The sequence below is a fragment of the Hemiscyllium ocellatum genome, chromosome 20 (assembly GCF_020745735.1).
Source record: "Hemiscyllium ocellatum isolate sHemOce1 chromosome 20, sHemOce1.pat.X.cur, whole genome shotgun sequence".
NCBI classification, from domain to species: Eukaryota; Metazoa; Chordata; class Chondrichthyes; order Orectolobiformes; family Hemiscylliidae; genus Hemiscyllium; species Hemiscyllium ocellatum.
This window is the reverse complement of record NC_083420.1, coordinates 58,474,741-58,546,829: the sequence shown is the minus strand read 5'-3', so window position 1 is coordinate 58,546,829 and position 72,089 is coordinate 58,474,741.

Sequence of the window (72,089 nt, the reverse complement as noted above, 5' to 3'; positions counted from 1 at the left end):
TCTGCTGCAGTCCATGTGGTAGATCCACAATGCTGCAGGGGAGGGCATTCCAGGATTTGAACCAGTGACACTAAAGGGGTTTCAGTTTTCTGTCAGTTTTACCTCTGACTTCGAAGGAGTCAAATTGGTCTCAGCTCCTGACTCTAGGCACTGGACGTATTAATCAGGATGAATGAAAAGATGTTTGAGGGCAAAAGAATCTCTGTATTGACTGATAAGCAACAAAATGCAACACAACAATAGATGACGCATTCCAGATGAAGAGCTTATGCTCGAAACATTGGTTTTCCTGCTCCTTAGTTGCTGCCTGACTTGCTGCGCTTTTTCAGTGCCACACTTTTCGACCCTGATCTCCAGCATCTGCAGTCCTCACTTTCTCCTAATATGTGATTCACACAGACTTACAATGCACCGATACCTGCTGCTTCTCACCACTAACTAAGTTGGGACTCTTGGGTCTGAGGATTACACTCACCAATCCAAGTGCGATTTCAAGGTTCATGGGATGTGTTTGTTTCGGCTCATCGTTCCTCAAACATGCCGGGAGCAATTTGCTGCACAACCGGTCAGCCTGGGTTGAATCCATTGATACCTGTTGGATCTTGCCAGGTGAGCACTTGGTTTTCTTTACTTCTGCTTGGTTGCGGACTCGATCTTCACCACAGTTTTGCCTGAGGAATTGCAGTGTCTGTCAGATTAGATTACTTACAGTGTGGAAACAGGCCCTTCGGCCCAACAAGTCCACACCGACCCGCCGAAGCGCAACCCACCCATGCCCCTACATTTACCCCTTACCTAACACTACGGGCAATTTAGCATGGCCAATTCACCTGACCCACACATCTTTGGACTGTGGGAGGAAACCGGAGCACCCGGAGGAAACCCACGCAGACACGGGGAGAACGTGCAAACTCCACACAGTCAGTCGCCTGAGTCGGGAATTGAACCCGGGTCTCAGGCGCTGTGAGGCAGCAGTGCTAACCACTGTGCCACCGTGCCGTCAGGTTTGGTGTTATCTCATATCTTTGTTGGCTTTAGTTTCTCCTTAGCAGACAGGCAGGAGGCTGGAAGAACACAGCAAGCCAGGCAGCAACAGGAGGTGGAGAGGTCGATGTTTCGGGTGTAACCCTTCTTCAGGACTCTGAGTTTCTCCTTGATGCAGTTGTTTACCATGTTTCTTGAGGTTCACCCTTCTCCACACTCTCTGCAAGCACGCCGCCCACATATTATGTGGATGGAAGATCGAGGTCTATAGTGAGACCAGTTGCTGAGTCTCCCAATTCTTTGCGCCAGTCTCCATGGCCATTGCCTTGGTGATGTTTAATAGAACATAAAACATTACGTAGAACGCAGAACATTACAGCGCAACACAGGCCCTTTGGCCCTCGATGTTGCACCGACCAGTCATACCAATTTGAAGTCCATCTAACCTACCCTATTCCATGTATGTCCATCTGTTTGTCCAATGACGACTTAAATGTACTTAAAGTCGGCGAATCTACTACCGTTGCAGGCAAAGCATTCCATACCCTTACTACTCACTGAGTAACGAAACTACCTCTGACATCTGTCCTATATCTATCACCCCTCAATTTAAAGCAATGCCCCCTCATGCTCGCCATCACCATACTTGGAAAAAGGATCTCCCTGTCCATCCTATCTAACCCTCTGATTATCTTATATGTCTCAATGGAGTCAATGTTCCCACTGGACTGTCATTTCTTTGTAATCGCATTCAGAATACCTGTGCAGATTTTTTTTGGTTGTCCAGGAATGCACAAGGTAAAAATGATTTAAAAACGGACTGCAGCACTAGTTGGTGAGTAAGGGGCCTGATATAAGGTGCTTTGTACGATGAAAGTGCCATTTGAAGGCCACCTGTGATTACACAGACATGACATTCCTCAATCTGTAATGACCAATGAATGGTCAAGGTTATTTGTGGCAAACATTTGCACCCATGCACAACTAGACACTACATGTGTTTCATGTGTACGATGTTTGAAAAGGCCTTCATCCTATACTGTGCAAGTGCATGACTAATGCTTATGCCTTGAAAGGGCACCCATTGCTCATTTGAAGAGCTCACCCCCTCAGCCACAAAAGAAAATGACCAACTGTCCAATCTGGGTGTGGCCACAACCCTCTTCCATTTCCATTGCGTCTTCACAAATCACAAGAACATGGGCGTCACCACAAGTGTTACTTGGCTCAACAGGTCTTAGGCTTAGTATAATCATCAAGACCCCCACCTAAAATCTCCTTTCTTCTTTCTTAATGGCAGTCCCTGACCAACCTATCTGTAATGATCCCCCTCATGTTCCCATTTCCCACCTTTCTCATCATTACCCCTTGATCCCTTATCTACCATCATCCTGCACAGTTCCCCTTGGCAAGGTCATAATGATGGTGATTGCTAATCACCTCCTCTCCCATAGCAAACTGTGTCCTCGTATGCTCCATCATCTCCCCCAGTTTTGTGTCGAACTTCACCCCCCCCCCCCCCCCACTCCGCATCATCCTTGTCCCCTCTACATCCCAGATTTCTGCTCCAATCTACAGCATTGAGTTCCCCTAATTCCATACCACAGCTGCTGGAAAAACTCAGCAGGTCTAGCAGCATCTGTGAAGAGAAATCGAAGTTAACATTTTCGGTCCTGTTCTGAGGAAGGGTCACCGGACCCGAAACATTAACTCTGATTTATCTTCATAGATGCTGCCAGGCCTGCTGAGCTTTTCCAGCAACTTCTGTTTTTGTTTCTGATTCACAGCATCTGCAGTTCTTTTGATTTTTATTTATACCATAGCTCTTACATCCCTTGAATTTCATTCAGATGACCCACAGGGCCCACAGGGTTGACCAACCTCTCTGATTGACTTGGAGGTTTGGTCTGATCTAAACCATATATGACATCCAATTATCAGCAGTTGAACCACTCCACCTTCAATCCATTGTGTCCTGCTCGTTAGGCTTTGGGCCTTGTGCTGCCTTGTCTCTATGCAAGTGCAGGACCAATGGGTCCAAAATGGTACTGCAGTCCTCAAAAGATTATTGCTAACCATTACAGGCACCAGGAAACATCTGCTGTCCACAGTGGAAGAATGGGAGCCATAGTCCTTCACAATTAAATCTGACTGGGGTTGACAGCAACTTGTTTTCATTTGAGTCACATTAACATTGTAAGGGAGAATTGTAAGGGATAGGATTTATGAACATCTGGATAGGAATAATGTGATCAAGGATAGTCAGCATGGTTTTGTGAAGGGCAGGTCATGCCTCACAAACCTTATTGAATTCTTTGAGAAGGTGACTAAGGAAGTGGACGAGGGTAAAGCAGTAGATGTGGTGTATATGGATTTTAGTAAGGCATTTGATAAGGTTCCCCATGGTTGGCTACTGCAAAAAGTACGGAGGTATGGCATTGAGGGTGCGTTGGAGGTTTGGATTAGGAATTGGTTGGCTGGAAGAAGACAGAGAGTAGTAGTTGATGGTAAAGGTTCATCTTGGAGTGCAGTTACTAGTGGTGTTCCGCAAGGATCTGTTTTGGGACCATTGCTGTTTGTCATTTTTATAAATGACCTGGAGGAGGGGCTAGAAGGTTGGGTGAGCAAGTTTGCGGATGATACGAAAGTTGGTGGTGCTGTTGACAGTGAGGAAGGATGTGGCAGGTTACAACTGGATATAGATAAGCTGCAGAGCTGGGCAGAAAGGTGGCAAATGGAGTTCAATGTAGGTAAGTGTGAAGTGATTCGCTTTGGTAAGAATAACAAGAAGATGGAGTACTGGGCTAATGGTCGGATGCTTGGTAGTGTGGATGAGCAGAGGGACCTTGGTGTCCATGTACACAGATCTCTGAAAGTTGCCACCCAGGTAAATATTGCTGTGAAGAAGGCATATGGCGTACTGGCTTTTATTGATAGAGGAATTGAGTTCCGGAGTCCTGAGGTCATGTTGCAGTTGTATAAGACTCTGGTACGGCCGCATCTGGAGTATTGTGTGCAGTTTTGGTTGCCATACTATAGGAAGGATGTGGAGGCACTAGAATGGGTGCAGAGGAGGTTTACCAGCATGTTGCCTGTTATGGTAGGAAGATCATATGAGGAAAGGCTGAGGCACTTGGGGCTGTTTTCATTGGAGAAAAGAAGGTTTTGGGGTGACTTGATAGAGGTGTACAAGATGATTAGAGGTTTAGATAGGGTTGGCCATGAGAACCTTTCTCCATGTATGGAGTCATCTATTATGAGGGGGCATAGCTTTAAATTAAGGGGTGGTAGGTGCAGGACAGATGTTAGGGGTAGATTCTTTACTCAGTGAGTCGTGAGTTCATGGAATGCCCTGCCAGTAGCAGTGGTGGACTCTCCCTCTTTATGGACATTTAAACGGGCATTGGATAGGCATACGGAGGATAGTGGGCTAGTGTAGTTTAGGTGGGCTTGGATCGGCGCAACATCGAGGGCCAAAGGGCCTGTACTGCACTGTATTTTTCTATGTTAACACCTCAGTCCAAATGCTTTGAGAGCGTAAACCTTACAGTAGACAATAACTCTGGACTGCAGATCAGTTAAGCATTGTGATTCGACATGCATATTCAGCTCTTCCCCTAAAGTGTCCAACATGGGTTAAGTCAGTGAAAACTGAAGCTCAGACCAATGTAACACCCCAGATATTGACAGCTTGAAGGTACAGGTCAACTCATGGGAATATCAGCTTAAGCAGCCTTCGGCTTTTTATCAATGGTCTCGGCATGTTCTCTGTTGCTAGAACATTGGATTATAATGAATCAGAATTAAACACACTGCCTCTTCTCATGTTCATTTGTGGGAAAGTAAAATAAAGTCTTTATGCTTCACCTGCTTCTTAACATCCAGAGTTCCAAAGTTACTTATCTGGATTCCAAGGTCTCTTTGTTCAGCAGCACTCCCCAGGACCTTACCATGAAGTGTATAAGTCCGACCCTGATGTGCCATTCCAAAATGCCTTTCCTCACATTTATCTGAATTAAACTCTATCTGCCACTCCTCAGCCCATTGAGCTATCTGATCAGGATCCCGTTTCACTATATCTGGAGAATGTCTGTAGCAAACTATATTGCAACTATCATGGGTCATTTAAGGTGAGCATTGACGTAACAATTCTGACCTTATTGTGAGCAATTTGTAGATTTGAAATTAGAGAGCAGAGTGGAAATTGTCTGAACTAAGAAATAGTTGGATCACTTCAAATCTATTCATGCACATGCCTGAAATTCTGATGGTGTTACATTATTGCATTAACAAGAAGCAATTAAATATTGAGAAAATGGTGCTTTAAATGGTGTCAAAACTAGAAACTCAAACCTTGGAAGCTTCAGGGGAGCTGAATGAGGTTATTTCCCCTGGAATGTCTGAGGCTGAGCGGTGACCTTATAGAGGTTTATAAAATCATGAGGTGCATGGATAGGATGAATACAGGGTAGTCAGGCCGTTTTCTCAGGTGTGGGGAGTCCAAAACTAGAGGGCATGGATTTAAGGTGAGAGGGGAAAGATTTGAAAGGGACTGAAGGGCTACTTTTCATGCAGAGGGTGATGCATGTATGGAATGAGCTGCCAGAGAAAGTGGTGGAGGCTGGTATGATTAAAACATTTAAAAGGGATCTGGGTGGGGGGTATATAAATAGGAAGGGTTTAGAGAGATATGGGCCAAATGGGACTAGATTAGTTTAGGATATCTGGTATGTACAAGTTGTTCTGAAGGGTCGGTTTCTGTGCTGTACAACTCTAATTCGCAATAACTCTATGAGGGACTGAATGTTGTGGGCTATGGAGAACTGAATGAACAAGTGATGATTTATTGTCACTTGTATTCTACAATGAACAGCACGGTAAAATACAATGAAAAGGTTCAACTGTTGCCACAATCCATTGTCTTTTTGAGTTGTTTATGAATAAAATGAATAAAAAGATAGAACTGAAAGACTCCATCTTTGTTCTGCTGCCTTCACCATGAGTCCTGCTCACCACTGGCACATGCTCTGCCACTCCTCTGCATCCTGCATCCTGCATCAGACCCACAAACACACGCTTCAGGTACCATCTCTTCATCACTGGGCCCACTTTGCTGGTGGTCTGCTGATGCTGGGTCTCATGCTGGACCCAACCTCGCCCCGCAGCCAGGAGTCCCCGCCCTGGGCCTACTACAACCAGAAGCCCCCGCTCCGGGCCTACTGCAACCAGGAGTCCCCGCCCTGGGCCTACGACAACTAGGAGTCCCCATTCTGGGCCTACTGCAAACAGGAGTCCCCGCCCTGGGCCTACCACAACCAGAAGCCCCCGCTCCAGGCCTACTGCAACCAAGAACCCCTGTTCTGGGACACCACAATCAGGAGTCCTTGTTTCTACCTACCACAATCAGGAGTCCCTGTTCCGGGCCTATTTCAACCAGGACTCCCCACTCTGAGCATACCGCAATCAGGGCTCTTTGGCTTTGCTGAAGCTGCCGACATGCTGATTCCTGGAGTCCCTGCTCTGGGTTAACCTCAACCTCGAGTCCCAGCAGGCAGGCCACCGCCTCGCCAAGAGTCCTGCCCCAGCAAATCTCCTCCACAATGCCACCTACTCTGCTGCCGCCAGGAACAAAAGAAAAAGAAGTCAAAAAGGGTAAGGAAAGAAGGGAGGAAGCAGTCAGACTGGAGCAGACAGGCCCAGGAGCCCAAATGTTACTTTGCCAGTGCTGTGTCAATGGAGCGAAATGTCCAATAAGAACCAATCTGACATCGGGATTCCCTCACTGCAGCTGGTTCCCTTTTCTCAAGCAGGGTAAAGAGCTCAGCATTCAGTGGGCTGCCCATTTACCCAGTGCCTACAAGCATGCCTGCACCATGTTTTACTTCACCTCACTGTCATAAAGCACGTGGATAATAGACAATGTACAGGAAAATCAGCTGTGAGTAGACTCACAATGGATGGGGGTAAATGAGCTGACTCTGAGGAAAGGCTCTGTATCAGCTGGGCCTTCACACAGAACACGCTGTCCTCCAAACCATGGTCAGTCATCCACATGGACACACAGGGCTGTCTGGTTGTGCTGCAGCATTGACCGTACTGGCTGTATCTCCCTGAGGTGTGTGTGTGTGTGTGTGTGTGTGTGTGTGTGTGTGTGTGTGTGTGTGTGTGTGTTGCCGACAATTCCCGTACCGTCTGAAGTTACCCATTGGGATGCTTTGCACTCTGCAAAGGAGGAGTTGGAGAGTCTAGCCCTACGCCTGACCCTAACCAAAACGTACAATCCGAAACTAAGGGGTCGCATATTTAAGACAGAGATGAGGAGAAATTTCTTCTCTCAGAGGAGACTGAATACATGCATTTTTTTATCACAGTAATCTCAGAAAGCTGGATCATTAAGTACATTCAATGCTGAGAAATTCAGTATATTATTAGGTTGGAGAGGATTCAGAAACAATTTACCAGGATGTTACTGGTAATGGTGCGTTTGAGATATATAAATAGGTTGGATTGGCTGGAACATTATTCACTGGAGCAAAGGTGGTTGAGGGGTGACCTTACTGAACTTTATAAAATCACTTGATAAGGTGAATGACATGGGTATTTTTTTCCCTAGAGTGGGGGAATTCAAAGTTAAGAGACATATTTGTAAGATGAGAGGAGAAAGATTTAAAAAGCACATGAGGGGCAACGTTTTCAGACAGAGAACAGTTCATGTGTGGAATGAACTGCCAGAGAATGTGATGGATGCAGGTACAGTTACAACATTTAAAAGACATTTGAATACGTTCATGAATAGGAAAGGTTTAGACGGATACAGGTCAAGCGCAGGCAGGTGGGGCTAGTTTAGTTTGTGACCATGGTTGGTGTGGACTGGTTAGATCAAAGGTTTCTGTGTTGTAGGACCTGATGACTCAATGATTCTATGACTCTATGACAGATTTTTAATCAGTAAGGGAATCAAGGGTAATGGGGAAAAGGTAGAAAAGTGGTGCAGTACAGTGGCTCAGTGGTTAACACTGCTACCTTGCAGTGCCTGGGACCTGGGTTCAATTACAGCCTCAGGTGATTCTGTGGAGTTTGCACATTCTTCCTGTGTCTGTGTGGGGTTTTTCCAGGTGCTCCAGTTTCCTCCCACAGTCCAAAGATGGGTGGGTTAGCCACAGGCAATGCAGGGTTACAGGGACAGGGTGGGTTTGGGTGGGATGCTCTTTGGAGAGTCAGTATGGACTTGTTGGGCTGAGTGGCCAGTTTCCACACTGCAGAGATTCTGTAAATGATGTTGAAGATTATCAAACCAGCCGTGATTTCATTGAATGATGAAGCAGATTGAATGGCCGACTTGTGTTCCTGCATTTTTATGGTTTTTGGTTAATCATATTTATTCTGTACTCTGACAAAACACAGAAGTAACAGAATATAAAAAAGAATTCATTTGGTAATAAGTGTCGCACCACCCTGGGAAATGTGATGAAAAGGGAGGTTACTTCATGCACTTTCCAAAAGTATCCTTCATTTTGAACTAGTGCACTTCCTGCTTCCTAACAGCAAAACATCCTCTGCTAAACTATATCAAAGGATCTTGGGAATAGGTCATTAAGTAGGCAGTGATTTAATCAGCTTCCTTTTCACTGAAACCAAGGTGATTAATAATCTGACTTCTTCGCCAGAGAAACTGACAACTAGTTATTCCTGATGGGTTACATACAAGACAACCTCTCTCTCTCTCTCTCTCTCTCCCTTTGGGTTTTGTTTCCACCTAACCACTTACTCTCTCCACCACCTTCCATCCACTCACCATTTCTACCCCCCACCCATCCCCTCTACCCCGCTCCTGGTCATCAGCATAAACACCATCTTTTCATAGCTACTATCATACTGGAAAAGGTCACTGGACTTGGAAATATTAACTCAGTTTCTCTCTTCACAGATGCTACCAGACCTGCTGAGTTTCTCCAACAATTTCTGCTCTTGCTTGTTTCAGATTTCCAGTGTCTGCAGTTCTTTGTCTCAATTTGCTGGGTTTTTTTTTCTGTTTCCTTACATCTCCCAAGAAGGATAAAGATAGCGCAAATCATAAGGTGGACTGGTCTTTGCTTGCACTTGACGTTCTCTGAAATCCATCGCAATATGAAAAGGCTTGATTGTGATATTGTGTGGCAGTAATGAGACCAAGAACTCCTTAATTACTAAATATTACTAATAGCAATTACTTTTTAGGGATTCACTTACTCCATTATGCAATCCACAGTTGTTTGCAATATTGACTGATAACAGCCCACGTACCTGTTAAGTACACAGAAAATATAGTCGAGCATGCCTGAAAATAAGAATTGCTTGGGAGTAATGGGTATTAGAGATAATCAGGATTTGGAGCTGCCTTTTAGCCACTGACAGAAGTAATTATTGCACAACAATTCTTTGAATTGTGACGAAGCCCTCCATTCATCTGGGGACAAAGGCTGGTATGTTTGTTGTCCCATTTGTCATGAAGGATCCACCTGCACTCAGCAATCCTTTGTTCTGTCTGTCTTGATCATCCTTCAGACAAGGCTGGTGCCTGACTAATGGTGTTAGGACAATGCTTTTGTCAGAACAAAAGGGCAAGGTGTTAACACTGCACCTCCACCTCAAACTGCAACATACATCACAAGCTTTGAAAAGAGCACTTTGAAGACATGAAGCCTGTGGGCACTAAAGCATTTCATCATTGACAAGTGTGACTCGGTTGAAGGAAGCAACAAAGAAATTGCCACAAAGACAGAAATTACAATTTGTTTGAGTTTTCTGTTCACTTGTACCTCAATAAGTAATGAGAGGATTTACTTATTGTCAGGAGGAAACGACCTTTCATGTTTCTTATCAGTGGTTTTCAACTGGAGTCCTGTGTGGTAAAGTGGTTTAATTTGTTCAAGTAAATGGTTGAACAAAATAGTATCAGAGATTAGGGAAACCTTTGTTTAATTTAAATCCAATCAGGAGCAGGTGGACAGAACAATGTGGACTTACAAATTGCTGTTCACTATGGTTTCGAGAAACTCAAGTTAGTTGAGCTGAAATATTCAGTGACAATTTTATGTATAGGAAGGATCTGCTTCAAACTGACATGACAGCACACCACTACATCATAGCATGTAAAAAATATTGAGAGCTCATTTCAGAAAATATAATACAACAGACACTGTAAGATACTTAAACTGTGTGCCTGATGGCAGGTAGTATTTCATAGAATTTATTTTACTCCCAACATGTTCAAGAGACTGTTCAAATACACAGACTTCATGTAAATGTACGTGTTTTAACTGCATATATTAGCAGCTAGAATGTCAGCCTGAAGTTATATTCCACGATTCTATGCCGGTGATATCATCAGACTCCACAAGACTTCACTCCCCATTAAGACTCCATTAATTTCAATTTACATCTAATTATGTTTGATCTCCAACCTCTGGTGATTTCACAAGCACAGAGCGCAATGAAAACCAGTTGAAGTGAAATAAAATTAACAAGCCCAATAGACTGCAGTGACCTCCTCAAAATTATCTGAGGAATTCCATATTTAAATGGGACAAGCTAAAAGCATGTACGATGAAACAGCTTTGGCTGGGTGCGAGAAATGATGAGAAAAACCAGGGAGCGCTTAAGCAAGAGGATAGGTCTGTAAAAATGTGACAGGCATAATTGAATTCAATTCACTGCCCGACCACCCCATTTATTTGCTTACAAGGTTGATGAGGAAATGTGCACTTATTTTTCAAGTGTCTACTCTGTAAGATTCTAGATAGTTTAGCCAGCACCCAGTGCAAAGTGAAGAGCAGTCTGGGCGAACCCATCTCCATGGAAACCTTGCGAACAATGCCCAACAAAGGCTGTAGTCAATGAGATGCTGTGTAGCTGTGGATGGACATGGATGTTCGTACAGCTGTGACCTGATGCACAGTGGCAGTAGAATGACCCTGGGCAGGGGTCACTCAGCGGAATCAGAGGGTGTTTCTCCAAACACAGCTGTGTAGGATCCTGCTGGGGGCAGGGGACTGAGACAGGGTGGTGTTACCAGGACAGCTATTCAAATTCAATCGCCATTTCATCTCACAGGGAACACAAGCTCGCTTATTCACTGTAAGAGGGAAACCATAGGTGCGTTACATTTCACAAGCAATTGGCCATTTCATCCTCAATACACAGTGGTTGGATTAGCTGAGAAAAAAATGGTTTTTGACTTTACTGTCAGATGCACAGATATCCCGATAATGTCAAGTTTTAATCTAAAAGGTGACTATATCTCAAGAACACAAGAAAAAGGAGCAGGAGTTGACCATTCGGTCCTTTGAATCTGCTCTTTTATAATCATGACTGTTCTTTAGCTTCATCTCCAGTTTCCCACCAACTCCCCACATCCATCGATACTCTGGGTGAGCAAATGAAGAATTCCAAAGGTTTGTTTAGGTTCCCTACTGTATGGAAACAGGCCCTTCAGCCTAACAAGTCCACACTGACACTCTGAAGAGTAACCCACCCAGATCCATTCCCCTACGTTTACCCCTGACTAGTGCATCTAACACTATGCTGAACATGTGTTGCTGGAAAAGCACAGCAGGTCAGACAGCATCCAAAGAGCAGGAGAATTGACGTTTTGGGCATGAGCCCTTCTTTGGATGCTGCCTGACCTGCTATGCTTTTCCAGCAACACATTTTCAGCTCTGATCTCCAGCATCTGCAGTCCTCACTTCCATCTAACACTATGGGCAATTTAGCATGGCCAATTCACCTGACCAGCCCATCTTTGGATTGTGGGAGGAAACCAGAGCACCCGGAGGAAACCCACGCAGACATAGGGAGAGTGTGCAAACTCCACACAGACAGTTGCCTGAGGTTGGAATTGAACCCAAGTCCCTGGTGCTGTGAGGCAACAGTGCTAACCACTGAGCCACCGTGCCGCAAGGTTCACAATCTTCTGAGTGAAGACATTTCTTTTCAGCCCAGTCAGTCTTAAAGTAACTGGCACTTTATCCCCAACCGGCTATCATTGTCTAGTGAAACACACCCTTTCAGAATCTAATGCATTTCAACAAAGGTCACCTCAAGTTCCAGCCAACATTGGCCCAGGCCACTTCACCTCGTTATTATAGGACAACTCATGACAGGGATCAATCCACTGAGCCTTCGCTATGCTGCCTCCAGTGTCAGTATATCCTTCCGAATATGGAGACCAATATTCCATGTGCAGACTCACCAAAGCCCTGTAGAATAGTAGTTCTTTATTCTGTCCCCTTAAAATAAAGACCAATGTGCCATTTCTCATGTTAAATGCTTATGGTACCAGTATGTCTACTTAATTTTCTGTGTTCTTTCTATAGGTGCATCCACATCCCTTTGTATATCAACATTTAGAACCTTCACAGTTAAAAAGAAATCCATACTTGCACTCTTTCAACCAAATGAGTAAAATCGGACTATTATTACTTTATTTTCTGTCCGCCATCTTATTGCCCACTCACTTAACCTCGTTGGTCAAGAATTTTATCAGGGTCTGAGCAATTTGGGCTATGGTGAAATGAATGGCAGACCATGTGAGAAGTCCAGGGAGACCTATCTTGATGTCAGGAGCAACTCTCGGCATCTCTCATGGGGTGGCAAGGTGGCTCAGTGGTTAACACTGCTGCCTCACAGGGCCAGGGACCTGGGTTCGATTTCACCCTTGGGTGACTGTCTACGTGGAGATTGCACATTCTCCCCGTGTCTGCATGGGTTTGCTCTGAGTACTCCAGTTTCCTCCCACAGTCCAAAGATGTGTGGGTTAGGTAGATTGACCATGCTAAGTTACCTTGCAGTGCACAGGTCCAGTGGGTTAGCCACGGGAAATGCGGGGTTGCGGAGATAAGGTGGGATGCTCTTCAGAGGGTTGGTGCAAACCTGATGAGTCAAATGGCCTCTTTCTAGAGGGTATGGATTCTGTTCTGTTGCCATGCCATTTACCAAGCAGTGAGGTGAGATTCTCATGAAGGAATACCGTCTTGCCATTTGATGGGGATTGTACCTTGATAGACATCTCATTAATGCTACAGTTTTCTGTATTAACATCCAAGTTTCTGCCTTCCCAAACTGGCAGAACAACATACACACTAGTATGGGTTGAGGACTCAGCTACTGAGATAGTATGGGCTGAGGTTAGAAATCAGAAAAGAGAGGTCTCCCTGTTTGGAGTTTTCTATAAGCCTCTGAATAGTTTCAGAGATGTAGAGAAAAGGATAGCAAAGATGATTCTGGATAGGAGCAAGAGTGACAGGGTAGTTGCTATGGGGTCTTTAACTTTCCAAATAATGCCTGGAAGTATTATAGTTCAAGTACTTTAGATGAGTCAGTTTTTTGTCCAATGTGTGCAGGAGGAGTTCCTGATGCAGTATGTAGACAGGCCAGCAAGGAGTGAGGCCACATTGGATTTGGTACTGGGTAATGCACCTGGCCAGGTGTTAGATTTGGAGGTAGGTGAGCACTTTGGTGATAGTGACCACAATTCGATTATGTTTACTTTAGCGATGGAAAGGGATAGGCGTATACTGCAATTATAGCTGGGGGAACAGGTGTGATTAGGCAAGATTTAGGAGGCATAGGATGGGAAAGAAAACTGCAGGGGTTGGGCACAATTGAAATGTGGAGCTTATTCAAGGAACAGCGACAGCATATCCTTGATAAGTATGTACCTGACAGGCAAGGTAGTCAAGTGAGGGACCTGTGGTTTACTAAAGAAGCTGAATCTCTTGTCAAGAGGAAGAAGAATGCTAATGTTAGAATGAGACATGAAGACTCAGTTAGGGCGTTTGAGAGTTACAAGTTAGCCAGAAACACCTAAAGAGAGAACTAAGAAGAGCCAGGAGGGGACATGAGAATTCATTGGCAGATAGGATCAAGGAAAACCCTAAGGCTTTCTATCGGTATATCAGGAATAAAAGAATAATTAGAATAAGTATAGGGCCAATCAAGGACAGTAGTGGGAAGTTGGGCATGGAGTCCGAGGAGGTAGGACAAGCACTAAATGAATATGTTTTTTCAGTATTCATGCTGGAAAAAGGCAATGCTATCGCAGAGAATACAACATACAGGCCATGAGATGATAGGGATTGAGGTGCTCAAGGAGGAGGTGTTAACAATTCTGGAAAGTGTGAAAGTAGATAAATTCTCTGGGCCAGATGGGATTTATGCTAGGATTCCCTGGGAAGCCAGGGTGGAGATTGCAGAGCCTTTGGCTTTGATCTTTATGTCATCATTGTCTACAGGAATAGTACCAGCAGATTGGAGAACATAAAATGTTGTCCCCTTGTTCAAGAAGGGGAGTAGAGACAACCCTGGTAATTAAAAACCAGTGAGCCTTAATTTGGTTGTGGGAAAAATGTTGGAAAAGATTATAAAAAATAGGATTTATAATCATCTCAAGAGGAATAAGTTGATCAGGAATAGTCAACATGGTTTTGTGATGCATTGGTCATGCCTCACAAACTTTATTGAGTTCTTTGAGAAGGTGGCCAAACAGGTGGATGAGGGTAAGGTGGTTGATGTGGTGGATCTGGATTTCAGTAAGGCATTTGATAAGGTTGTCCACATAGGCAAATACAGAAAATACAGAAGCATGGGATTGAGGGTGATTTAGCGATTTGGATCAGAAATTGGTTAGCTGAAAGAATACAGAGGGTGATGGTTGATGGGAAATAGTCATTCTGGAGTTCCTTTACTAGTGGTGTACCACAAGGATCTATTTTAGGTCTACTGGTGTTGTCATTTTATAAATGACCTGGATGAGGGCATAGAAGGATGGGTTGGTAAATTTGCTGATGACTTTAAGGTCGGTGGAGTTGTGGATAGTGCCGAAGGATGTTGCAGTTTGCAGAGAGGCATAGATAAGCTGCAGAGCTAGGCTAAGAGGTGGCAATTAGAGTTTAATGTAGTCAAGTGTGAGGTGATTCGCTTTGGATGGAGCAATAGGAATAAAGAGTACTGGGCTAATGGTAGTTTAGATGAGCAGGGAGATCTCAGTGTCTGTGTGCATAGCTCTCTGAAAGGTGCCACTCAGTTTGATCGGGTTGTTAAGAAGGCACATGGTGTGTTAGCTTCTATTGATAGGGGAATTGAGTATCAGAGCCATGAGGTAATATTGCAGCTGTACAAAACTTTGGTGTGGCTGCACTTGAACTCTTGAGTACAGTTCTGGTCACCACATTATAGGAAGGATGTGGAAGCTTTGGAAAGGGTTCAGAGGTGATTTACTTGGATGTTGCCTGGTATGGAAGGAGTGTCTTATGAGGAAACACTGAGGGGCTTGAGGCTGTTTTCATTAGAGAGAAGGTTGAGAGGTGACTTAATTGAAACATATAAGATAATCAGAGGGTTAGATAGGGTGAGCAGTGAGAACCGTTTTCCTTGGGTGGTGGTGGATAGCACAAGGGGACATAGCTTTAAATTGAGGGGTGATAGATACAGATGTCAGAGGTAGTTTCTTTACCTAGAGAGGGTGCAGAATGTTCTCAAAAGGGAGAGTGACCATTGGAACCAATGACATAGGAAGGGAAAAGAATGACATTCTGAAGAGAGAATATTGAAAGTTGGGCAGGTTGATAGGATAGCGAAGAAGGTGTTTGGTATGCTTTCCTTTATTGGTCACAGCACAGAGTACAGGAGTTGCGGGGTCATTTTACAGCTATACAAGACACTGGTTAGGCCACTTTGGCAATATTGCGTGCAATTCTGGTCTCCTTTCTAACAGAAGGATGTTGTGAAACTTGAAGCGATTTACAAGGATGTTGGCAGGGTTGGAGGGTTTGAGCTCTCGGGAGAGGCTGAATACGCTGGGGCTGTTTTCCCTGGAGCATAGGAGGCTGAGGGGTGACCTTATAGAGGTTTATAAAATAGGATAGGATAAATAGAGAAAGCTTTTTCCTTGGAGTGGGGAAGTTCAGAGCTAGAGGGCACAGGTTTAGGGAGATAGAGGCAAAACTTAAAAGGGACCTCAGGGGAACTAAATCATGCAGAGAGTGGTGCGTGTATGAAATGAGCTGCCAGAGGAAGTGGTGGAGGCTGGTACAATTGCAACATTTAAAAGGATGGCTATATGAATAGGAAGGCTTTCGAGGGATATGGGCTAAGTGCTGGCAAATGGGACTAGATTAGTTTAGGATATCTTGTCAGCTTGGACGAGTGGACCGAAGGGTCTGTTTCTGTGCAGTATATCTCTTTAACTCTATGACTCTAAGTCAGGATTCCCTATTGCAGTTATACAGGGCCTTGGTTAAACCACAGCTGGAGTATTGCTTGCAGTTTTGGTGTCTCTACTAGGAAAATATCGACTTGCCACAGAGAGAATGCAGCAGAGGTTCACTAGGCTGATATTAGGGAGGGCAGGACTATCCTATGAGGAGAGATTGGTTCGAATTGGCCTGCATTCACTAAGATTCAGAAAGATGAGAGAGAATTTGATTGAAGTGTATAAAATTCTATCAGGGCTGGTTGGATTAGGTGCAGGGTAAATGTTTCCCCTGGGTGTGGAGTCTAGAAACCAGGGGTCAAAAACAAAGGTTGCTAGAAAAGCTCAGCAGGTCTGGCAGCATCTGTGAAGAGAAATCAGAGTTAACATCTCAGGTCCGGTGACCCTTCCTCAGATCTGATGGTAGCTAGGAACATGTCAGTTTATATGCAGCAGATAAGGTGGGGGAGGGGGTAAGGAGTAAATGACAAGTGAGGATAGAACCCAAAGAAAGAGACAAAGTTGGACAAAGGAGTGGATAACAATCTGGCTGGCAGGATGAATAGCTGTTAATGGAGACTGTTAGTGGCTAACAATAGATAGTGTGTAATGGCAGACTATACAAGAGCTGGTGTGTGGGTTTGGGAGCTGTGACATTGGAGAGTTCAAGCTCTAAAATTATTGAGCTCGATATTAAGGCCTGAAGGCTGCAGAGTCCCCAAATGGAAAATGAGGTGTTGTTCTTCCAGCATGCACTGAACTTCGGTGGGGCACTGCAGCAAGCCTGAGACACAGATGTTGGCCAGGGAATGGGGTGGGGTGTTAAAGTGGCACGCAACAGGAAACTCAGAGTCTTTTTTTGTGGGCAGAATAAAGCAAAGACTGGCTGACCAGTCCACAGAACATCTACATTCTGCCTGAGTCATTAACCTTGGTTTCTCTTCACAGATGCTGCCAGACCTGCTGAACTTTTCCAGTAACTTCGCTTTTTGTTTCTAACTTGCAACATCCGCAGTTCTTTCAGTTTTTAGAACCAGGGGACTGTGTCCCAGGGTATAGTGTACACTATTAAATACTGAGATGAAGAAAAATTTTTCCCTGAGCTGGTGGTGAACCTACGGAATTCTCGACAACAAAAGGCTGTGGAGTCCAAATCACTCAATATGTACAAGAATTAGAATCAGAATCCCTACAGTGTGGAAAACAGGCCATTTGGCCCAACAAGTACAGACTGACCCTCCAAAGAGTATCCCACCCAAATCCATTCCCCTACCCTATTACGCTACATTTCCCCTGACTAATGCACCTACACATTCCTGAACACTATAGGCAATTTAGCATGGCCAATTCACCGTGCCTGCACATCTCTGGATTGTGGGAAGAAACCGGAGTACCCAAAGGAAACCCATGCAGACACGGGGAGAATGTGTAAACTCCACAAAGACAGTTGCCTGAGGGTGGGATTGAATCTGGCGCTGTAAGGCAGCAGTGCTAACCACTGAGCCACCATGCCACCCAGAAAGCCATTCCAAGAAAGAGATCGACAGAGAACTGGCTGGGCAACAGGAGAGTAGTAGTGGAAGGGAGTTTCTGAAAATGGAGACCTATGACCAGTGACGTTCAACAGGGAACAGTGGGACCACTGTTTGTGATATACATAAATGATGTGGAGGAAGGTATAGGTGGTCTAATTAGCAAGTTTGCAGATGACAGTAAGATTGATGGAATAGCAGCTAGTGAAGGGGACTGTCAGAGAATGCAGAATATAGATAGATTGGAGAGTTGGGCAGAGAAATAGCAGATGAGCTCAATCTGGGCAAATGCGAGGTGGTGCATTTTGGAAGATCCAATTCAAGAGCAAACTATGCAGTAAGTCGAAAAGCCCTGGGGAAAATTGATGTACAGAGCGATTTGAGTGTTCAGGTCCATTGTTCCTTGAAGGTGGCAACCCAGGTCAGTAGAGTTGTCAAGAAGGCATACGGCATGCTTTCCTTCATCGGGCAGGGCATTGAGTACAAGAGTTGGCAGGTCATGTTGCAGCTGTATTAGGTTTTGGTTTGGCAACATTTGGAATACTGCGTACAGTTCTGGTTGCCACATTTTCAAAAGGATGTGGCTGCTTTGGAGAGGGTGCAGAGGAGGTTCACCAGGACATTGCCTGGTATGAAGGGTGCTAGTTATGAGGTGAGGTTGAGCAGATTAGGATTATTTTCATTGGAAAGATGGAGGTTGAGGGGGGACCTGATTGATGTCAACAAGATCATGAGAGGTATAGACAGGGTGGATAGCAAGAAGCTTTTTCCCCAGAGAGGGAATTATTAGTTCAAGGTGAGAGGAGAAACGTTTGGAGGACATATATGTGGAAAGTTCTGTATGCAGTGAGTGATAGCTGCCTGGAACATGTTACCAGTAGAGGTGGTAGAGGTGGGCACAATAGCATCATTGAAGATGTATCTAGACAGATACATGAATGGGCAGGGAGCAGACAGATATAGATCCTTCGAAAATAGTTGGCAGGTTTAAATAGAGCAGGTTTGGAGGGCCGAAGGGTCTGTTCCTATGCTGCAATTTTCTTTGTTCTTTGTTTTATTAAGTGCAGTTTTAGATTTTAGAAGCATCAAAGGGCTTGGGGAGAGTACAGCAATGAGATAGAGGATCATCTTGATCATATCGAATGGTGGTGCAGGTTTGAAGGACCGAATGGCCAACTCCCGCTCTTAGGTTGTACGAGCACCAACCTGTTCAGCAAGACCTCCATGTCCCTGTCATGACTGGGGTAAATATCAGGGACCTGGTAAGGCAGCTTTACCCAGTGCTTGCCTGGATGCACATTGAGACTTTAAAGATGGCACAAGTGACAGTGATGCTGGTCAGTTCTGAGATATCCCAGCAGCAGTGAGTTGTTCTGGGAATAGTGCGTGGTAAGGTGAAGCTTCGAGTTGGGTGGAAGCACACTGTGGCAGGAAAAGATAGGGTGAGAAATCTCACAAAGCTTCATGGAGGGAAACCTTCTAACAATCTCGAGAAAACTGAGAAGACTCAGCCCAGCCCTATATGTCTGTTTGCAACATCTTTGTGTTGTCCTCACCTTCCCATTAAACTTTGTATCTTCAGCAAAAATAGAGACACCACAGTGTCACTTTCTCTAAGTCATGAATGAAGATTGGAATTTGCTGAGGCCTCAGCAGTGATCCTTGCACCATCCTAGTGGTTACAGCTTACAGCTTAAAATGCCCCTTTTCAGCCTTCCCTTTTCTTGGCTGACTCTCTATCCAGGCTAATACATAGCCCCAACTCCCTGAGTCCTCATCTTGCCCACTAATCTTTAGGATGGCACTTTATCCTTTTTGGAAGTCCATGTATGCCACATCAGTGGTTCACCTTTATCTCCTTAGTCGAAAAATGCTAAGGAACATATCAAACACAATCTAATACCTTACACTATCATAGTAGAGTCCCTACATAAGACCATACGACATAGGAGTGGAAGCAAGGCCATTCGGCTTATCGAGTCCACTCCGCCATTTAAGCATGTCAGATAGGTGTTTCAATTCCACTTACCTGCACTCTTCCCGTATCCCTTAATTCCTTGCGAGATCAAGGGTTTATCAATTTCTACCTCGAAGACACCCAACGTCCCAGCCTCCACTGCACTCCATGGCAATGAATTCCACAGGCCCGCCACTCCTCATTTCCATTTTAAATTGACCCCCTCTAATTCTAGTCCCCACGGGTCCTAGTCTCCCCACCTAATGGAAACAACTTCCCAGCGCCCACCCTTTCTACAGTGTGGAAGCAGGCCATTTGGCCCATCAGATCCTCACTGACCCTCCAAAGAGCATCACAACCCTTTGCTGTAACTTCCAATTTCCCATGGCCAATTCACCTAACCTGCACACCCCCAGGCATTATGGGCAATTTAGCATCTTTGGACTGTGGGAGGAAACCAGAGCACCCAGAGGAAACCCACACAGATATGTGGAGAATGTGCAAACTCCACACTGACAGTCACCCAAGACTTGAATCGAACCCAGGTCCCTGGTGCTGTGGGGCAACAGTGCCACCCACTAAGGCTGCCCACTAGGCTCCCCACATCCTGGTAAAAAGATCATGGTCAACTTATTAAATTTTGAGCACCATTGTCTGATGATAATCCAGAGGACTGTGCGGATGGTTGGGAAGTGCTAATGTCACTCACTGATTAATCTAGTGATGCAACCCTAATGCTCTGGGTGCACAGCATTAAGTCCCACCACTGGCTGGAGGAACTTGGAGTTCAATTAATAAATCGGGAATGGTACTCGGAATGGTGACCTGATATGCAAACATCCGTACTGACACAGTGGAATCACTGGCCCTAGAACACGCAAGTTGGAGAAGAAGCACTGGCAAAGGCAGCAGCTATTTCAAGTGTTCCTGAATAGGTCATAAAGTGGCGAAGCAGAGGTAGCAAAATCCAGAGCATCGCACCCACCCACATCAAACAGCACCAGCTAACCCCACCGACCCTGCTCCAACTCCACGGCACGTTCCAGGATTGCATTGTTCATTCACCACAGAGCATTGTCAGCACAGAGTGGGACCATGCCATCCTCAAATCTGAGGGCTACTGGAAGAAGAAATTAAGTGTTTAAATAGACTCATTAGAGTTTCAAAGAATGAGATGAAATCTAATTGAGGTACATAAGACGCTAAAGGGGATTGACAAAGTAGATGAAGAGAGGAGGTTTCTCCATGTGGACACTCTAGAGCAAGAAGCTGGAGAGGGGTCAGAAGAGATGTAGCAGAATGTTGCTGGGTATGGAAGGTTTTAATTATAAGGAGAGGCTGGATAGGCTGGGACTTTTTTCTCTGGAGCGTAGGAGGTTGAGAGGTGACCTGATAAAGGTTTATAAAATAATGAGAAGTATAGATGATGGTAGTTGTCTTTTTCCCAAGATGGGGAATTTGAAGATTAGGGAGCACACTTTTAAGGTGAGAGGAGGGAGATTTAAAAAAGACACGAGGTTATTTTTTTCAAACAGAGGGTGGGTTAGCATGTGGAATGAACTTCCTGCGGAAGTGATAGACGTGGGTACAATTGCAACTTTTAAAAGATGTTTGGATGGATATATGAATAAGAAAGGTTTAGACAGATAAGGGACAGGACCAGGCAGGTAGGACTAGTTTAGTTGGGATTATGGTCAGCATGGACTGGTTGGATCAAAAGGTCTGTTTCTCTGCTGTATGACTCTACGACTCTAAGAAGTTATGGTTTTAGAATAAGGAGTGGCAGATTTAAATTGGAGACGAGGAGAAACTACAAATCTCAAAGGGTCGTGCATTTGTGGAAATTATTACTCCAGTGTATGTTGGATGCCAAGTAAATGTAAGGAGGAGATAGACAGATAATTAATTAGTAATAATTTGAAGGGTGAAGGGAAGTGGGCAGAAAAGCAAAGCTGAGCCTGAGATGAGATCAGCCATGATTGTATTGAATAGCAGAGTGGCTGTTTGGCCTGCTCCTGTTCCTTGCTCTTATGTTTTCATCTCAATGTTAACTGGAGCTCAAAAAGAGATTTTGCCATGACAAGCACCCAAACACAGTGCAAGCTGATATATTTCAGGGCTTCTGACAAATCTAGAATGTCATATATAGCAGCACAATATGAATGACCTCCCAAAATTGATAGTCAACCTGTCAAATACTCCTCCCTGTTTAGCAAGGAATAACAAAGGAGATGGTTTGCACTCCAAGTTAGCTGCTGCCTTGTGTCAACTCGACATACCCCCCCCTAATTTATCTCAACACTGCAGCTCCCACTGGACAACTATCATCTAATATCCTGTTTCTGAAGCTCAGTGGTAAAATTGGTACAAAGATATGAGTTACTAGCCACTGATGAGTTTTATTTTATCCATCAACGGTTTGCACTCAATTCCATCCTCCATCTCCACCCCAACACATGACCACAGGTCTCACACCTCTGTTTACTTCTTGACAAAATGAAGATGAGTTTCAATCATGCACAGTGTGAAATGTAATGAACTATCATGAATAATATCAGCATCAATCCATTGCACAGTAGATTTGATTTCTGTTTAGTTAGATTTTCTCTTTTGTACTTACTTACAGCAGCCTTGTTATCCTTTGTCGACTGTCAAAATTATGCAATGCGTTGGATGGAGGGGACTCTTACAGACATGTAGTGATTGTCCCACTTTATGGCATTCAGGAGGAATATTTTATTTTTCCCAATCACTGTTAGGGCATGGGAGTTGGGACACAGTGGATTTCGAGTGAATACTTGGTAAAAGTCCTCACATTGTTTCCAGTGGCCATGTTTCAATATAAACAACTTTAAGGTTGCACCAGTCATTACAATAAACAAAATTTTGTTTGACTTGGAAAGTTAATTAGCATTCAAACAATATTACAGAAAAAAAGAGACGTACTGCCACAGATTTACACCCTGCACTCATCAGGGCGGATGCGCGAACATGAATTTCAAAGGGAACAACAATTTATACCAAGTTCTGCTCCTTTTGGAATGTGGATTTCTTATATCAGCCCAGATGAGTGCAGACTAAAAATTATCATCAGCATGTCTCTTTTTTTCAGTAAAACTCAGGCGTTGTGCTTCCAAGCAACCGCTCAGGCAATAGTTTCAGTAGCTTTTATCTGCTCTGCGATTGTGGACACTCAATTAGTTCTAAAGATTTTCTATAAAGAAATAGTGTTTCACAACTGTTTATTTGTATAAGTGCAGGTCATGTAATGAAGCTGACATTGCTCATAGTATGGTCACACACACACACACACAGATGCAGACACACAGACACACACACACACACAGACACACACACAGACACAGATGCAGATTCACACACACACACACACACACACACACAGATGCAGACACACGCACACACGGATCAGATGCACACACAGACACACACAGACACACAGATACAGATGCAGACACACACACACAGACACAAACAGACACAGACATACACAGACACAGACACACGCACACACACACAGACACACACAAAAAAACTAATAATCGCTCTTCTACTCTTCACACTTTGCCATGACATGCATGACCTCACTTTAACACCTTGTCCCAAACACATTTGTGGGCGGCACAGTGGCACAGTGGTTAGCACTGCTGCCTCACAGCGCCTGAGACCTGGGTTCAATTCCCGACTCAGGCGACTGGCTGTGTGGAGTTTGCACGTTCTCCCCGTGTCAGCGTGGGTTTTCTCCGGGTGCTCCGGTTTCCTCCCACAGTCCAAAGATGTGCGGGTCAGGTGAATTGGCCATGCTAAATTGCCCGTAGTGTTAGGTAAGGGGTAAATGTAGGGGTACGGGTGGGTTTCGCTTCGGCGGGTCGGTGTGGACTTGTTGGGCCGAAGGGCCTGTTTCCACACTGTAAATCTAATCTAAATCATTGCTGTTACAACGTCAACATGCAGCAATGGGGATGTTCACTAATCATTGCACAAAGTTCAACACTATTCACCAACCCTCAGTGATGGGAACAATTTGTGTCCATGTGTAGCAAAAGCTGGACAAGGGTACAGGCTTTGGCTGGTAAGTGGCAAGTGATATTGTGACATGTAAGTACCAGGCAATGGCCATAGTGAATTAGGGGTGATTGAATTATCATTCCTTGACATTCAATTGCATTGCCATTACTCGGTTGCCAATTATCAAGATCGTGGAGGTTACCATTGATCAGTAATTGAACTGAGCCAAACAAATAAACAGTGGCTATAGAGCAGATCAGAGGCAGGGAACTCTGTAGTGAGTAACTCATCTTCAGACTCCAAAGTCTATGATCTACAAGGCACAAGTCAGAAGTTAATGGATTACTCCCTACTTGCCTGGATAGGTGTAGCTCCAACAACCCTCAGGAAAATTGACACCATTCAGAACAAGACAACCTGTTTTGGTAACACACCCTTCAACATTCACTTCCTCCGCCCCTGACGCCCAATAGCAGCAGTGTGGGCCATCTTCAAGATGCATTCGACATGGGAAGCTGATACATGGGAACATCATCCCCTGCAAGGTCTCCATTCACCACCCTGACTTGGAAATACCTTGCATATCGCTGTTCTTTCATTGTTGATGGGTCAAAGATCTGGAACGTTCTTATCAGCACTCCTACTATTCTTCAAGACTGCAGCAATTTAAAAAGGCAACTCGGTAGCACTTCCTGGAGGACAATTTGGGATAGGCAACCAATGTGGTATAAGGCTGCAACTCGTGAATAAAGATAAATAAAAACACTGTCCCTAGATTAGATTAGACTTACAGTGTGGAAACAGGCCCTTCAGCCCAACAAGTCCACACCAACCCGCCGAAGCGCAACCCACCCATACCCCTACATTTACCCCTTACCTAACACTACGGACAATTTAGCATGGCCAATTCACCTGACCTGCACATCTTTGGACTGTGGGAGGAAACCGGAGCACCCGGAGGAAACCCACGCAGACACGGGGAGAACGTGCAAACTCCACACAGTCAGTCGCCTGAGGCGGGAATTGAACCCAGGTCTCTGGTGCTGTGAAGCAGCAGTGCTAACCACTGTGCCACCGTGCTGCCCATTCAGGCGTTGGTCTTGAACCACAGTATTCTTTATCTGTTGCAAAAGTGTTACCTTTAACCCAAGGTTGACGTTTGCTATGTTACTTTGACTAGATTATCTTTTCAATCTTTTTGTAGAAAGGGCACTGGACCCGAAACATTAACTCTGCTTTCTCTTCATAGATGCTGCCAGACCTGCTGAGTTTCTCTATCTATCACCGTTCTTGTTTTAGATTTCCAGTATCCGCAGTTCTTTGCTTTCCATCTTTAGCTTTTTTTTAGCTTTAAAAGCAGATATAGCAACGTAAGGCTGTGTCCTCTAGATCTAGAAATTATACAGCAATCTGATCTCTGCTGCTGCAGATTTGTGATCTTCTTACCTGTGACAGTACTATGGCTTTACGAAGTGTATTTGGTCCTGGTTTTTTTTAAGCGAGGTTTTAAGTCAGAGGTAAAGAGCTGTCTAGCGAAAGCCCACAAAATAAACAGCTTGTGAGACCTTAGGCTTTTTTAATGTCGGAACAATAAAAGCAGACCGAATGAGTGGGGCAAACTCCCGCAGAGCCAAGATTTATAGTTTTAGTTGCTGATTTAGTTTTAGTTCAAGATCCCAGTAGTTGCTGTTGGGATCTTGAAGCTGAATGTGGGAGCTCTCTCTGTTACAGCTGGAAGCTGGGCGTTGTCTTCCTGTTGCTAGAATTGCATGTGAGACAATCAGTTTTACTGAATTTACCATTGCCAAGGGGGTGTTTGTGGGATGTTACTTAATTGGAGCAGTTAATTACTAATAGTTACTGTATCCATTATTTTGCTTTGCATTTCAATAGAGTTACAGCTCAGCTAGTTATTCTCTTTTGTTTTTATTTTGTTTTTATTTTAACTGTAGTGTAAGAATAAATGTGTTTTGCTTAACTTGGAGTAGTTTGACCAGCCCGAATTCCATCTGGAATGCAATACCCTACACTTACCTTTAAAAGAAGGAAAGGTTAGGATCTAGACGATTTTCTGAATACATTTTGAGGGGGTTTGGGCTGGACCATAACAATTATTCTCTAGTAACGATTTGACAGGAAAGTGTTCAACATGGAAACAATGGTCTATAAGTCCTGAGTTGCAATAATACATACGCAATTTCGAGACTGAGTTCTTAAACTCAGGTCCACATGCCTGGCCCCAACGTTGTCCCATAAATCACTTCATTCGTCACCATAGCCACAGGTGCCTTTCTTTTGTGATGCAAGACCACAAAAAGCCTTTGTTCCTCAGACACTGCAGAAAAAGTGGCTTTGGTTTAAGTGTAAAGCATTGCCTTGTTGTTTTATCAATCTCCAAACTCACTCCTAAACTCCGAAATCTATGAGCAGAACATTCCACGTATGCATTATTGTGCAATGCAACTGATGTCTCAGAAATGTATAATGCATTCTCTTCTGCATTATACTAAACAGAGATACCTCAGAAGATCAGCAATAAAGGTTGAATAGTTACAGCAGTTTTAACAGTTTTCCATTCAACAAATAAAGTAGGCTGAAGTCAGTTACATTTGACATACAGTTAGCTCAAAATGCTGGCAATGTTTGTAAAGCATTCACTTTGAAAGGGTTTGGATGAGTGCAGAAGAATACTTGTGTGGAGCTTGAAACAATTAGTTGGAGAAACTCAGAAGGTCTGGCAGCGTCTGTGGAGAGAGAAACAGAATTAATGCTTCCATTCCTCTATGAATTCTTCTGAAGAGGATTACGAGACTTTCTCTCTGTTTCTCCGCAGACCTACTGAGTTTCTTCAGCACTCTGTTTGTTTCAGATAACACTTTGTAGTGATGCCCGAATTATTAGACAGAGACCTTGTGAATATTGAATTCTCTGGTGATGATCCCAATGTAGCTGGAATGGCTGTCTGACTCAGCGCTGGCGGCGGAGGTAATTTAGGAACATATTTTTAATTGTTTGCTTGTGTGTCAGACCAAAGGAATCTCCAACAACACAAGAGATTGTATCCAAATCTCCATGAGAACTAGGAGCTGGAGTTGGTCATTCAGTTCCTCAAGCCTGCTCCGCCATTCAGTACAATCATGGAACAGTTGAGCATGGGAACGGGCACCATGTTATGCCAAACATGACACCAAATTAAACTAATCTCTTCTGCCTGCCCATGGTGCATATCCCTCCAGTCCTTGCATATTCATGTGCTTATCTCTTAGATGGCCCTATAGTATCTCCACCATACCCCTGGCAATGCAGTCCAGAATCCTACCACTCTTTGTATAAAATCTTGTCTCTCACATGAACCTTAAGTGCTTGCTCCTAGCATTAGACACTTCAACTCTGGAGAAAAGATTCTGACCGGCAACCCTAACTCTGCATCTTATAATTTTATAAATGTCTATCAAGTCTCCCCTCAGCCTCAACCGCTCCAGAGAAAACAATCTGAGTTTTTCAAGCCTCTCCTTATAGCTCATACTCTCTAATCCAGGCAGCATCCTGGTAAACCTCTTCTGCACTCTCTGCAAAGCCTCCACATTATTTCCTGTCATGTGGCCACCAGAACTGAACGCAATACTTTAAGTGTGGCTCAGCCAAAGATGTAACATGACTCTTCTACTCAATTCCCTGACCAATAAAAGCAAGTACACCACATGCCTTCTCCACCACCCTTTCCACTTGCATGACCACTTTCAGAGAAGTATGAACTTGAGCCTCAAGATCCCACTGTACACCAATGTTGCTCTAAATCCTGCCATTAACTGTATATCTTTCTTTAACATTTGATCTCCCAAAGTGCAGCACCTTACGTTTACCTGAATGAAACACCATCTGCCATTTCTCTGCCTATATCTGTAATTGATCTGTATCCCACTGTTGCCTTTGATAACCTTCTGCAATATCCACAGCTCCATTGCAAACTTACTAACTCATTCACCTACATTTTCTTCTAAGTCATTTCTATATATAACAAACAGCAGAGGTCCCAGCATGAATCCCTGGGGAATAACACTTGTCATAGCTGATCTCATCTCAGCCTCAACGTCATTTTCCTACCCTTTCCCCATAACCTTTCAACTCATTACTCATTAAAAATCTGTCCATCTCCTACTTAAATGTACTCAATGTCTCAGCATCCAAAGCACTCTGTATGAATCCCACAGATTCATGTTTCTTTGAGCTGTTATGGGGAAAATCACCAGCCTCGGAGTCAGAGTCGGGGTTCAATGATGGAGTTTATTGTCCAAGGAAATACCTGATCTCCGGGGAGAGAAAGGCACCAACAGCACAGTGGTCAGCTGCGAGTCTTCTCTCAAGGCAGAGCACATGTCAAGATACTTTTATACAGTTTGTGATAGAATAGGTCAGTGATGAGGTTATTGTCTTTGTAACATGGCCTGTTTATGGTAATCATTGCAGAATCATTGATAGCTTCGATACAGTCATTATCAGTTCCAGCGCAGCCTTTGTTAATTTCAGCGCGGCTGTTGTCAGTTTCAGCACAGACATTGTCAGTTTCAATGTCTACACAGAAGTCCATTGCTGTAGTAATGGGCGCTAATCGCTCTTCCTGAGAAGGGCAATTACTGCAGCCCTGCCTATTATCACTCTCTGTATTGAGTCCGAATCAAGCTGTTAGCATTTCTGTAAGAGGTGTTGGCTGGACCCAGACACTTCGGCGGGCAGTATAAGCTCCTCATGTGTATTCTCTCCCCCACCCACCTTAAACTAATCAACTAGTGCATCGTGCTGGCATTCTGGTGGCCCCAGGCAGTATCTGTGTTGGTTTTGTTGTCTCTCTCCATAATGTGGTCCAGCGGTCATCTTGTGTGTCAAGTGGCCAACTGATGGCTCAGCGACCATCTTGTATGTCCGTGTGTCTAGTGTCACCTTGCCCCATGCCATCTCCCACTTCAGAGCGATGTAATTTCTCCTCAGCTCTGTTTCGAACCTCCCACCCCTTATCTTTAACTTGCCTTCCATGAGAAATCATTTGTTCTATGTCTTCTTTGTCAGTCCCCTTTAGCATCTTAGCTACCTCAATTAGGTCTCCCCTCATTCCAATAGATGATTTGATTTATTTATTGTCACATGTATTTATTATGAATACAGAGAAAAGTGTTGTTTAGTGTCACTACTCTCTGGCACCATCTTAAACCCAGAAAAATAGACTAAAAGAATATAGAGCTAGAAAAATAAAACAATAAAGTTCATCTTACAGTCCTATCTCAATAATGTTAGGTAGTCTTTAGAACAGCCAACATTCTTCTAAAGACCAGGGAATCCAAGCCTAAACTGCTCAATTTTCTCTTCATAGGGCAAGGCCTTTCATCTGTGGAATCAATCTAGTGAGCCTCCTCTGAGATGCAACAGCAGCTGGCATGATGGCTGCCTTACAGCACCAAGCACCCAGGTTCAGTCCCAGTCTCAGGCAACTGTCTGTGTGGAGTTTGCACATTCCCCCATGCCCTTGTGGGTTCCTTCTGGGTGTTCCAGTTTCCTCCCACAGTGCAATCATATGCAGGTTAGATGGATTGGCCATACTACATTGCCCAGGGGTGTGCAGGCTAATTGGATTCGTCATAGAAAATGCAGGGCTATAGGATAAGGGAGTGGGTCTGGGCAAGATTTTGTTTGGACAGTTGGTGTGGACTTGATGGTCCAAATGGCCAGTGGGTAACTAGAGAAAGGCTTGGTCCACTAAAGGATAAGGAAGGAAGGCTGTATATCGAACCTGAGAGAATGGGTGAGATTCTGAATGATTACTTTGCATCAGTGTTCACTGAGCAGAGGGACATGATGAATGTTGAGATTAGAGATAGAAGTTTGATTAGTCTGGATCACATTGACATAAGAAGGCAAGGCTAGAGATTATTAAGGTGGACAAATCCCCAGAACTGGATGGGATCTATCCCAGGTTGCAGGGAGGTGAGAGAGGAAATAGCTGGGGCACTGACAGATATCTTTGTGGCATCTTTAAACACAGCTGAGGTACCGGAGGACTGGAGGGTTGATCATGTTGTCCCCCTGTACAAGAAGGGTAGTAGGGATTTTTCGGGTAACTACAGACCAGTAAGCCTGACGTCAATGGTGGGAAAGTTGCTGGAGAAGGTACTGAGGGATACGGGTCTATTTATATTTAGAAAAGAATGGGCTTGTCAGTGATAGGCAACATGGTTTTATGTTGGGGAGATCGTGTCTTACCAACTTAATAGAGTTCTTTGAGGAAGTGACCAAGTTGATAGATGATGGAAGGTCTGTTGATGACATACACATGGACTTTAGTAAGGCGTTTGATAAGGTTCCCCATGGTAAACTAATGGACAATGTGAAGACATATGGTGCGCAGGGTGTTCTAACTAGGTGGATAAAGAACTGGTTGAGCAACAGGAGACAGAGAGTATTAGTTGAAGGGAGTTTCTTGAAATGGAGAAAGGTTCCACAGGGGTCAGTGTTGGGGTCACTGTTGTTAGTAATATACATAAATGATCTGGAAGAGCGCACTGTTGGTATGATCAGCAAGTTTGTAGATGACACGAAGATTGGTGGAGGTGCAGAAAGCATAAGGGACTGTCAAAGAATACAGGAGGATATAGACAGAGTGGAGAGTTGGGCAGAGAAGTGGCAGATGGAGTTCAATCCAGGCAAATGTGAGGTGATGCATTTTGGGAAGTCTAACTCGAGTGCAAGTTATACAGTGAACAGAAGAGCCTTGGGAAAAGTTGATTAGCAAAGCGATCTGGGAGTCCAGGTCCATTGTACCCTGAAGGTAGCTGCACAGGTGGATAGAGTGGTCAAGAAGGCATATGGTATGCTTGCCTTCAATGGATGGGGTATTGAGTATAAGAGTTGGCAGGTCATGTTAAAATTGTACAAGACATTGGTTCGGCCACATTTAGAACACTGCGTACAGTTCTGGTTGGCACATTACCTAAAGAATGCGGATGCTTTGGAGAGGATGCAGAGAAGGTTTACGATGATGTTGCCTGGTATGGAAGGTGCTAGCTATGAAGAGAGGATGAGTAGGTTAGGTTTGTTTTCATTAGAAAAAAGGAGATTGAGGGGCAGACCTGATTGAGGTCTACAAAATTGTGAAGGGTATAGACAGAGTGGATAGAGATAAGCTTTTTCCCAGGGTGAAGGATTCAATAACGCGAGGTCACGCTTTCAAGGTAAGAGGTGGAAACCTTAAGGGGGATACACGCGGCACGTACTTCACACAGAGGGTGGTGGGCATCTGAAACGTGTTACCAGCAGAGGTGGTAGAGGCAGGCACGGTAGATTCATTTAAGACGCATCTGGACAGATGCATGAGTAGGTGGAGAGCAGAGGGATACAGTTGCTAAGGAATTGGACAACAGGTTTAGACAGTAGATTTGGATCAGCTCAGGCTTGGAGGGCCGAAGGGCCTGTTGCTGGGCTGTAAATTTTCTTTGTTCTTGTTCTTTCCACACTGTAAGGATTCTATCCTCTCTGAAGTAAAGGGACCAAAACTGTACACAGAACTCCAGGAGTGGTCTCATTAATGCCTGGAATGATTGCAGCCACCCTTCCCATCTCTAACTGCAGGATCTTAGTGAGAATCTTTAAGAACTAAGCACTAAACTATTAACAAAGTGTGCTTGATGTTTAATTGACTAGTCTTTGATTGGATAGATATCTGTGCCTCACCAATATGTTAACAAACGCTAAAGGAACTGTAACTTTCTAAGCTTTAATGGTGTGACAATCCGCGTTGAGGGTTAGCTGAATTTGTTTGCCAGTTTTTTTATTGTTCACTTCCAATAAATCAGCAACAGCCTTTTTAATGGGGAAGGAAGTGGGAACAGTTAATGTGTGCGGCAGCTGTCATTACCTCCTATTACTCATGTACTCCCAAAAAGCAGCGTTGTCCTGTGGTTAAATGGATGCATCCTGAAGGCAGTGTTTACCTAGAAGGAGGACTCCTGGCAAAAATACAAAGGATTGCAGCAGGAAAACAAACAAGCTTCAAGCTTCTAAGACTTTTCATTGACATTTTCAAAAGTTCTTTGGATTACCTCGCGTGCAAATTAGTTTAGCCTTCTCTGATTTCAGAGACTTCCTCCAGATTAATGTGCCAAGATTTCAGACGGAAGAGATTTATTTTGTCTTGATACACTGCAATTTTTAATCTGTGCTGCATTAAGTGCTTGCAGTTGACTTCTTGGACAGTAATCTAAACCTTAATAAAATCAGTGGTCCCAAAGAGATTTTAATGTTCAATGGGTAGGGAGCTGTCCCTGTAATATCTGTCTCAGAAAATGGGCAAAATTTGCAATTCCCAGTAAATTGCCTCCGGCAGTCCATAAATCATCCACGCAAATGCTTTTCTTTGCCCAGTGGCCTTTATAAGAAGCCTCTCAATGGGACTCTGACATTAGGCAATTCAGAGTTTCACTTATACTATTATGGTCATAGTTCAAAACAATGATAGAGAGGCATGAGGGACATTTGTGTAAAAGTGATATAGCTCATGAGACTATTGAACGCAATAAAGTCATGTGCTTTTGGGGAGCTATGGTGCTATGAGGCTTTCCCAGAGAAAGATTATTTAAATGGAGTCTTAACTGGACTCACATAAATGCATTGACTGCAAGAATAGGTCCGATATTTGGAATTCTGAGGTGCGTAACTCTTTTCCTGTCTCTCCAGCATCTGTCTACCATCTACAAGGCTCAAATCAGGAATAATCCCCACTGATCTGGACTGGTGCAGCTCCAACAACACTCAGGAAACTTGACACTATCGAGGACAAACCGGCCTGTGCGACTGGGAGTCTATCCATCAACTCAGAATAAAGGCCAGGTCATTTCAGACTGAGATGAGGAGGGATCTCTTCACGCAGGCGAGTAAATCTCTGCTTAAGAGAACTGTGGAGACCAAACTATTGAGGGCACAGTTTGAGAGAGGCTTCCAGGATTATGTTGTCAAGAGACATGGGATAATATGGGAAAATGACGTTGTGTTGGAAGGTCAACCAAATGGCCTACTCCTGCTTCTATTTTCTAAAACCCATGCACACTTTCACAACAAAGCCCATGTTGACAGCTTGATCCTTTGCATTGAGTCATAAATTATTGCAGAATAAAATGTGCCTTTCTGAGCTGAAAAGTTGACACCAAGTGCTATAACACTTGGATATAGTTATGAATATAACACTTCATAACAGAAAAGGGGTGTTGATCCTATGTGCTGTAAAGGGGTTGAAAAAATGGGGTCATCTTATATTTCGGGCTGACAAGTATGCCACGATTTACGGTAAACCAGCCAGTAATAACAATTGATTATTCCATTCAGAGCTATTAACACAAATTAAACAAGTAGAATTTACAAAAGAATGCTGGAAAAGTGTAGGTTTGAAAGCCAAAGCTACCTCAAGCACCAGGGATCTGGGTTTGATTCAAGCCTCAAACATCTGTCTGTGTGGAGTTTGCACATTCTCCCTGTGTCTGCGTGGGTTTCCTCTGGGTGCTCCGGCTTCCTCCCACAGTCCAAAGATGTGCAGTTTAGGGTGAATTGGCCATGCTAAATTGCCCGTAGTGCTCAGGGATGTGTGCCTTTCGTGCACTAGTCGGAGTAATGTAAAGTAATAGGGTAGGGGAATGGGTCTGGGTGGGATAATCTTTGGAGGGTCTGTGTGGACTTGTTGGGCCAAATGGCCTCTTTCCACACTGTAGAGATTCTATGATATCGATTTGATAAATCCAGCGCATTAGTAATTCAGTGTTCAAGATAAGTACTGAGGCTAAAAACAAAGATTTATTAAACTCTAAATATTACCTTGAATGGTATTTAATCGCTAATAGTCATGGATTTCAATAAAGGAAAATTACTGAACAAGCTCAAATAAAATTGTGTGCAGGTTTTGCAGAGAGATCGTAGCATGTTAGTCTTGAAATAATCATTAAACATGTAAAGGTAGTTATTTGCTGATCAGAGGACTCACTGTCAAGTGATTGTTCAGATTTTATTGTACAACTTTGTTGCATATTTCAGTGATAGCTGTTCCACCCACACAGGGAGCGATGGTCATCCAGTGACTCCCACACACGAGCAGGATCCATTTAATGTCACAATGTCACTGCAACCACTTAGAAAGGATGTTGTCCTCACAGTGCAAACAGGAAGTTGACGATTTATGAATCCCTGCTCTGACGTTAACTCAATTAGCAAGTTTAATCAAGAGTTTTAAGTGGCTGTGAAATTCCTGGGTCACTTTGGTGGGCTGTAGCTGGATTTTCTGAAAGGCTTGATCTGCTTAGACTGTAGAGGCACGGTGGCTCAGTGGTTAGCACTGCTGCCAGTGACTCAGGTTCAATTCCAGCCTCAAGTGACTGTGTGGAGTGTGCATATTCTCCCTGTGTCTGTGTGGGTTTCCTCACACAGTCCAAAGATGTGCAGACCATGCAAAATTGTCCATACTGTTCAGGCATGTGCAGGCTAGGCGGATTAGCCATGACAAATACAAGGTAGAGGAGTGGGACTGGGTGGGATGCCTTTTGGAGGATCAGCGTGAACTTGATGGGCTGAATGGCCTGCTTCCGCATATAGGGATTCTATGATTCATGGTGTTATGCCCTTCTTGACATTGCTTTATTGCCCTTCTGCACCTGACCGTTCTTCTGTTGACTCCTATTTGATATTACATTGAGCCCTCCTCAGTGGCTTTATCCCTCTGAGTTAGCTCGGATACATAGTCGTTCAGCTGGGAATGTGGCCTCCTAGTTAGGAACAGGTACTGACAGTGGTCCTGTTTTCACATGAGAAGGATGTTGCCTTGTGTGCTTCAGGCAGGCACTAAACTCTTTGCATTTGTGAATAAGAGACTGAACATTGAAAGTGAATTGTCTTCAATAGAGCGGACAGCACTCTCTGGGGTTAAAGACGAGATGACTCTTCCACACAGGGGTAGAAGTAGGTCATTAAGCCAATCCATTCCACTGCGCCATTCACGGAGATCATGACCGATCTAATAATGATTATGTTTTTGAGCTGAAAGCTTAAAGAACTTCTTTTACACCTCTCATAGGGCACTCACTGGACAATCAGGAGAAGGTATGATGCCTCAAAAAGGTCAATGATCCAAAACCACACGTGAATTATGTTCGCTTTAAATGGTCAGAGCATTTTACATACCGTGGATCACATCAATACTGGTCCAAACAATAACAGGATAATTTTTAGCTGAGGAGATTGTACACTCATTGAACAGCAAGCCCGAAATAACTCCACAAGGGCCGGCATCCTGTGTCTGTGTGGGTTTCATCACACGGTCCAAAGAGGTACAGGCCATGCGAAATCGCTCATAGTCTCCAGGCATCTGCAGGCTAGGTGGCTTAGCCATGCCAAATGCAAGGTTGAGGAGTGGGACTGGGTGGGATGTCTTTTGGAGGATCAGTGTGGACTTGATGGGCTGAATGGCCTGCTTTCACACTGTAGGGATTCAAGTCACCCTTTATTTACACATACATGACACCAACCCAGCTAGCTCAGAGTTAGTTCCTGGAGTGAGCAGAACCCCTGACACTCCTGTTTATATCTGTGAGCTGGGCTTCCCTGTTTGGACCAGGTTAACAACCCCACTCAGAGAACTCATATTCTATGAGGTCCACCCAGCTGACCACATTACAGTCACTACACAACTGAATGGTTTAAATCATTTCACCAGAATAATGCTCCCTGTGGTGAGGATGAACATGACCCTGCATGGTTACCTTTCTTCATCACCAATTTTCAGGCCTATTTTAACCTGTTCAAAATCTATCCGCTTACAGAGTTAAAATCAATTACACTGCTTTCATCATGTTCATTTCAAGCTCTTGCTCAACATAACATTCAATGGCTACAGTGGGAGAGATAGCGGAACTGTCCTGATACTGACAACATCTTTGGGAGGACAAACGTGTGCATGCAATTACTAAATTCCTGTCAGTGATCCTTTGCTTTCCTGAAGGTGCTATGTTAGCAACCTCCCAGACTGCAAACAAACAGAGCTAACTAAAACTTGCTCACTGTGCTATTACTCTTATTGCAACAATCCTTGAAAAAGTTGGATTTGACTCAATTCAGTGTAACAGAGTTTTAAACCTGATATTAAGTTCATAATCTCTGGTAGAAATCTCCTCTGGCCCTTGATTTTATATTCCTAGAATATCAATTAACTCTCGTTTTGACAAACACTTCAAATTTTTAAAGTAACATTTTAAAACATTTCTGTGTAATATTTCAGCTTCTACCAGCACCCTATGTGCCAAAATACAAAACTTAATTAACTTAATAACGAAATTAAAAAATGTGATCTATGTGGACTTTGGGAAGGCGTTTAACAAAGTCTAACATGGTGGACTGGTTAGCAAGGTTAGATCTCATGGAATACAAGGAGAACTAGTCATTTAGATACAGAACTGGCTCAAATATAGATGGCGATGGTAGAGGGTTGCTTTTCAGACTGGAGGCCTGTGACCAGTGGTGTGCCATAGGGATCAATGCTGGATGTACTGCTTTTCATCATTTATATAAATGATTTGGATGTGAACGTAGGAGGTATGGTTAGTAAGTTTGCAGATGACACCAAAATTGGAGCTGCAGTGGACAGCGAAAAAGGTTACCTCAAAGTACAACAGGATCTTGATCAGATGAGCCAATGGGCCAAGGAGTGGCAGGTGGAGTTTAATTTAGATAAATGTGAGGTGCTGCATTTTGGAAAGGCAAATCTGAGCAGGACTTATACACTTAATGGTAAGATCCAGGGAGTGTTGCTGAACAAAGAGACCTTGGAGTGCAGGTTCATAGTTCCTTGAAAGCAGAATCACAGGTAGACAGAATTGTGAAGAAGGCATTTGGTACGCTTTCCTTTATTGGTCAGAGTATTGAGTAAAGGAGTTGGGAGGTCATGTTGCAGCTGTACAGGACATTGGTTAGGCCACTTTTGGATTATTGCATGCAATTCTGGTCTCCCTGCTATAGGAAAAATGGTGTGAAAATTGAAAGGGTTCAGAAAAGACTTACAAAGATGTTGCCAGAGTTGGAGGGTTTGAGCGACAGGGAGATGCTGAACAACCTGATGGGGCTGTTTTCCCTGGAGCGTCAGAGGTTTATAAAATCATGAGGGGTATGGATGGGGTGTCCCTGGAGTGGTTCATTTCAGAACTCGAGGTGAGATGGGAAAGATTTAACAGTAATCTAAGGGGCAACCTTTTCATGTAGAGGGTGGTGCGTGTTGTGAATGAACTGCCAAAGGAACTGACGTTGAGCATAAAAGTTGGGAAATTATGTTGCAGTTGTACAGGATGCTGGTGAGGCTGCACTTGGAGTATTGTGTTCGGTTTTGGTCACCTTGATATAGGAAGGATGTTATTACACTGGAAAGAGTGCAGAAGAAAATTACAAGGATGTTACCCGCAGTCAACAGTCTGAGTTACAGGGAGAGGTTTGACAAGCTCGGACCTTTTCCTTTAGAGTGTAGAAGACTGAGGGAGGATGTTATAGAAGTGTCTAAGATCATGAGGGGCATGGATAGGGTGAATGTATTCAGTCTTTTGCCCAGGTTTGGGGAATCAAGGATTAGAGGGCATCAGTTCATGTAAGACGGGAAAGAATAAAAGGGAATCTGAGGGGCAACCTTTTTACGCATATGGAATGAGCTGCCAGTGGAAGTGGTTGAGGCGGGTTCATTAACAACATTTAAAAGGCATTTGGACAAATACATGGATAGGAAAGGATTGGAAAGATATGGGCCAAGCGCAGGGAAATGAGGTTATTGTGGATGGACATTTTGATCAGCATGGACTTTGGGTCAAAGGGCATGTCTCCGTGAGGTAGGTACAATTATAACATTTAAAGGCGGGCTGGATGGTGACATGAATAGGAAAGATTTAGAGGAATATGGGCCAAATGCTGGCAAATGGGACTAGATTTATTGAGGATACCTGGACCAGTTGGATTGAAGACACTGTTTCGGTGCAGTACATCTCTATGACTCTAAATCATGCATTTTTATTGCCTGCGTAGCTGTTTATGAGAATACTATGATGTGATTGGTTGCTGACATTGCATCACTGGCCCTGGTTGCTTGGAAACCTTTCGTGTTGGAAAAGGGGAAATCCAACCCTAATCTCAAAGCTCTTAGCACAAGGGCCAGTAGCAAATGTCGTTCCACCAAATCCAGGATCTAGCTCCTTTCTCTCTTCATTTTCTTCTCCTTTGTGAGGCTCTAATCTTCTTCTATAAAGTAAAATATTCATGTCAGGCAGTGGCATGAATGAAGGACGTACTGGATATTTAACCTGTATTAGGGTGCAATGGAACTGACCACTATGCACTGAGCAAAAAAAATCAGCCACGTTCCAGATGAATTCCTATCAGTATATTTATTTCTGAAATGCTGATGCTTTTGTGTAGATCCATGATTTCTTTCAGTTTTAATATCATGTTAAAGACTGTTTTATTTTTAATCTAGCAGGAACCGAAGGAAATGAGATTCACCATAAACCAATATATCAAAACTGACAAGAACCGTAACTTCAATTCAACCATGCTCATTCATGCTTATTGACCTAAATTATTTTCCCACTTCAGACACAGCTGAGGATCAAACATTAGCAAAGCTGACAGAAGCTGTTTACTGCAAACTAGAAGAAAGTGAGGATGCAGATGCTGGAGACCAGAGTTGAAAAATGTGGTGCTGGAAAAACACAGCAGGCCAGGCAGCATCCGAGGAGCAGGAGAATCGACGTTTCAGGCATAAGCCTTTCTTCAGGAATGAGGTTGGTGTGCCAAGTGGGTTGAGATAAAAAGTAGTGGGGAGAGGATCTGGGGGAGGGGCGCTTGGAATGTGATAGGTGGAAGGAGGTGAGGGTGAGGGTGATAGGCCGGGGTGGAGAGTTAGGGAAGAAGATTGCAGGTCAAGAGGGCGGTGCTGAATCCGGGGGTTGGGACTGAGATAAAGTGAGGGGAGGGGAAATGAGGAAGCTGGAGAAATCGACATTCATCCCGTGTAGTTGGAGGGTTCTTAGGCGGAAGATGAGGCGTTCTTTTTCCAGGCGTCGTGTAGTCAGGGTCTGGCGATGGAGGAGGCCAAGGACCTGCATGTCCTTGGTGGAGTGGGAGGGGGAGTTAAAGTGTTCAGCCACGGGGTGGTTGGGTTGGTTGGTGCGGGTGTCCCAGAGGTGTTCCCTGAAACGTTCCACAAGTAGGCGGCCTGTCTCCCCAATATAGAGGAGGCCACATCGGGTGCAGCGGATGCAGTAAATGATGTGTGTGGAGGTGCAGGTGAATTTGCGACAGATATGGAAGGATCCATTGGGGCCTTAGAGGGAAGTGAGGGGGGAGATGTGGGCGCAAGTTTTGCATTTCTTGCGGTTGCAGGGGAAGGTGCCGGGAGTGGAGGTTGGGTTGGTGGGGGATGTGGACCTGACGAGGGAGTCGCAGAGGGAGTGGTCTCTCCAGAACGCTGATAGGGGAGGGGAGGGAAATATATCCCTGGTGGTGGGGTCTGTTTGGAGGTGGCGGAAATGACGGAAGATAATATGATGTATCCGGAGGTTGGTGGGGTGGAAGGTGAGGACCAGTGGGGTTCCGTCCTGGTGGCGATTGGAGGGGCGGGATTCAAGGGCAGAGGTGCGTAACTGGAGGAGATGCGGTGGAGAGCATCGTCGACCACGTCTGAGGGGAAATTGCAGTCTTTGAAGAAAGAGGCCATTTGGGTTGTTCGGTAATGGAATTGGTCCTCCTGGGAGCAGATATGGCAGAGTGAAAGGAGTTGGGAATATGGGATGGCGTTTTTTCAGGGGGCAGGTTGGGAGGAGGTGTAATCTAGGTAGCTGTGGGAGTCGGTCGGTTTGTAGTAAATGTCTGCGTTGAGTCAGTCACCCGAGATAGAAATTGAGAGGTCTAGGAAGGGGAGGGAGGAGTCTGAGATGGTCCAGGTAAGTTTGAGGTCGGGGTGGAAGGTGTTAGTAAAGTGGATGAACTGTTCAACCTCCTCGTGGGAGCACGAGGTAGCGCCAATACAATCATTGATGTAGAACACTTTAACTCCCCCTCCCATTCCGCCAAGGACATGCAGGTCCTTGGCCTCCTCCATCGCCAGACCCTGACCACACGAAGCCTGGAGGAAGAGCGCCTCATCTTTCGCCTAGGAAACCTCCAATCACACGGGATGAATGTAGATTTCTCCAGCTTCCTCATTTCCCCTCCCCTCACCTTATCTCAATCCCAACCCCCGGATTCAGCACCGCCCTCGTGACCTGCAATCTTCTTCCCGACCTCTCCGCCCCCACCCCCTCTCCGGCCTATCACCCTCACCCTCACCTCCTTCCACCTATCATATTCCCAGTGCCCTTCCCCCAAATCCCCACTCCCCTACATTTTATCTCAGCCCACTTGGCACACCAGCCTCATTCCTGAAGAAGGGCTGATGCCTGAAACGTCAATCCTCCTGCTCCTCGGATACTGCCGGGCCTGCTGCGCTTTTCCAGCACCACATGCTGCAAACTAAAGCCTGTTATGTGATTTCTGTTGAGCTGATGATGGCAAAGCTCTTTCTGATTAACTCATGGGATGTGCGCTTTGATCACAGGGCTTATATTTATTGTGGAGTCACGAGCTATTTTGTTGAACCATTGCTGTACACGGGGCAGTTAGAAACATGTCGTGTACGTACAATGCAATACCCGAAAGATGGGAGTGAGAAATATGTGCTGTAGGTACACCGCAACACCCTAAACGTGGGAGTTAGAAACAAGTGCTGTAGGTTCAAAGCATTACCTAAAGGTGGGAGTGAGAAACATGTGCTGTAGGTACACTGCAATACCCTAAAGGTGGGAGTTAGAAACATATGCTGTAGGTGCACTGCAATACCCTAAAGGTGGGAGTTAGAAACGTGTGCTGCAGGTACACTGTAATATCCTAAAGGTGGGAGTTGGAAACAGGTGCTGTAGGTACACTCCAATACCCACAAGGTGGAAGTGAGAAACATATGCTGTAGGTGCACTGCAATACCCTAAAGCTGGGAGTGAGAAACATGTGCTGTAGGTACACTACAATACTCTAAACGTGGGAGTTAGAAACATGTGCTGTAGGTACACTGTGATACCCTAATGGTGGGAGTCAGGAACATGTGCTGTAGGTACACTACAATATCCTAAAGGTGGGAGTTAGAAACATGTGCTGTAGGTACACCGCAATACCCTAAGGTTGGGAGTTAAAAACATGTGCTGTAGGCGAACTGCAATACCCTAAAGTTGGGAGTTAGAAACATATGCTGTGGATACACTACAATATCCTAAAGGTGGGAGTGAGAAACATGTGCTGTAGGTAAACTGCAATACCCTAATGGTTGGAGTGAGAAACATGTGCTGCAGGTACACTGTAATATCCTAAACGTGGGAGTTCGATACATGTGCTGTAGCTACACTGCAATACCTGAAAGGGGGGAGTTAGAAACATGTGCTGTAGGCACACTGTAATACCCTAAAGGAGGGAGTTAGAAACATGTACCTAGGTACACTGCAATACCTTAAAGGAGGGAGTGATTAAAATGTGCTGTGTGTACACTGCAATATCTTAAACGTGGGAGTTAGAAACATGTGCTGTAGTTACACTGCAATACCCTATAGGTGGCGGTAAGAAACATGTGCTGTAGGTACACAGCAATACCCTAATGGTTGGAGATAGAAACATGTGCTGAAGGGTTAAAGCAATATCCAAAAGATGGGAGTAAGTAAAATGTGCTGTGGGCATACTGTAATACTCTTAAGTTGGGAGTTAGAAACATGTGCTGTGGGTACACTGCAATACTCTAAACGTGGGAGTTAGAAACATGTGCTGTCAGTACACTACAATGCCCAAACGTTGGGAGTTAGAAATATGTGCTGTAGGTACACTGCAATGACCTAAATATGGGAGTTAGGAACATGTGCCTGTAGGCACACTATAATACCCTTAAGTTGGGAGTCAAAGCATGTGCTGTAGGCGCATCGCAATACCCAAAAGGAGGGAGTGAGTAAAATGTGCTATAGGCACATTGTCATACCCTTAAGTTGGGAGTTAGAAACATGTGCTGTAGGTACACTGCAATGCCCTAAAGGTGGGAGTTATAAACATCAGCTGTATGTACACTGTAGTAAAATGTGCTGTAGGTACACTGCAATATCCTAAATGTTGGAGATAGAAACATCTGACACTACGTACAACGCAAGTTCCTAAAGGTGGGAGTGAGAAACATGTGCTGTAGGTACACTGCAATACCTTAAAGGTGAGAGTTATAAACATGTGCTGTATGTACACTGCAATATCTTAAACGTCGGAGTTAGAAACATGTGCTGTAGGTACACTGCAATATCCTATAGGTGGGAGTTAGAAACATGTGCAAAAGGGACACCGCAATATTCAAAACGTGGGAGTTAGTAAAATGTGCTGTAGGCACACTGTGGTACCCTGAGGTTGCGAGTTAGAAACATGTGCTGTAGCTACACTACAATATCTGAAAGATGGGAGTGAGAAACATGTGCTCTAGGTACACTGCAATGCCCTAAACGTGGAGTTAGAAACATGTGCTGTAGGTACACTGCAATACCCTAAAGTTGGGAATTAGAAACATGTGCTGTCAGTACAATACATTATCCTAAAAGTGGGAGTGAGAAACATGTGCTGTAGGTACACTGCAATGCCCTTAATTTGGGAGGTGGAATCATGTGCTGTAGGTACACCGTAATACCCAAATGGTTGGAGTGAGAATCATGTGCTGTAGGTACACTACAATATCCTAAAGGTGGGAGTGAGAAACATGTGCTGTAGGTACACTGCAATACCCGAATGGTTGGAGTGAGAAACATGTGCTGTAGTGACACTACAATATCCTAAAGGTGGGAGTTAGAAACATGTGCTGTCTACACTACAATATCCAAAAGGTGGGAGTTAGTAAAGTGTGCTGTAGGCTCACTGTAATACCCTTAAGTTAGAAACATGTGCTGTAGCTACACCGCAATATCCTAAAGGTGGGAGTTAGAAACAAGTGGTGTAGATACACTGCAATATCCTAAAAGTGGGAGTTAGAAACATGTGCTGGAGGTACACTGCAATATCCTAGTGGTCGGAGTGAGAAACATGTGCTGTAGGTACACTGCAATACCCTAAAGGTGGGAGTTAGGAACATGTGCCTGTATGTACACTGCTATACCCGAAAGGTGGGAGTGAGAAACATGTGCTGTATGTACCCTGCAATACCCTAAAGGTGGGACTTAGATACATGTGCCGTGCGTACACTACAATATCCTAAAGGTGGGAGTGAGATACATATGCTGTAGGTACACTGCAATGCCCAAAATGTGGGAGTTAGAAACATGTGCTGTATGTACACTGCAATATCTTAAAGAAAAGAATAAAAGCATAGACTACTTTCTAAATGGTGAGAAAATTAGTAAAGCCAAAGTACAAAGGGATCTGGGAGTGCTAGTCGAGGATTCTCTAAAGGTAAACATGCAGGTTGAGTCCGTGATTAAGAAAGCGAATGCAATGTTGTCTCTTATCTCAAGAGGGTTGGAATATAAAAGCAGAGATGTGCTACTGAGACTTTATAAAGCTCTGGTTAGGCCCCATTTAGAGTACTGTGTCCAGTTTTGGTCCCCACACATCAGGAAGGACATACTGGTACTGGAACACGTCCAGCAGAGATTCACACGGATGATCCCGGGAATGGTAGGTCTAACATATGAGGAACAGCTGAGGATCCTGGGATTGTATTCATTGGAGTTTAGAAGATTAAGGGGAGACTTAATAGAGACGTACAAGATAATACATGCGTTGGAAAGGGTGGACGCTAGGAAATTGTTTCCATTAGGCGAGGAGACTAGGACCCGTGGACACAGCCTTAGAATTAGAGGGGGTCAATTTAGAACAGAAATGCGGAGACATTTCTTCAGCCAGAGGGTAGTGGGCCTGTGGAATTCAATGCCACGGAGTGCAGTGGAGGCCGGGACGCTAAATGTCTTCAAGGCAGAGATTGATAGATTCTTGTTGTCTCGAGGAATTAAGGGCTAGAGGGAGAACGCTGGTAAGTGGAGTTGAAATGCCCATCAGCCATGATTGAATGGCGGAGTGGATCCGATGGGCCTAATGGCCTTACTTCCACTCCTATGTCTTATGGTCTTATGGTCTTAATATCATAAAGGTGGGAGTTAGAAACATGTGCTGTAGGTACACTATGATATCCTAAAAGTGGGAGTTAGTAAAGTGTGCTATAGGCACACTGTATTACCCTTAAGTTGGGAGTTAGAAACATGTGCTGTAGATACACCGCAATGTCCTAAAGGTGAGAGATAGAAACATGTGCTGTAGGTACACTGCAATACCCTACAGGTGGGAGTTAGAAACATGTGCAAATGGGACACCGCAACGTTTTGGCCATATTCGTTTGTTGTCGCAGAGAATTCCACGGGCTCACCACTCTCCGGGTGATGACATAGCTCCTCATCTCAGTTTCAAATGGCTTGTCCCAGAGCCTAAGACTGTGCCCTGGAAATTGCTCCTGCAAATCCCATCCCAGGATTTTGTCCTACCATGGATCAGCAAATGGATGCTGATGTCCATCTTCCCTTTGCTGTGTTTCTTGGGAGATGACCCCTGAAGTGATAAGGTTCCCATGGCGATGAAAGTCCTCAAGCTTCTTGTGGATGGTTCAAGACTGGAACTCTCCTTCTGATGCTCAGAAACCATTTCTAACTTTCACTCAGGGGCCTTGAGCTGTTCCTGTAGTTATTTTAATCAACCCGGTGTGACACCCCTCTGGAGCATGTCGGACTTGAACCTGGATCTCCTGGCTGAGAGATAGGGACACTACCACTCTGCCACAAAAACCCTGGCTGTTCCTTTAAGCTTAGGCCATACAACAACTAATCAATAGAATGCATCTTAGAATTAAACTTAATTGTCCTGTGTACTTAAGTACAGAATCATCAGTGAATCGCTACAGTGTGGAAGCAGGCCATTCAGCCCATCAAGTCCACACCGACCCTATGAAGGGCCTATGGGTCAATTTTCCATGGCCAACCCACCTAATCTTTGGACTGTTGAGGGAAACTGAATCACCCAGAGGAAACCCACGCAGACAGGGGGAGAATGTGCAAACACCGCCCAGACAGTGCTTGGTGCTGTGAGGCATCAGTGCTAACCAATGGGGCTGGTGTGCCAGGCGGGCTGAGATAAAAGGTAGGGGGTAGGGGATTTGGGGAGGGCCACTGGGAATACGATAAGTGGAAGGAGGTGAGGGTGAGAGGCCGAAGAGGGGGTGGGGGCGGAGAGGTCGGGAAGTTTGCAGGTCAAGAGGGCGGTGCTGAATCCAGGAGCTGGGACTGAGAAAAGGTGGGGGGAGGGGAAATGAGGAAACTGGAGAAATCTACATTCAGCTCCAGCTTCCTCATTTCCCCTCCCCCCACCTTTTCTCAGTCACAACCCCTGGATTCAGCACCGCTCTCTTGACCTGCAATCTTCTTCCCGACCTTCCCGACCTCTCCGCCCCCACCCCCTCTTCGGCCTCTCACCCTCACCTCCTTCCATCTATCGTATTCTCAACGCCCCTCCCCCAAATTCCCTCCCCTCCAACTTCATCTCAGCCTGCCTGGCACACCAGCCTCATTCCTGAAGAAGGGCTCATGCCTGAAACGTCGATTCTCCTGCTCCTCGGATGCTGCCTGGCCTGCTGTGTTTTTCCAGCATCACACTTTTCAACTCTGGTCTCCAGCATCTGCAGTCCTCACTTTCTCCCATCAGTGCTAGCCACTAAGTCTCAGTGCCACCCTTGACAGAAATGCCTGAGTAGTGAAATGTGTGCACTGTTTCCATTCCCCATGCCATCTTAGGTATAAAGTGGATAAGAACATCAGCAACATCATGGGCGGCATGGTGGCACAGTGGTTAGCACTGCTGCCTCACAGCGCCTGAGACCCGAGTTCAATTCCTGCCTCAGGCGACAGACTGTGTGGAGTTTGCACATTCTCCCCGTGTCTGCGTGGGTTTCCTCCGGGTGCTCCGGTTTCCTCCCACAGTCCAAAGATGTGCGGGTCAGGTGAATTGGCCACGCTAAATTGCCCGTAGTGTTAGGTAAGGGGTAAATGTAGGGGTATGGGTGGGTTGCGCTTCAGCGGGTCAGTGTGGACTTGTAGGGCCAAAGGGCCTGTTTCCACACTGTAAGTAATCTAATCTAATAAGAACAGGAGTAGGCCATTCAGCCCATCAAGCCTGGACTGGCTGATCTCTCCCTGGCCCTCAACTCCAATTCCTCACCGTGACCAACTCTGATATCTCAACACACTGGCACTACATCACTATGCCACAGGCACTCCTGAATCCAGATTTCTGCTTCAAAGTGAATCTCACACCAATCTCTGGTTTGAAAAAAACTTCAGCAAAGTGCCAGAAATTCTTGTGCCAATGGGAAAAGATGATTGAGGAGGAGGTGGAGGCCACTCAGCCCTTTGACCCTGCACCACTGTTCAACCAAATGGTGACTGATCTGATCAAAGCAGGGGACTCATGCTGCTAATTAAAGAGTGGGGGCAGCTTCCTTTCCCCAAATGTAATATTGGGACAGGTCCAGGAGAATGGAACCAGCAGGTATTTCCATGGAAAGGTTACCATTCGCTGGGAGTGTCACTGTCAGCTTCCACTCGTCTGCCCAAGATGATGGGCTTGTAGCAAATTGATCCTCCTGGGGATGCCAATGGCACGTAACCCATGGCGACTGTTGTTGGATGTTGTTATTTTTTATCTTAGTGCCTGTTGCCAAGCTACTGTGACCTCAGACTGTCATGGTGGCAAAGGTCAGGTATGCCACCATTTTCCTCAGTCATTGGTGAGTGTCTCCAGTGTGTGAACACTGATGGTCAGTACCTTCATGTCACGGGCACAGAGAACTTTGGAGGAACTCAGCAGATCTGGCAGCATCTGCGGAGAGAGAGGGAGCGAGAGAGAGAGAGAGAAAGAGACAGGGAGAGAGAAGCAGAGTTAATGCTTGGATTCTGACATGAATCTTCTTCAAGATGAGGTCACTCTTGCTTGCAGTGAAGCGTTGAGACTCTGACTGGTATTCTGGCCTCAGCTGCTTCCCTGGGCAGTGGGGCACCAACTTTCACCCTCCCCACACCACACCCCATCCTCTCCACTCCACCCCCACATGCACCCCACCCTGTTCCCAGCCCCCCCCCCCCCAACAACTACTTTGATCTTGTGAATAAACCCCAGGCAGTACATTCAGGAAGTGGAACAACACGGATCTTCTGAGCAGAGGCTGATAGTTAGGTCTGGTACCAATGAGGAGGGCCTCAACTGGGACCTGGAGTTCATGTCACACTACAGGTGATCCCCATTGCACTACACACACACACACACACACACGCCAACTGTATGTGTGGAGTTTGCACATTCTCCCCATGTCTGTGTGGGTTTCCTCCGGGTGCTCCGGTTTCCTCCCACAGTCCAAAAGATGTGCAGGTCAGTTGAATTGGCCATGTGAAATTGCCCATAGTATTAGGTGCATTAGTCAGAGGGAAATGGGTCTGGGTGGGTTACTCTTCGGAGGGCCGGTGTGGACTTGTTGGGCTGAAGGGCCTGTTTCCACACTGTAGGGAATCTTAAAAAAAGACGCACACCCTCTCAGGCACATACACTGTCACACTTGCGCACACACTCTATTCAAGCACGCATGCATACACCACTCACACATTCTCTCCCTCTCTCCCCTGCACTCAAACTTTCCCCCTTCCTTTCTCCCACACACGCACACATTCAAACACACATACAAGTCTCTGGGGTGAATTTGCATTTGCAGTTTTGTATTTGCAGATACATTCCATTTTGTTCAATAAGTACACAATCTATAGGCAGTCAGTCAATGTGACACGTTATAAATTCCTACTTTAAAGCCATTCTGACTCTGGGTTGCGATACAGACAGACTCGAACCTCACACCTTTAATGCATTGTCTGAGCTGAGATGTCACCTTTTTTATACTGATAGCTAAGGTTCTGTGATTTGAAAGAAGTTCTGGAGTTTACATATTAATCAATCAAAAGCTGCATCCCCATTCTAAGTGATTAAAGACTTAACAGCAATCTAGGTTAGTTCAATACATCTCATCATTTGCATGACACTTTGATATTTTACTATAAATTCTGTGTCCCTGCCCCACTAATTACCTGATTAAGGAGCATCGCTCCGAAAGCCTGTAAACCTGTTTGACTATAGCCTGATGTTGTGTGATTTTTAACTTTGTCCACTGCTGTCCCAACACTGACACCTCCACATCTCGAAAAATGCCAACATTCCTGTTAGATCCCCCCTCAGGAGAACTGTAATCTTGGAGCACCATCTGCTGGTCAATGGAGTTACTGCAAATATTCCCCTTGCAGCCGGAATAGAATAGAACTAGTGTTATTTAATTAGCAAAAAGTAAGGCATGGGAATGGATCAGAAACGTTGTTGTTTCTCAATGGTGCAATATTTCTCAAAATGATTCATTAACTTTTGCTGTCTTCCCACCAGCAGGGAGAAAAATAATAATTGGAACAGGAAAAGACAGGGTAGATAAACGATTTCCACTTGTTGCTGATTCCATATCTAGAGGTACAGTCTGAAATATTAGGGCCAGACCATCCGGGAGAGATGTTAGAAGCACTTCTGGAGTTACAGAGTCATTACAGCACAGAAACTTACCCTTCAGTCCAACTCGTCCTTGCCGACTATGTATCCTAAGCTGGACTCCTCCCATTTGCCTGCGTTTGGTTCACATCCCTCTAAACCTTTCCTATTCATGTACCTTGCTGAAAATGTGTTGCTGGTTAAAGCACAGCAGGTTAGGCAGCATCTCAGGAATAGGGAATTCATGTACCTTCCCAAATGTCTTCTAAAAGTTGCAACTCTATGTACCTTTACCAATTCCTCTGGCAGCTCAGTCCATACATGCACCATCTTCTGTGTGAAAAAGTTGCCCCTAAGGTCCCTTTTAAATCTTTTCTCTTTTGCCTTAAACGTATGCCGTCTCTTTCTGAACCCTCCTACCCTGGGGAAAATTTTAAATTTGAGATAGATAAACTTTTGTCAAGCAAAGATATTAAGGAATATGGGCCAAATAGAAGCCCATATAGAATCAAAGACAGAAATTCGTGGAGAAACTCAGCAGTTCTGGCACCTTCTATGGAGAGAATGCAAAGTTAATGTTTTGGGTCCAGTGACCGTTCCTCAGAAACAACAACAGAAATTACTGGAAAAACTCAATAGGTATGAAAAAACCGGATTCTTAGGAAGGGTCACTGGACCAGAAATATTAACAGTGATTTCTCTCAACAGATGCTGCCAGACGTGCTGAGCTTTTACAGCAATTTCTGGTTTTGTTTCTGATTTACAGCATCCACAGTTCTTTTGTTTTTTATTGAGCATTCGACCTTCCTTCAAAACTGATCGACGTTGGAAAAGGTCAGTATATAAGCTGAAGATAGGGTGGAGGAAGGATGGAGATAGGGTGGAGGTGGAGCCTTGAGAGAGAGAGAGAGAGAGAGAGAGAGAGAAAACAGTTGGATAGACAAATGAATGGGTAACAGTGAGTCTGTGCGGATTAATAGCTGCTAGTCAGTTGCTGACAATGGGCTCTATGTGGTAGCAGGAAAAAGTGAGGTCTGCAGATGCTGGAGATCAGAGCTGAAAATGTGTTGCTGGAAAAGCGCAGCAGGTCAGGCAGCATCCAAGGAATAGGAGATTCGACGTTTCGAGCATAAGCCCTTCCTGAAGAAGGGCTTATGCCTGAAACATCGAATCTCCTGCTCCTTGGATGCTGCCTGACCTGCTGCGCTTTTCCAGCAACACATTTTCAGCTCTACGTGGTAGCAGCCAATGAGATGACAAGACCTGGTGTGTGGAGTAAGGACACGGGAGAAGATTCTCTGGCCCTAAAATTATTGAACTCGATTTTTCACTCCCCGCGTCCGCAGGGCCCCCAGTGGAAACTGAGGTGCTCTTCATCCAGTTTGTGCTGAGCTACGCTGGAACACTGGAGCAAGGCTGAGGCGGAGATGTTCACCAGGGAAAACAATCAGTTTTAGTAACCCTAAGCCTTGCCCCAACCCAAAACATAATGATAACCCTGACCCAATCATCGCTTGAACACTAACGCTAAGCCTAATCCTAACACTGACCCAAAACTTGACCTGAACCTTACTGTAGCGCTAGCTCAACCATAACCCTGAACTTAGCCAAAACACTAGGCCAAACTGTAACCCTATTCTTAACGCTACCCTAATCCACATCTAGTCTTCACATAGCCCAAACCTTTCCCCATCTCGAAACATTAACCTAGCCCTATTACTAATCCTCACACTAGACCATCCATAACCGTAAATTTAACCACCTTGTAAATCTAACCTGAGCCCATCCCCTAAACCTAGCCCTATCTCTAATCTTCAAACTAGCCGTAACCCTAACATTAACCTTACTCTAACCTTAAACCTGGGCTAACCCTAACCCTAACTCTCATCATAACATTAACCCTAGACCAAATCCATACCCTAAAACAGCCCCAGCCTGTTCAGCCTCTCCCTATATTTCTAATCCTCCAACCCTGGCAACATCCTTGTAAATCTTTTCTGAACTTGAAAGGGTTCAGAAAAGATCTACAAGGATGTTGCCAGGCTTGGAGGATTTGAGCTATAGTGAGAGGCTGAACAGGCTGGGGCTGTTTTCCCTGGAGCGTTGGACGCTGAGGGGTAATCTTATAGAGGTTTACAAATTTGTGAGGGTCATGGATAGGATAAATAGACAAAGACATTTCCCTGGGGTGGGGGAGTCCAGAACTAGAGGGCATAGGTTTAGGGTGAGAGAGGAAAGATATAAAAAAGACATAAGGGACAATTTTTTTTCGCACAGAGGGTGGCACGTGTGTGGAATGTGCTCCCAGAGGAAGTGGTGGAGGCTAGTATAATTGTAACATTTAAAAGGCATCTGGATGGGTATATAAATAGGAAGGGTTTGGAGGGATATGGGCTGGGTGCTGGCAGGTGGGAGTAGATTGGGTTGGGATATCTGTTCAACATGGATGGGTTGGACCGAACGGTCTGTTTCCGTGCTTTACATCTCCATGACTCTGTGACTTTAATCTAAACCTAGCCTAATCCTAACCCAATCTCTGCCCCTATCCCCAGCCTTCACCCTAACCCAAACCCTATCCCTGACCCTATACCCAGCCCTCAACCTAAATCTAACCCCAGCCCTAACTGTAGTGATTTGGATGTGCCTGGGTTGGACTGGGATGATGAAAGTTAAAAATCACACAACACCAGGGTTTATAATCCAACAGGTTTATTTGGAAGCTAGTGCTTCGAAAACTAATGCATCCAAATAGACCTGTTGGACTATAACCTGGTGGTGTGCATTTTTGAACTTTGCCTAACTGTGATGATTATGCTCCTTTAACAAGCTTAGGACGGCCTTGTTTTTTTTCCAGGAGGTTGTGTAAAGGCACAGGCTCCGAAATGTCTGGTTTGATCTTCTTGAGGAAGCTTTCAACGTTCTAAGATAAAACACTAGTACAGTGAAAGGTGAGTGGCCAGTTCTCAGCTTTACTCTGGTTTGGTTATGGTTTGGTTTGGTTTTTACACTCTGGCTGTTCAGAGCAAGCAGTCAGTCAGTATGAGGCTGATGGTCAAAGAAACAGCTACATGGAAGAAGGTGTTCCATGCTGAACCCCTCTCAGACATCTCTCCTGGAAGATCCTGTGTTTGATTTTACCTTTTATGCCAAGGGATGTTTATGGGGATTGTTGCAGGAATTTGGAGCAGCATCATTTAGTTGGGATGATCTGTTGGAATTTCGGTTAGGTTAAGTTATTTGGCATTCTGTTCTCATTTGTTTGTGTTCATTCGGTAATCTTGCAAATAAAATCTGTTTTGTTTAAGACTGAGTGTTTGGGGCAGCCTTAATGTGGACCTAACCCTGACATAAATCCTAACTCTGCCCTGATTTTAGCCCTAACCCTAACCCTAACCCTAACCCTAACTTGGTCCCAGGTCTAACCCTAATCCTCACCTTAACACTAACCCTGGACCTAATCTTAACACTAACCCCAATGTCAGCCCTACACCAAACCCAACCCAAATCCATACCCTAACCTGAGGCGTTACCCTAACTGTAACTTTAGACATAACCTTAACCATTTGTAAAGCTAACCCTTGCCAAAGCCCTAACCATAACTTGAAAATTAGCTAGAACCCTAGCCCTTACGCCTGGCAGAAATTCACCCTAACCCTAACCCTTCCTGAAGCCCATCTCTAGCCATAACCCTAACCCGAGGCCTAACCCTAAACCTGGCCCTGCTCCTAAACTGAAATGTAACCCTAACCCTAGACCTAACCTTAAAACTAGCCCTCACCCTAAATCTAACTCTAATCTCAACCCCAGGCTTAACCCAAACCCAGGCCTACCCTGAAACCTAGGCCGAAACATGGTCTTAACCCCAGTCCTAATCCATACTCTAGGCTAAAACCCAGCCTGAAGCTCAGACAAGAATGAACCCAGATCGTAGCCCAAGACCTAACCCTAACGCTCACCCTCGCCCTCACCCTCACCCTAACCCTAACCCTAACCCTAATCCTAAGGTTAAACCTAACCTTCATCCTCACCCTCATCCTAACCATAACCCTAACCATAAGCCTCAGCCTCGACTTCCCCCTTACCCTCACCATCACCTTCACACTTACCATAACCCTAACCCTCACCTTCACCCTACCCCTAACAATAACCCTCACACTAACCCTAACCCACGCCCTCACCCTAATCCTAACCCTAAATCTAACCCTCACCCTCACCCTAACCCTAACACTAATCCTAACCCTCAACCAGACCCAAACCTTAATCCTAAAACTAACCCTCACACTTACCACCCTCACCCCAACACTAATCCTAAATTTAACCCTAATCCTAACCCTCACCCTAATCTGTGGCCAAACCCAAATGCTAGCCCTAAACATAACCCTATTTTTAGACGTAACCATTGCCTAACCCTAACCCTCACCCTAACCCTAACCCTAACCCTAACCCAATTCTAGTTCTGACCGGAGTCATAACACTGACTACACTTCTAACACCAAAATTAACCCGAAGTATAACCCTAACTCTTACCCTACCTCTAGCTCAAGCCTAATCCTATCCTCACCCTCGCCCTCACCCTCACCCTCACCTTCACCCTAATCCTCACCCTAACCCATCCGTCACTCTCACCATAATGCTATCCCTAACCCAAACCCTAATCCAAACCCTCACCCTTACTCTCACCTTCATCCTAACCAGAACCTAATCCTAGCCCCGTTCCTCATCCATACCTAAGCCAAAACCAAGCCTGAAGCTGACCCTACACTTACCTCAGTTCTTAGACAAAGACCCAAATTAAACGCTCACCCCAACCCTAACCCAAACACTAACCCTAAACCTCACCCTCATCCTAACCCTCAACTTCACCCACATCCTCACCCTAACCCTAACCCTAACCCTAATGCTCACCCTCACTCTAACCCTCACCCTCGCCTTAACCCTAACCAAAACCCTAACACTAACCCTAACCCTAATCCTAACCTTAGCCCTAACCCTCACCCTCAACCTCACCCTAACACTAACCCTCACCCTAACCCTAACTCTCACCCTAACTCTCACCCAAACCCTTACACTCACCCTCAACGTCACCCTAACCTGACCCACATCTTCACGCTCAACCTAACCCTAACCCTAAACCTCATGCTCACCCAAAACCTTACCTGAAACCTAACTCTAACCCTCACCATAACGCTCACCCTAACCCGAACCAAAACCCAAAACCTCACACTCACCCTAAACCAAACCCTAATCTCACATTTGCCATATCCACAACCCCAACCATAAACTACCCTAACCCCAACACTAACCCTGACACCAGCCCTCACCCTAACCCTCATCCTCACCCTCACTCTCATCCTAACCATAGCCCAAACTGTAAGCCTTACCCTTAACCTCATCCTAACCCTAACCCTAACATTAAGCCTAAGTCCAGTCCTAATCCATACACTAGGCCAAAACCAACCCTGAAGCTGACACTACACTTAACTCAGATCCTAGACAAAGACTCAACTTTAACACTCACCTAACCCTAACCCTAACCCTAACCCTAATCCAAACCCTAAACCTCACCCTCACCCTAACCCTAAACCTAACCCTAACCCGAAAGCTAACCCTATCGCTCACCCTCACCCTCGTCTTAACCCGAACCCTAACTCAAACCCTGACCTATTTCAAGCCCTCACCCTCACCCAAACTTTAACACTAACCCTAACCCGAACCCTCAACCTACCCCTCACCCTAACCCTCACCATCACCCTAACTTTAATCCTCACCTCACCCAAACACTCACCCTCACTCTCAACCTAACATTAACCCTCATGCTAACCCTAAACCTCACCCTCACCCTCACCCTAACCCTAACCCTAACGCTAACCCTAACCCTAACACTAACCCTAACCTTAACTCTCACCTGAACTCACACCCAAACCCTAAGCCTAACCCTCACACTCACCCTTACCCTCACCCTAACCCTAATGCTCACTCTCACCCTCACTCTAACCCTACCCCTCACCCCCACTTTACCCCTAACCCTAACCCTAATGCTAACCCAAAACCTAACCTTAACCCTAACCCTCACTCACACCCTAACACTAACCCTAACCTGAACCTTCACCCAACTCTCAACCAAACCATAATCCTAACCCTTCCACTCACCCTCACCCTCACCCTCAACCTAACCATAATCCTAGCCCTCACCATTACCCTCGCCCTCACCATCACTCTCACCCTCACCCTAACCTTAACCCAACCCAAAACCCTAACCCTATCTCAAACCCTCACCCTCACACTAACTTTAACACTAACCCTAACCCTAATTCTCACCCAAACTCTCACCCTCACCCTCAACTTATCCCTAACCATAACCCTCACTCTCACCCAAACTTTAATCCACACCTAACACAAATACTGACCTGTACTCTCAATCTAACACTAACCCTCACCCTCACCCTCACCCTCACCTCATCCTAATCAAAGCCCAAACTGTAAGCCTCACCCTCAACCTCATCCTCACGCTAACGCTAACCCAACCCTAACCCCAGTCCTCATCCATACCTTAGGCCAAAACCAAGCCTGAAGCTGACCCTACACTTCCCTCAGATCCTAGACAAACACCCAACTTTAACACTTATCCTAACCCTAATACAAACCCTAACCCTAAACTACACCCTCAACCCAACCCTCATCTTCACCCTCACCATCACCCTCACCCTCACCCTAACCCCAACCATACCCCTAACCCTAACTCTAACCCTAACGCTCAACCTCACTCTAACCCTCACCCACACATTAACCCTAACCCTAATCCTAACGCTGACACTAACCCAAACCTGAACCCTCACCCAAATCTCAAGCAAACCCTAATCCTAACACTTCCACTCACCCTCACCCACAACCTAACGCTAACACTAGCCCTTACCCTAACTGTCACCTGAACTCTCACCCTCACCCTCATCGTAACCCTTACACTCACACTCACACTCCCCCTCATCCTCATCCTCACCCTCACCCGCAACTTAAACCTAACCCTAACGCTAACCGTAACCCTCACTCTTACCCTAATTTTAACCCATACCTAACCTAAACACTCACCGTCACTCTCAACCTAACACTAACTCTCACCCTAACCCTAACCCGCACCCTCATTCTAACTATAGCACGAGCTGTAAGCCTCACCTTAACCCTAAACCTAACCATAACATTAAGCTTAACCCCAGTCCTCATCCATACCCTCGGCCAAAACCAAGCCTGAAGTTGTCCCTATACTTAACCCAGCTCCTAGACAAACACCCTACTTTACAGCTCACCCTAACCCTAACCCACCCCAACCCTAAACCTCACCCTCGCCCTAACCCTAACCGTAATCCAAATCCTAACCCTAACCCTAATCCTAACACTAACCCTAACCATAACTCTCACCCTAACACTAATCTTAACCCTCACACTGAGCATCACCCTCACCCTAGCCCTAACTCTCACCCTAACCCTAATCCTAGCAATAACCCTAACTCTAACCCTAACTCTCAACCGATCTCTCACCCTCACCCTAACCCTAACGCTAACCGTAACCCTAATCCTAACACTAACCCTAACCATAACTCTCACCCGAATGCTCACCCTAACACTAATCTTAACTCTCACACTGACCCTCACTCTTACCCAACCCTAACCCTAGCACTAACCCTAACCCTAACCCTAACTCTCACCTCATCCTAACCCTAACGCTAACCCTAAACATAACTTTAACCCTAACCCTAACCCTAACTCTAACCCTCACACTAGCCCTAACCATAACTTTCACCGAACTCTCATCCAGCCCGGCTTTCAGGACAACTCCATACAACCCTGTCACGGTAGGCACTGCAAGGCGTGATAGAGTGTGGACATGGACACCACCTTTACACGTGGGGACACCTCCCACCATGTACATGTCAGGTACTCATGTGACTCAGCTAACTTTGTCTATCTCATACACTGATGGCAAAGATACCCTGAGGCCTGGTACATTGGGAAAACCGAGCAAAGGTGACGACAACGGATGAATGGGCACCGCACAACAATCAACAGACAGGAGGGTTCCCTCCCAGTTGGAGAACACTTCAGTGGTCCAGGACATTCAATCTCGGGCCTTCAGGTGACCATCCTCCAAGGCAGACTTCGGGACAGGCAGCAGCGAAAAGTGGCTGAGCAGAGGCTGATAGCTAAGTTCGATACCCATAGGGAGGGCCTCAACTTGGGTTCATGTCACATTGCAGGTGACCACCATTGCACTATACACACAGACATATACTCCTACACACACACACACAAACACACACACATACCTTTACAGATATACCCACTCCCACACTCACACAGGCATCCTCTCAGATTTAGACTACTCTACACTCATACACACACATATACACTCTTTCACAGACACTCACAACCCCCACCCCAGACACACACACAAACACACACTCACATATGCACCCCCTCACAGACTTAAGACACTCTACACTCACTGTACACAAGTATACACTATCTTTCACACTCTCAACTCCCAACCCAGACAAACACAAGCACATACACACACACAGACACAAAGACCCACATGCACACATATATTTTGTGGGGGTGAATTTGTACTTGCAGAGTTACATTGTACTTTGCTCAAAAATTGCATGAATTCATGCAAAACTCTGTTATCTCACTTTTTAGATTAGAATCAGTCTAAACATCACATCATAGAGCACAAGGGGCTAACACCTTCAACATATTTACTGGCTAACACCAATTGTTAACAGCTAACCTGAGAATGCAACTTTTAAAAAAAAAGGTTTTGTGATTTACACATGAAAGAATTGAAACTATCATGGTATTCTAACAGACAATCAAGGTATTTTTCAATGTATAATTTCAGGTACATCCCTCTGTAAATTTTTGCTATAAATTCTGTGCCTTACAATTGTGTACTCTACAACCATCTGGTGAAGGAGCGGTGCTCCGAAAACTAGTGTGCTTCCAATTAAACCTGTTGGAATATAAACTGGTATTGTGTAATTTTCAACATTGCTAAACCGAACCCGAACCCTCACCATAATCCTAACCCTAACTCTAATCCAAACCATAGCCTGAACCGTAAGCCTCATCCTAACCCTCACCAATACCCTAACCCTAATCCAAACCCATTCCTAATCCTAATCCATGGCCAAAATCAAGCCAGAAACTGCCCCCACACTTAACTCAGATCTGAGAGAAAATCCAACTTTAACGCTCACCCTCATCCTAACCCTAATGCTAAACCTAAACCTAACCCTAACTCTAAACCTCACCCTCATCCTAACCCACATCTTCAACCTCATCTTCACCCTCACCCTCACACTAACCCTAACACTAACCCTAACGCTAACCCTAATGCTCACCCTCACACTAACCCTCACCCTCGTCTTAACCCTAACCCTAACACTAACCTTAATCTCAACCCTAACCCTAACCCTAAATGTAACCCTAACGCTAACCCTCACCCTAGCTCTGACCCAATCCTTATCCTCACACTCACCCTCATCCTCAACCTCACCCTAATCCTAACCCTCACGTTCACCCTAACCCTCAACCTCACGCTAACCCTCACCCTCACCCTAATTTTGACCCTCACTTAACACACTCACCCTCACTCTCACCCTAACACTAATCCTCACTCTAACCGTAACACTAACACTAACGCTCACCCTCACCCTAACCCTCACCCTCACCCTAACCCTAAACCTAACCCTAACCCTAACCCTAACCATAACCCTAGCCCTCACCATCACCCTAACCCTAACCCTAACCCTAACGCTAACCCTAACACTCACCCTCACCATAGCCCTCACTCTCACCTTCACCTTAACCCTAACCCTCACACCAACTCTCACCCAAACCCTAATCCTAAACCTTACACTCACCCTCACCCTCACCCTCACCCTAACCTTAATGCTAACCCCAGCCCTGACACTAACCCTAACCTTAACCCTAACCTTAACCCTATCACAGGCCAAAACCTAGCCTGAAGCTCACACTAGACTTAACCCAGATCCTAGCCCAAGACCTAACCCTAACGCTGATGCCCACACTACCCTAACCCTAACCCTAACCCTGACCCCAGACCTAATCCATACCCTAGGCCAAAACCTAGTCTGAAGCTGCCCTATACTTAACTCAGATCCTAGACAAAGTCCTAACTTTAACGTTCACTCTAACCCTAACCCAAACCCTAACCCTAAACCTCATCCTCATCCGCAACTTTATCTTCACCCTCACCATCACCTGATCCCTAACACTAACACTAACGCAAAACCTAACGCTCACTCTCACCCTAGCCCTCACCCTCACCCTAACCCAAATTCTAACTCTAAAACACATGCTCACCCTAATCCAAACCCCAACCCTAAACCACCCTAACCCTAACCCCTGCCCTGACCCTAACCATAACCCTAACCCTCACCCTCAATCTAACCAAAGCCCTAACCGTATACCTCATCCTCAAACTCACCCTCACCCTCACCCTAACCCTAATCCTAATCCTAATCCTAACCCTAAACCTCACCCTCATCATAACCCTCAACTTCACCCTCTTTCTCACCCTAACTCTAACCCTAACCCTAACCCTAACATTAACCTTAACCATAACCCTCACCCTCACCCTCAACCTCATCCTAACCCTATCCCTCGGCCTAACCCAAGCACTAACCCTAACCCTAAACCTCACCCTAACTCTCACTCAAACCCTAATCCCAACCCTCACACTCACCCTCACCCTCACCCTAATCCTAACCCTCAACCTCCCCCCATCATAACCCTCCCCCCTCACCCTAACCCTAACCCTAACACAAACCTTCATCCTCACTCACACCCTAACTCTAACCCTCACCCCAACCCTAACCGTAACCCTCACCCTAACCTGAGGCCAAATCCTAATGGTAGCCCTAAACATAACCCTATCACGAGACCTAACCGTCCCCTAACCCTAACCTTAACCCTAACCCTAACCCTAACCCTACTCTAGCCCTAACCTGAGTCTTAACCCTAAATACACTTCTAACACTAACCTTAACCCTAACTAGAACCCTAACCCTTACCCTACCCCTAACTCACGCCTAATCCAACCCTAAACGTAACCTAGACTGAACACTAAACCCAAGGCCTAAATGTAAACTTCACCCTAACACTAATCCTAACCTAATCCAAATGCTAACCCCATCGCAGGACAAATCTTCACCTGAAGCTCACGCTAGACCTAACCCAGATACCTGCCCAAGACGCTAACAACCACACTAACCCTAACCCTAACCCTAACCCCAGAGCTAATCCAAACCCTGGGCCAAAACCTAGCTTGAAGCTGACCCTATATTTAACTCAGATCCTAGATAAAGATCCAACTCTAACGCTCACCCTCATCCTAACCTAAACCATTAACCCTAAACCTCACCCTCATCCTAAACCTCTTTTTCACCCTCACATTCACACTACCGTTAACCCTAACCCTAACCCCAACGCTCACCCTCACCCTCATCTTCACCCATGAACTAACCATAACCCTAACACTAATGCTAACCCTAACCTTAACCGTAATCCTCACCCTCACCCTAACCCTAATCGTAACCCTAACCCTAAACCCAATATTAACCCTAACCTTAACCCTCACCCTAACTCTCACTCAAACCCTAATCCTAACCCTCAACCTCACTCTCACCCTCACCCTCACCTGAACCTTCACCCTAACCCTAACCCTCATCCACATCATAACCCTAACCCTAACCCTAACCATAACCCAAACCCTCACCCTCACCCTAACCCAAATCCCAACTCTTAACCACGCTAACTCTAACCCCGCCATCACCATAACCATAATATTCACCCTCACCCTCACCCTCAATCTAACCATAGCCCTAACCATAAACCTCACCCACAACCTCACCCTAACCCTAAACCTAATACTAATTCTAACCCTAAACCTCTCCCTCATTATGAGCCTCATCTTCACCCTCACCCAAACCCTAACCCTAACCCAAAACATAACCCTAATGCTCACCCTCACCATAACCCTCACCCTCGCTTTAACCCTAACCCGAACACTACCCTAACCCTAAATCTCACCCTCACCCTCACCTCATCCTAGCCCTAACAATAAGCCTCAACCTTAACGTCACCCTCACCCTAACCCAAACCCTAAACATAATCATAATGCTAACCCTAATGCTCAACCTCACCAAAACCCTCACCCTCACCTTAACCCTAACCCTAAATCTCACTCTCACCCTCACCTCATCCTAGCCCTAACAATAAGCCTCAACCTCAAGTTCACCCTCACCCTAACTCTAACAATAACCCCAGTCAATAATCCAACCCTAAACGTAACCTAGACTGAACACAAAACCCAAGGCCTAAACCTAAACTTCACCCTAACCCTAACTGTAACCCTATCGCAGGGTAAATCCTCACCTGAAGCTCATGCTAGACCTAACCCAGATCCTAGCCCAAGACCTAACCCTAATGCTGATGCCCACACTAACACAAACCCTAACCCCAGTCCTAATCCATATCCTAGACCAAACCAAGCCTGAAGCTGACTCTACACTTAACTCAGATCCTAGACAAAGACTAAACTTTAACACTCATCCTCACCCTAACCCTAACCCTAAGCCTCACCCCAACTCTCACTGAAACCCTAATCCTAACCCTCACACACACTCTCACCCTCACCCTAATCCTAACCATAATCCGATTCTAGCCTGAACCTGAGTCCTAACCCTAACTACAATTCTAACACCAACCTTACACTTAAGTATAACCCTAACCCTTACCCTACCCCTAACTCAGGCTTAATCCTAGCCTAAAAATAACCTCGACCTAACACTAAACCCAAGGCCTATACCTAAACATAACTCAACCCTAACCCTAACCCTAACCCTCAATCTCACCCTAACTCTTAAAGTCACCCTCACCCTAACCCTTACCCCAACCCTCACCCACAACCTCACCCTAACCCTAACCATAATCCTAACCCAAACTCAAACCCAAACCCTCGCCCTCACCCTAACCTTAAATCCTAACGCTAATCGTCACATTCATCCAAACCCAAACCCCAACCATAAACCACTCTAACCTAACACTAATCCTAACCCTAACCTTCACCCACAACCTCATCCTAACCATAACCCTAACCCTCAACCTCACCCTCACCCTCACTCTCACCCTAACACTAACCCTCACCCTAACTTTAACCCTCACCCTCAACCTAACTTTAACCCTCACCCTCACTCTCACCATAGCGCTAGCCCTCACCCACACCCTAACCTTAACCCTGACCCACCCTAAACCTCACCATAAACTTAAACCTTAACCTAATCTTCAACCTAACCCTCACCCTCACCCTAACCATAATCCTAACACTCACCCTACCCCTCCCCTTTACCATAATCCTAACCCTAACCCTAATCCTAAATTTAACCCTAACACGAACCCTAAACCTAACCTTAGCCCTAGCCCTCACAATAACCCTCACCCTGACCGTAACCCTAACACCAACCTTAACCCTCACCCTCACCCTAATCCGAATCACAGCCCTAAATCATCCTAACCCTTACCCTAACCCCCGTCTCTCCCTAACCCTAGCTTTCACCCTCACCCTAACCCTAACCCAAACCCGAACCCTAACCCTCACCCTCGCCTTAACGCTAACCCTGATCCTAACCCTCACCCTCACACTCGAACTCACCCTAATCCTAACCCTCACCCTAACCCTAATCCTATAATTAACCCCAATCTTAACCCTCACCCTAACCGAGGCCAAACCCTCATGCTAGCCCTAAACATAACCCTAACATTAGACTTAACCATTGCCTAAACCTAATCCTAACCCAATTCTAGCCCTAACCTGAGTCCTAACCCTAAATACACTTCTCACACCAACCTTAACCCTAAGTATAACCCTAACCCTTACCCTACCCCTAGCTCAAGCCCAGTCCTACCCTAAACATAATCTAGATTTGAGACCTAAACCCAAACTTAAACCAACCCTAACCCAAACTGTAACCTTAACCCTATTGCAGGCCAAAACCTAGCCTGAAGCTTACACTAGACCGAACACGGATCCTAGCCCTTAACCCTAACCTTAACCACTACCCTGATCCAAACCCTCACCCTCACCCTAACCCTAACACTAACCCGAACCATCACACTCACCCTAATCCTAACCCTCAACATAACCTTAACCCTAAACTTCACCCTATAACCCTAATCCTAACCCTCACCCTCAACATAACTCTAACACAAACCCTAACACTAACCCTAATCCTCACTCTAACTCTCACCCAAACCCTAATCATGAACTTTACATTCACTCTCACCCTAACCCTAACCATTGTTGTCGCTGTAACCCTAACACTAACCCTATTCCTAACCCAAACCCTCACCCTCACTCTAACTGAAACCCTAACCCTAAACCTAACCCTCATCCAAACCCTCAACTTCACTCTCAACCTCACCCTAACCCTAACCCTAACCCTAACACTCACCTTCAACCTAAACCTCACCCTCGTCTTATACGTAAGCCTAACACTCGTCCTCACACTAACCCTAATCCGAACAATAACCCTCACCCTCACCCATACTCTAACCCTAACCCTAACCGTGATCCTAAATTTAATCCTAATCTTAACCCTCACCCTAACCCGAGGTCAAACCCTAATGCTAGCCCAAAACATAACTCTCTTACTAGACCTAATCGTTGTCTAATGCTAACCCTAACCCTAATCCTAACCCAAATCTAGCCCTGAGTCTGAACCCTAAATGCACTTTTAATGTTAACCTTACCCCAACCTTTACCCTACCCTTAAATCAAGCCTAATCCTACCTTAAACATCACCTAGACTTAACACTAAACCAAAGGTCTAAACCTAAACTTAACTCAACCTTAACCATAAACCTTATTCTAAACCTAATCCTAACCGTAGCCCTTATCCTAACCCTAACCTTAAACATATCACAGGACAAATCCTAGCCTGAAGCTCACGCTAGACCGAATCCAGTCCCAGCCCAAGACCTAACCCTAACGCTGACACCCACACTAACCCTAACCCTAACCCTAATTACAGTCCTAATCCATACCCGAGGCCAAAACCTAGCCCAAAGCTGACACTACACTTAACTCAGATCCGAGACAAAGACCTAAATTTAACGCTCACCCTAACCCTAACCCAAACCATACCTTAAACCTCACCCTCATACTAACTCTCATCTTCACCCTCGCCATAACCTATCTCCAACCCTAAACCTAACAGTAACGCTAACGCTCACCCTCACCCTTTCCATAACCTTCACCCTAACCCTCACCCGCACCTGAGCCCGAACCCAATCCCAAGGTACCCTAACCCTAACGCTAACCCTAACACACGCCCTCTCCCTAACCCTAACCCTCACCCTAAACATGGCCCTAACTGCAAGCCGCTCCCTCAACGTAAATCTCACCCTAACGCTAACCCTCACCCTCACCCTAACCCCACACTAACCCTAACACTAACCCTAACCCCACCCTCACCCTAATCCCAACGCCAACCATAACCCTAAATTAACCTAACCCTAACCATAACTCTTACCCCTGCTCTCTTCCTAACCCAAACCCTAAACCTCACCTTCACCCTAACCCTCACCCTCAAGCTCACCCTTACCCTCACCCTCACTGTTACCCTAACTCTAACCCTAATCCTAACCCCAATCCTCATCCATACCATAGATCCAAACCAAGCCTGAGGCTGACCCTGCACTTAACTCAGATCCTGGACAAAGACCTAACTTTAACACTCACCGTAACCCTAACCATAACTCTAACCCTAAACCTCACCCTCATCCTAACCCTCATCTTCACCCTCACCTTAATCCAACCCTAACCCTAACGCTAACACTCACCCTCACCCGAAACCTCATCCTCGCCTGAAACCTAACCCTATCCTTAACCTTAACCCTAACCTTACCCCTAGCCCTCACACTCACCATCACCCTCACCGTCACCCTGACCTTCATCCTAGCCCTCAACCTCACCCTAACCCGGACCCAACCCCAGACCACCCTAACCTGAACACATGGCAACTCGCTAACCCAAACACTCACGCTAAACATGGCCCTAACTGCAAGCCTCTACCTCAACCTCAAACTCACCCTAACTCCAGCCCTAACCCCTACCCTCATCCTAATTTTAAACTTAACCATAACCCAAATCCTAACCCTAACCCTAAGCCTCACCTCACCCTGACCCTCACCCGAACTCAAACCCGAACCCTAACACTAACCCCAACACTCACCCACATCCTAACCGGAATCCAAACCCTAACCCTAACCCCCGTCCTCTCCCTAACCCTAACCTGCACCATCACCCTCTCTCTCTTCCTAACCCTAACGCTCACCCTAGCCCTAACCCACACCCTCAACATAACCCTAACACTAACCCTCACCCTCACACTAACCATAAATCTAAACCTAACCCTCACCCAAACTCTAACCCTGACCATCATCCACACCCTAAACATCACCCTCACCATTGACCTAACCCTCACCCTAACCCTAACCCTAACCCAATTCTAGCCCTAACCTGAGTCCTAACCCTAACTACACTTCTAACACAAACCTTAACCCTAAGTATAACCCGAAACCTTACCCTACCCATAACTCAAGCCTAATCCTACCCTAAAAATAACCGAGACTTAACACTAAACACAAGGCCTAAACCTAAACTTAACACTAACACTAACCCTAAGCCCAACCCCAGTCCTAATCCATACCCTAAGCCAAAGCCAAGCCTGATGCTGACCATACACTTAACTCAGATCCTAGACAAAGACCGAACTTTAACGCTCACCCTAACCCTAACCCGCACCCTTGCCTTAACCCCAACCCTAACCCTAACCCTAACCCTAACCTTAACTCTAACCCTCGCCCACACTCTCACCCTCACCCTCACCCTCGTCTTAAACCCAATACTAACCCTGATGCTAACCCTAAACTTAACCATAACCCTAACCTGTGCGCTCACCATCACACTCACAATAGACCTAACACCAATTCTAGCCCTAGCTCAAACCCTAACCCTAACCCAAACACTCACCCTCATCCTAACCTTAATCATGACCCTAACCCTCACCCTCACCCTACCCAAACCCAACCCTAAACCAGCCTAACCCTAACCCTAGCCCTAAAACCCGCCCTCTCCCTAAACCTAACCGTCACCATAACCCTAACCTAAACCACAACCCTAAACCTCACCCTCACCCTAGCCCTCATCTTCACCCTGTGATCATAATCTACCCCTAACCCTATCCCTAAAGCTAACGTTCACGCACACCCTCACCCTAACCTTCACCTTAACCCTCACCCATACCCTAACCCGAACCCAACCCCAAACCAGCCTAACCCTAACCCTAACACGTGCCCTCTCCCTAACCCAAACCCTCACCCTAAACATGGCCCTAACTGCAAGCCTCTCCCTCAACTTCAACCACACCCTAACTCTAACCCAGCCCCAATCCTAATCCTAACCCCCACCCTCACCCTAATTTTAACCCTAACTCTAACCAAAACCCAAACCCTAACCCTAACCCTAACACAAACCCTGACCCTCACCCTAACCCTCACACTAACCCTAACACTAACCTTAACCCCACCCACACCCTAACCCCAACCCCACCCTAAACTAACCTAACCCTAACCATAACTCTAACCCCTGCCCTCTCCCTAACCCTAACCCTAAACCTCACCTTCACCCTAACCCTCACCCTCACGCTCATCCTTACCCTAACACTCACCCTAACCCTCAACCTCACCATAATTCTTATCCTAACCCTAATCCTAACCCATACGCTAACACTAACCGAAACCGTCACCCTCACCCTAACCCAAACCCAAACTCTGACCCTCACCCTCACCCTCACTCTCACCCTAACTCTAACCCTAATCCTAACCACAGTCCTCATCCATACCCTGGGTCCAAACCAAGCCTGAGGCTGACCCTGCACTTAACTCAGATCCTAGACAAAGACATAACTTTATCACTCGCCCTAACCCTAACCGTAACTCTAACCCTAAACCTCACCCTCATCCTAACCCTCAGCTTCACCCTCACCCCAATCTAACCCTAACTGTAACACTAATGCTCACCCTCACCCTCACCCGAAACCTCACTCTCGCTTTAAAGCTAACCCTAAAGCTAACCCTAACCCTAGCCCACAAGCTCACCACCACCCTCACCGCTACACTAACCCTAACCCTAGCCCTCATCCTAACCCCCACCCTCACCCTACGCCGCACCCAACCCCAAACCACTCAAACCCTGACCCTAACTCAAACCCTCACCCTCACTCTAACCGAAACTCTAACACTCACCCTCACCCTAACCCAAATCCTAACCCTAACCCTAACCCTAACCCAAACTCTGACCCTGACCCTCACCCTAACCCTAACCCTAACACTAACCTGAACCATCACTGTCACCCTAAACCAAACCCTCAACCTAACCCTAATCCTAAACTTCACCCTACAACCCTAATCCTAACCCTTATCCTCACCCTCAACGTAACTCTAACACAAACCCTAACACTAACCCTAACCCTAACCCTAACTCTCACCCAAACCCTAATCATAACTTTACACTCATTCTCGCCCTAACCCTAACCCTAACCCTCGTTCTCGCCATAACCCTAACACTATCCCTATTCCTAACCCAAATCCTAACCCTCACCCAAACCCTCACCCTCACTTTAACTGAAACCCTAACCCTAAACCTAACCCTCATCCGAACCCTCAACTTCAACCTCAACCTCACCCTAACCCTAACACTAGCCCTAACACTCACCCTCACCCTCACCCTAAACCTCACCCTCGCCTTATACGTAAGCCTAACACTCGTCCTCACACTAACCCTAATCCGAAAAATAACCCTCACCCTCACCCATACTCTAACCCTAATCCTAACCGTGATCCTAAATTTAACCCTAATCCTAACCCTCACCCTAACCCGAGGCCAAACCCTAATGCTAGCCCAAAACATAACCCTCTTACTAGACCTAACCGTTGCCTAATGCTAACCCAAAACCTAATCCTAATCCAAATCTAGCCCTAACTTGAGTCTGAACCCTAACTGCACTTTTAATGTCAACCTTACCCCTAACTTTTACCCTACCCTTAAATCAAGCCTAATCCTACCTTAAACATAACCTAGGCTTAACACTAAACCAAAGGTCTAAACCTAAACTTAACTCAACCTTAACCTTAACCCATATTCTAAACCTAATCCTAACCGTAGCCCTTATCCTAACTGTAACCTTAAACGTATCACAAGACAAATCCTAGCCTGAAGCTCACGCTAGACCGAACCCAGTCCCAGCCCAAGACCTAACCCTAACGCTGACACCCACACTAACCCTAACCCTAACCCTAATTACAGTCCTAATCCATACCCGAGGCCAAAACCTAGCCCGAAGCTGACACTACACATAACTCAGATCCGAGACAAAGACCTAAATTTAATGCTCACCCTAACCCTAACCCAAACCATATCTTAAACCTCACCCTCATACTAACTCTCATCTTCACCCTCACCATAACCTACCCCCAACCCTAAACCTAACACTAACGCTAACACTCACCCTCGCCCTCTCCATAACCTTCATCCTAACCCTCACCCGCACCTGAGCCCGAACCCAACCCCAAGCTACCCTAACGCAAAAACTAACCCTAACACACGCACTCTCCCTATCCCAAACACTCACCCTAAACATTAACCATAACCCTAACCATAACCCTCACCCTCACCCTAACCCTAAACTTAAACCTCACATCACCCTAAACCTAACCCTAACCTAACCCTAACCCTCACCATCACCCTAATCCTAACCCTAACTCTAACCCCCACCCTCTCACTAACCCTAACCCTCACCCTAACTCTCACCCTAACCCGAATCCGCACCCTCACCCTCACCCTCACCCGATCTCAAACCTAACCGTAAACCTCACACACAGCCAAACCCAAACCCCAATCCTAACCACTCTAATCCTAACCCTAACCCCAAACCCTGACCTCACCCTTACCCTAACCCTCACCCTCACCGTCACCCTCACCCTCATTTTAACCCTAACCCTCATCCTCATCCATACCCTAGGCCAAAACCAAGCCTGAAGCTGACCCTACACTTTTGGGCGGCACGGTGGCACAGTGGTTAGCACTGCTGCCTCACAGCGCCAGAGACCTGGGTTCAATTTCTGCCTCAGGCGACAGACTGTGTGGAGTTTGCACGTTCTCCCCGTGTCTGCGTGGGTTTCCTCCGGCTGCTCCGGTTTCCTCCCACAGTTCAAAGATGTGCGATTCAGGTGAATTGGCCATGCTAAAATTGCCCATAGTGTTAGGTAGGGGGTAAATGTAGAGGTATGGGTGGGTTGCGGGTCGGTGTGGACGTGTTGGGCCGAAGGTCCTGTTTCCACACTTAAGGAATCTAATCTTAACTCAGATCCTAGACAAAGACCCAACTTTAACGATCACCCTAAGCCTAACCCTAACACTAACCCTAACCCTAACACTAACCCTCACCCTAACACTCATCCTCACCTTAACCTTAACCCTAACCCTAACACTAACCCTAACCCTCATCCTAATCCTCATCTTCACTCTTACCCTCACTCTAACCGACACCCTCACCTTAACCCTAACCCTAACCTTAACCCGAACCCTAACCCTCACCCACACCCTCACCCCAGTCCTCATCCATACCGTAGGCCAAAACCAAGCCTGAAGCTGACCCTACACTTAACTCAGATCCTAGACAAAGACACAACTTTAACGCTCACCCTAACAAAACCTCACCCTCATCCTAATCCTCACCCTCGCATTAACCCTAACCCTAACGCTAACCCAAACCCTAACTTTAACCCAAACACTCACCCTCACCCTCACACTAACCCTCACCCTAACCCTAACCCTCATCCTAGCCCAAATCCTAACTCTAACCCAATCCCTCACCATCATCCTAACCCTCATCTTCACCCTCACCCTCACCCTAATCCTAACCCTAACCCAAACCTTAACCCAAACGCTAACCCTAACTCACCCTCACCCTAAACCTCACTCTCCCCTTAAACCTAACCCTAACCCTCACCCTAACCTTAATCCAAACACCAACCCTCAACCTCACCCTCACCCTCACCCTAACCCTCACCCTTGCCTTAATCCTAACCCTAACCCTAACGCTAACCCTAACCCAAACCTTAACCCTAACCCAAACCTTAAACCTAACCCTAACCCTAACCCTCACCTTAACCCTAACCCTAATGCTAACCCTTTCCCACACTGGAGCATTAACCTATCCCTAACCCTATCCCTAACCTTAATCCTAACCCTAACCCTAATGCTAACCCTAACACTAACCCTAACTCTCACCCAGACCCTTATCCTAACCCTTACACACAACCTCACCCTTACCCTAACGCTAACCTTCACCCTCACCACCAACCTAACCTACCACTTACCCTAACCCTCACCCACAACATCATCCTAACCTTAATCCTAACCCTCACCCTCACCCTTACCCTAACCCTCACCCACAACATCATCCTAACCTTAATCCTAACCCTCACCCTAACACTCACCCTCACAATAACTCTGACCCTAACCCTAATCCTAACCCATACACTAACACTAACTGAAACCGTGACCTTCACCCTAACCCAAACCCTAACCCTAAACCTTGCACTCACCCTAACCCAAACCCCAACCCTAACCCCCCCAACTTTGACTCTAACCCTAACTCCCGCCCTTTCCCTATCCCTAACCCTCACCCTCACTCTCACCCTAACCCTAACACTAATCCTAAACCTAGTCCTAAACCATACCCTAGGCCCAAACCAAGCCTGAAGCTGACTCTACACTTAACTCAGATCCTAGACAAAGACCTAACTTTAACGTTCACCCAAACCCTAAACAAAACCCGAACCCTAATTCTCACCCTCATCCTACGCCTCATCTTCACCCTCACCCTAACACTAACCCTAACCCTAACACTAACCCTAACCCTAAGTCCAGTCCTAATTCGTACCCTAGGCCAAAACCTAGCCCAAAGCTGACTCTATACTAAACTCAGATCCTAGACAAAGACCGAAATTTAACACTCATTTAACACTCTCACCCTAACCCGAATCCGAACACTCACTCTCACTCTCACCCTGATCTTAACCCTAACCCTAACCCTAACCCTAACCCTAACACTAACCCTAACCCTAAACCTCACCATCGTCCTAACCCTCATCTTCACCCTCACCCTAATCTCACCATAACCCTCACCCTAATGCTAACCCTAATGCTCACCCTCACCTCAAACCTCACCCTCGCCTTAAACCTCACCCTAAAGCTAACCCTAACCCTAGCCCTCACCCTCACTATCATCCTCACCGTCACTCTGACCTTCACCCTAACCCTCACCCTCACCCTGACCTTAAACCTAACCCGAACACATGCCCTCTCCCTAACCCAAACCCTCACCCTAAACATGGCCCTAACTGCAAGCCTCTACTGCAACATCAAACTCACCCGAACACTAATTCTAACCCTCATCCACATTCTAATTTTAATTTTACCTTAACCCTAACCATAACCCTCACCATAACCCTAACCCTAAACTTAAACCTCACCTCACCCTAACCCTACCCTAACCCTAACTCACACCATCACCCTAACTCTAACCCTAACTCTAACCCCCGCCCTCTCCCTAACCCTAACCCTAGGCCAAAACCAAGCCTGAAGCTGACCCTACTCTTAACTCAGATCCTAGACAAAGACCCAACTTTAATGATCACCCTAACCCTAACCCTAACACTGACCCTAACCCTCACCTTAACCCTAACCCTAACCTTAACCTCATCCTAATCCTTATCTTCACCCTCACCCTCACTCTTATCCACACCCTCACCTTAACCTTAACCCTAACAGTAAACCTAACCCTAACCCTAACCCTCACCCACACTCTCACCCCAGTCCTCATCCATATGCTCGGCCAAAACCAAGCCTGAAGCTGACCCTACACTTAACTCAGATCCTAGACAAAGTCCCAAATTTAACGCTCACCCTAACCATTACCCTAACCCAAAACCTCACCCTCATCCTAATCTCACCCTCGCATTAACCCTAACCCTAACGCTAACCCAAACCCTAACCTTAACGCTAACCCTCACCTTCACCCTTACCCTCACCCTTTCCTTTACCCAAACTCTAATGCTAACTCTAACCCTAACCCTAACCCTTACCCTTACTCTCACAGAAACACTAACCCTAACCCTGACCCTGACTCTAGAATAAGCCTAATGCTAGCCTAACCCCAAAGCTTTCCTTAAACCTAACCCTAACCATAAACCTAAAACTTTGCCAAACCCCAGCCTAACCTGAACCCAAACCCAACCCAGACATGAACTTTAAAGCCACCTGCAATCCTAAGCCTAATCCAAACACTAACATTGACCGAATCCAAACACTAACACTAAACAAAACCTGAATGCTAACCATAACCCTAACCCAAGGTCTAACCTTAAACCTAACCCTAGGCCTAACCCAAGTCCTAATTCTGACCCTCAGCGTAAACCTAATCCTAGTCTAACCCTGACCTGAACCCTAGCC